This window comes from Lactuca sativa, chromosome 5, assembly GCF_002870075.4.
Source record: "Lactuca sativa cultivar Salinas chromosome 5, Lsat_Salinas_v11, whole genome shotgun sequence".
NCBI lineage: Eukaryota > Viridiplantae > Streptophyta > Magnoliopsida > Asterales > Asteraceae > Lactuca > Lactuca sativa.
In genome coordinates this window covers 263,333,160-263,405,248 of record NC_056627.2, presented here as the reverse complement: position 1 = coordinate 263,405,248, position 72,089 = coordinate 263,333,160, and the positions used below count along the sequence as shown (strand labels likewise).

The 72,089-nt window shown below is 36.4% G+C and overlaps 3 protein-coding genes, 1 long non-coding RNA gene and 2 other non-coding genes across 6 annotated transcripts; 3 read left to right on the top strand and 3 right to left on the bottom strand.

Moving 5' to 3' along the window:
* The first annotated feature begins 18,498 nt into the window (after positions 1-18,498).
* Positions 18,499-18,571, top strand: TRNAR-UCU (transfer RNA arginine (anticodon UCU)). Its single transcript has one exon. It is a non-coding gene; the product is annotated as a tRNA-Arg (tRNA).
* A 14,034-nt stretch (positions 18,572-32,605) lies between these two features.
* On the bottom strand, positions 32,606-35,582 carry LOC111877627 (uncharacterized). The gene is made up of 10 exons (XM_023874146.3): positions 35,430-35,582; positions 34,742-34,969; positions 34,524-34,590; positions 34,362-34,390; positions 34,029-34,240; positions 33,730-33,848; positions 33,443-33,538; positions 33,293-33,365; positions 33,042-33,195; positions 32,606-32,919 (listed from the first exon to the last, which is right to left on the bottom strand). Exons 2-10 carry the CDS (start codon positions 34,958-34,960, stop codon positions 32,749-32,751), a joined length of 1,140 nt encoding a protein of 379 aa, XP_023729914.1. The 5' UTR covers positions 34,961-34,969; positions 35,430-35,582; the 3' UTR covers positions 32,606-32,748.
* Positions 35,583-42,742: 7,160 nt separating this feature from the next.
* On the bottom strand, positions 42,743-42,850 carry LOC111878815 (U6 spliceosomal RNA). The gene has a single exon (XR_002845944.1). It is a non-coding gene; the product is annotated as a U6 spliceosomal RNA (small nuclear RNA).
* Positions 42,851-43,332: 482 nt separating this feature from the next.
* LOC111877617 (uncharacterized) lies at positions 43,333-45,555 on the top strand. The gene is made up of 2 exons (XM_023874137.3): positions 43,333-43,512; positions 44,028-45,555. Exon 2 carries the CDS (start codon positions 44,056-44,058, stop codon positions 45,358-45,360), a length of 1,305 nt encoding a protein of 434 aa, XP_023729905.1. The 5' UTR covers positions 43,333-43,512; positions 44,028-44,055; the 3' UTR covers positions 45,361-45,555.
* Positions 45,556-46,647: 1,092 nt separating this feature from the next.
* LOC128134155 (uncharacterized) lies at positions 46,648-49,504 on the bottom strand. The gene is made up of 4 exons (XR_008232497.1): positions 49,292-49,504; positions 48,580-49,047; positions 47,737-47,824; positions 46,648-46,822 (listed from the first exon to the last, which is right to left on the bottom strand). It is a non-coding gene; the product is annotated as an uncharacterized LOC128134155 (long non-coding RNA).
* A 13,026-nt stretch (positions 49,505-62,530) lies between these two features.
* On the top strand, positions 62,531-65,687 carry LOC111878493 (PI-PLC X domain-containing protein At5g67130). The gene is made up of 9 exons (XM_023875002.3): positions 62,531-62,681; positions 62,768-62,848; positions 62,961-63,083; positions 63,172-63,309; positions 64,172-64,270; positions 64,406-64,709; positions 64,785-65,008; positions 65,106-65,192; positions 65,268-65,687. Exons 1-9 carry the CDS (start codon positions 62,676-62,678, stop codon positions 65,493-65,495), a joined length of 1,290 nt encoding a protein of 429 aa, XP_023730770.1. The 5' UTR covers positions 62,531-62,675; the 3' UTR covers positions 65,496-65,687.
* The last annotated feature ends 6,402 nt before the right edge of the window (positions 65,688-72,089 follow it).

Here is a 72,089-nt window from a genome sequence, read left to right as displayed (position 1 = left end):
TGAACATATTGTGTGCCCAAAACTATGTGTTACAGGATAATAAACCCCAATTGCATCCAAGTAATTGAATTAGGATTCTAGGGAAGAAAGTGTGTGAATCTAAATTGTCCATAACTAAACCGGGAGTACTCTAATTTTCTCATTGAGATTTTCATTTTTAATTAATAAATTTTCAAGATTTTGTTCGGTCATTGCTTTAATCTTTTTCGTGACAATTGCTAGTAATACTTTTCTTTTTATTGATTACTTTGACACAAAGTTTAACCACGAACTCCTTGTGGATTCGACCCGACTTAACCTGTCTACTTAGGTTAGTTGGTTTATTTTTGATTGAGACAACGAACTCGATCAAGGATCCATAAATTTTCCAACTTAATGGAATCCATTCCTTCAAACTTCCACAATCATGAAGGAAATGGACAAGAAACCTAGTTCAAGATGCAAGAAACTTAAAGCTTGGATCTTGAACACTTACAAAGGTCCAGAATATGAACAAAGGATGATGATGAGGTTTCCTTGTTGGATCCATACACTAGAACACCTTTTTCTTATTCTTCTTTAAGCTACCAAAAGCACCAAAATGAGTCAAGAACCACCAAAAGGGATTAGGGTTAGCATTTATGAGGTTTGAGAATAATGGAGGCTGAGGATAAACAAACCCTAGCCCTCACTTTCCTTTAAATAAGGTATAAAACCAAAAAAAAAAGGGTTTTAGTCTTCAGATGGTCGCCACTTCGTGGCCTAATTCTTATCACGTCCTGTGGAAAAAGAATGATCTATGATCATTTTGGCCATAGCACGTCGTGGGGTCTCCTCTCCCATGTTGTGGCCACTAAAACTTATAAAATAACTTATAAGAATTATAAGAAATTTTGGATGTTACACCAAGACTCTTGCTATGATTGATTCAGCAACGACTCCATAATAATGAATATGCCCACCCTGCAATCGTTTCTTGTAAGCCGCCTTTCTCTCTCTATGTTACAATTAGATACACTTGATATCTCACACTTAGATACACCTGATTTGGTCAATCTGTTTCTGTTTCCCTGATTTGAATTGAGAGGACCTGATCTTATATCTACTATTAGATTTGGTTGGATGCTTGACGTTCTTATTTGTGTAATCTGAGATGAAATCCTTCCATCCATAAATGTTGTAATGAAGCATGTATAAGCAACCAGATCGAGAAGATGGATAATAGAGGATAAGGGTCCAATATTAATGGTTGGTATTTAAGAATTCAAATAGCAGTTGAAAAGACATAAATATGTTCTTTGAGAAATTTGGAATGAGGGGAGCATTGTTGTTCAAATTTGTTTGATTGTTGTTATTTGTGTTCTCATGCTTTGTTTGTGTGTTTCACATTGAAGTAGTTCAGGATCATTTCCAAAAGAAGCTAGTATGAAATGATTCTCCACTTATATGATTTTCATGTTTATATTTTACCTTATTAACCTTTTTTTCTAGTTGACAACAACTAAGCCACGAGCTAGGGAAGCTCATCCAAGAAGAGGATATTTTCCTCATACCATTTACTTATAAAATTAATGAGAGGTGAGGGTATGATTTTATATTTACAAGCCCAATAGGTTTCAACTGGCTTTTGGATTAAGACACGAGAATGAAGATTCTCTTGATTCTACAAGAGGCATGTGTATCTGCATGAGGAGCCACAACCTTTTGTGATTCACGGAGATTTTAAGTCTTCTAATATCTTACTAGAGAAAACCTTTCATTTTGAATCCACCTTGAGGATAAGGGAACCAAATACTATTTGTGGTTAAATTAGCCTCTAGAGATGCATATTGAACGGGTATCGAACCAGACCCAACATACATGCTCCGTTCAACGTGCCCATTTCTATTAGACCCCTCATTGGTGTAGCCTCACCTCATCTTTTTCTTCAGTGTCTATTTTTGTGTTGCTAGAAAGCATTCTAGATATTTCCCATGTCGTAGCAACCCCAACAGTAGCAGTTATTGCGTTTTCCGCGTGCAAATCCGACGGACCTCCATCGGATTCTTTTCGTCGCTCCTTCTCCTCTCTCAATCCTGTTTAACCTTCCATTACTTTTAGAGGAACCCAATTTTTATATTTTTAGGCTACAACTCACCAATGATAATATATTGAAGCAGGGTTCCAATCTTTATATAGCAGATGAAAATCTGAGAAATTTTTCTAGGATAGTTTATTTATGGTTTTCGAAATTTGTAATTTCGATCTTATAAGATTTGATTACACAAAATCAGATTTTATATAATTCAAAATTTACTCTTGATATGTTTTGTGTTGCATTAAGGAGTCTAAGCTTTTAATTAAATTGGTATAATAGTGCAGAATAAAAGTAAAGTCATTTTTGGGTTACCCTAATAACCAAGAAATGGCTTGGATTGATAATCTATACATATATATATATATATATATATATATATATATATATATATATATATATATATATATATATATATATATATATATATTATGTGATTAATATATTAAATGGAAATATTAATTATTAATTATGAATTAATCAAAATTAATTTGGAAATAATTTTGGATTAATTAGAATTAATTAGAGGTACAAGTACTAAGATGTAATTGTTCAATAGTTGAACAAAAGAGAGGATCTAGAACCTCCCAATGAGGGTGGGGGGGTAGGAGCCCTAGGGTTTCTGGAAGACTTCAAATCAGACAAAGAAACTAGATAATTATTAGATTAAATTACTATTCTTTTGAATTAAAATCTCGGGTTTTTGGGATTATCTGGCAGCTATATAAAGGGCCGTAACCCCTTGGATTTTCGGTCACTACCTCCTCCCATAGAGAAATCCGATTTTCTCCTCTCCCATCTCTCCTATATTTGTTCCTAAAGTTTTCTACGGTTTTGGGTGTGATGTATTAGAGGCTACCACACAATTAGAGCTAGGTTTTCCAAAGAGATCTTCAAGTGTTTGATTGCTTAATTCGATTTAAGCACAAAAGTATGATCTCTTTATCTATAATTTCCGATTTATGTAGGTTTAGTTTTGTATAATAAAGTATGTTGCTATTAATAGTGTAAAGCCATATATCTTCTTTTAGGTTGCATTTACCCTTAAATGTCAAGTGAAATTCTACAAGTACAACACTATTAGTAGTGTGTAAAGATGAAACCAGAAAACTAAATAAAGTCGATAATCTGCTCATGCCACGACGTGGGCAGTCCTCTGCTACGTCGTGGGAACTGCCTGAGATCAAAACTAGGTATTTTCTTGCCTTATTCAAAAGATAGGATAATTATTAGTTAATTAATATTATTTTAAATGTTTAAAATCTAAATATTATAACTAGATATTAAGAAATACAAATTTAATAAATGGAAGTTTTTAAGCCAATTATCCAATTATAAGATAATTAGAAAATATAATCATCCTTTAATAAGATTTATATGAATTAATTAAAGGTTTAATTAAGTATAATTCTTAAATCTTATGTAGTTCAAATATTAATTAATTAAAGGTTAATTGAATTAATATGATTTGAACCTTGTAATTAAAAAAAAGTTTTAAAATACACCATATAAAGGCCTCATTCATGAAGCCACAATATAAGAGAGGTATAAGGAAATGGTCTATAGAATGACTGTTAAATGAGTGTCCTTCTCACTCACCGCTTCTTTGTGTGGTGGAGGTTTGTTAGTCAAACGGGTTTGATAGTTCACTAATCACATTAAAAGTATAATGTACAAAGTACTATAACCTTCTATAAAAAATTTACTCTAGTTACTTATGAAAATGTGAAATTGTATGTTCATCCATGAAAACGCATATCATTTCTTTGCAAGTTATTGGTGGAGTGTAACATCCTAAAAATTACGATAAAATTTTGCATTTTTAACTTAAAAGAAACCATTGTTTTCAACCAAAACTATATCAAATCAAGTGTCAAATTCAAATATTCCCAAGATCAGTATGTCATAAAAACTCCAAAAGCATATCATCAAAGGATGTGTATGATCACGCCTTCGCCTTGTCCCGATCATCCGAAGTACCTGAAACCTAAACTTAAACCGTAAGCCAAATCTTAGCGAGTTCTTACAAAGTACCACACACAAACATACAAATAACAGCATGCATACATGAGCCTTCAGCCTGACTGGACCACCGCATCGGGCCTACAAACTATATGGATTGCTCTCATAGCCTTCATCATGAATGGACCACCGCGTCGGGCCTACAACCTATCTAGACCGCTCTTCGGGCCTTCGACTTGACTGGACCGCCTCACAGGCTTTTAGTTTATCCGGACCACCCTGGGTATCTTGGCCTTCAACACCAAGCATGAACGCCTCACCCTAACCGACTATAACACATCAACATATATCATAACAACAAATTGCCAAAAAAATATAGGTACTCCTACAGATCTACCAATCTTACACATATCCAACAATACAGGTAATCATACAGATTTACTAATCTAGCGTGTATCAGTAATCATCAGGTAATCATACATATCTACCGCATACTAAGCATAGCATCAATCAATATACCAAGATATCAAATCCAGTGGGCCGGCCTTGTGTAACACCCCGTTTATTTAATAAATAAATAAATGTATAGAAGCCCTAAAATCAGTAATAATTGAGCAAGGTGTTGGTTTCAAGGAGTAAAAAATTCACAATTATAGAAGTTCGGGGTTAAAAGGTAAGTTTCAGATTTATTTGTAAGAATTTATGAAGGCAGGGACTAAATGGTAACTTCTGGGACTTCATTGAAGAGATTTTGGGGGCTAAGGGGCCGTTGGGTAAATTTTGGATGGGAGTTGAAAGGAATTTCTGAAGTTAGGGTAGGAATGGTAAATTATGGACTTTACTTGGAAAGAATAATAGTGAGAGAGACCATTCCTGCCATTATGGAAGGAAGTTTGAAGGGAGGGGGTATATAGTCGTTCACACAACCGGTCATCAAACCCTAACCCTAGCAAACCCGTTTACAGTTGTCACCCACTTATACCTCCCTCTTCATTTCCGGTAGCAACTCGCCACCATTGGAGCCTCCTCGGCCACCGATCATCAAGACCGACGACCACCATTGCTGAGCATCCGTCGATGATGCTTGCTGCCGCTGCCTCCTCTTCTCCTTCTTCATTCATCAACGATGAAGAGTCTCACGGTGAGACTGAATCTATGAGCCGCCGTCGGAGAAGCCGAGAACCCGAAGACCGACGTGTGGTTCGTAAATGGTTAGATCTTCCACTGTTACATCACCGCCATCTATGTTGGAACCTAAGGGCCATCGAGTCGGTTACCTCTTGTCGCCGTCGGATGACCACCTGACGGGTGTCGTTGCCGCCGGTTACGCTACTGCTGCTCGTTGTTTCGTTCAACGCATCCGCCGCCATGGTCGCCGCCGCTGCTAGCTTTCTTGTGTTGTTGCCTTCGCCACCCACCTCAGTAGGTGTTGGATTTATTTTCCGGGCATGATGTGTGTGCCCGTGTACTGTGATGGGATGAGGCCGCCGGAGATCCGAAGAAACCACCACAACCACCACTGTAGAGTGGTGGCTGCCACCATTTGTCGCCGCCGGCCACCTTAAGGTGGCTACGTGTGTTTTTGTGTATTTTAGAGGTGTGTGTGTTATTAGCATGTGTGTGTGTGTTTTTGGATGGTATTGTAATTGTAACAAATGGGATAATGGAAAGAAAGTCAAAACCACCACCATAGAGTGGTAGCTGCCACCACCGACCGCCGTGTCGGGTGGCGGTGTGCTTTGCATTGTGGTATTGATTTCGTTGGGATGCTCGAAACCCTAATGGGCCTTGTAATATCAAATGGGCCCAATGAAGGTTAATGGACTCTAATGGACCCAATAAAACCCTAATGGGCTTAATAGTATTCAAGTGGGCTTAATAGGCCCAATAAACCCCTAATTGATCTAAAAGCCCAACAAATGAATTAATGGGCTAGCATTTGGGTTGGAAACCCTAATCAGGGTTTGGAAAACCCTAATGCCATCAAAACCCTTATTTTAGGGAATTAATCGAGACACACGGGAATTATTTAATAACTGGAGATATTAAATAATAATCATTGGTAAATGAACTTAAGGCAATAATGGACTTAATGGATTAAGTCCTTAATGGGTTAAGTAGGAACACTTAACCCTAATCGATATTTTATGTGAGAAACCCTAAATTGGATTTGGGTTCTTATTGGGCCAATTGGGAACATGTTATGGACTAAAGAAATCATTAGGCCTTAGGATAGGACCCATTATAGAGGCTTGGGCGCAATTTGAAAAGTTGGGCCATAAGTGGGCCATGATTGGGCCTTGAGGATTATTAGCCATTGGGCCATCAGAATGCTAATTGTTTGGCCTAGAATAATTGGTTTGGCCTTAAAATAAGTCCATGTAGAGGTTTGGGCCCAATTTGGAAAATTGGGCCATATGTTAGGCTCTGGCCCATTACATGACTTTTGGGCCTTTGGAGTGTGAGTTGGACCTTGGGCTTAAAACCAATTATTAATTAGGTGTTGCTTGATGTTGACAGTTCGGGAATCTGTCAACTAGCAAGGGGAGTTTTATATGTGGGGCTTCAGCAGTGCCAGGTGAGTCTTCTCACCATACCAATGGGTCTAAGGCACCAAGGCCGACCCATCTTATGTTGTATGATATGATAGTTAGCTTCATGCTAGGTGGTATGCTATTAATTATGTGATATGTGATATGCTAGATGTCTCTGTGATACTTGCATGGCGGACCATGTAGGGTAGCCCATGGCACAATGGTATAAGACCCTAGGGGTAGCCCACGACATCCTTACAGGTTTATGTACGTGATATGTGTAGATCTTTATGCGATGCATGATATGCTATTTGGTTATATATGGTATTTGCAGGGAAGACCCCGGGGGGAGCCCGTGGCATTGGATGTAAGACCATGTGGGGTAGCCCATTGCATTCCTAGGTGAAGACCATGTGGGGTAGCCCATGGCATTGGATGTAAGACTGTGTGGGGGAGCCCATGGCAGTCCTAGGTAAAGACCATGTGGGGTAGCCCATGGCACTATTACAGGTTTTATGGATTCATGGCTTATGTGATACGTGAGTAGCTTTTATAGCTGACAGGATATGTGATATGTGGTTTGTGTGAATGATATGCTCTGGGAAACTCACTAAGCTTCGTGCTTACAGGTTTTGTTTATGGTTTCAGGTATCATCGTTTTGGAAAAGGAGAGCTCGGATTGATCGCAGTGCACACACCTGTGATTTCCGCAATGAATGATTTTGGGATAAACTCTGATAAACAATTTGATTGACTATGATTTGAATGTTTGAATTAAATGGTATCAATGCTTTACTTATATTAAAAAGGAAATTTTTACCCCTGATTTTTGGGACGTTACAAGTTTGTATCAGAGCCTTGGTTTGAGGGTTCGGACATACTTTCAGGTGTGTCTGAACTTATACTGAGGATCTGGAAGGTTTTTTTAAGGAAAATGTTTTCAAGGAAAAGTTTTCTAAGAAAAGAAAGGGGTGTGGTGCATGCAATCGGCCGAGCTCAAGTAAGTTTCCCCAGAATACCCACATCTGTTATCTGTTATGATTTGGTTATGAATCTGAATATCGCATGCTAGTTAGGGCTAGGAGGGATGCCTTTGTATGCTATATGAGCCCTTAGACTTGCATGCTACTGCTGAGTAGACAACGATAGATTTGCCTGATATGTGATGTTTGTAGCCTTGGGATGCTGGATGCCATGCTAGAATGAGAATGATTGTTGATATTGCTAACTGCTACGTGTATGTTTTAAAATTGTATACGGTTAGGATCTCATGGCCATAGAATAATTGGTGCGGCTCGTTTCCTGTTCTGTGTACAATTTGCATGCATAAGGCAGCCGTCAGCGAGGGTGGATGTGGACAACTTGGGTTGTGGTACGTGGGCCGAATATTCTATGATCGTTTGTGGGTCGGAGATTACCCTAGGATGATCCTAGGATGAGATTAGTATTAGGAATGCGTCTGCACGAATGCTGCTTGCTTTGTGTTTTGTGGAACTCTTTAGTGATGGGAGTCAGCTACTAAGTGGATGTGACGACATCTAGGAGGTAGATGACTGGCATCATGCGGAGTTCCTCAGCAGCTGATGGCAGGGCGAGGTCGGGAACCTAGGAAAGCCTAGGATATGCTCCAGTGAGTTAGTGGGGCGATTCAATGTGGTTGGGAGCCTAGGGGGAGACCTAGGAGATGCATTGATGGCCATTGTGCTACTGTTTAGCAGACATTTAGTACATTAGGGAAGTAGGTGACTTAGAGGATTTGGGATGTTTCCGGAAGAAAGTATGGATAGGTGTGGAAGGTAGTATTGGGCCCGTACTACTAAAAGCACAGGATCCATACTCGAATCGGGGAAAGTCTCGAAGAATCCAAGAAACTTGGGAAAGGAATTCGTGGTTACGAGTGGACTATGGGGATAGCTGCAGGGTAGAATACGGATGAGCACGCAAGGTGAAGGACCAGGGTTTGGTCCTGGCTCTGGTAGAGAGCCAGTTAGCAGAAGGACTGTCAGGATTTGGAGTTCGCATTGGATCTCTTGCATCAGGCAGCAAGATTGATTGGTGCGACCTATTGCACTTTCAGAGTTAAAGACTTTGTCTAGAGAATGGTTTGTAACCGGTTGAGAGCATAGGTTGCTCCATCTATTGTAGATCGGTCGTGGACGATTGAGCAGGTGGGTATGTCAGGGTGCGAGACCCTGAGTGTTATGATTTCTAGAGCTCGAGAGCAGGGATTGATTAGGGTCACCTTTGGAAAAAGGGACCAGCCCGGGTGCCGATAGTGGAGGATCTCGGGAGGGGGATCTAGGAGTTTGGATCAGCTTTTGAGAGGCCAACAGGGCCGGATTCGGTGCAACACTTGCGAAAACTACGCGATGAAGCTTCGTTACAAAGGATTAGATTGCCATTGGGATCGGGATGAAGTGTTGCATCATGTTTTCCAGATGGTCGAGGTAACTCAGGAGGAGATGGTCAGGATTCCTCCAGGTGTTTGCTGGCATTCTATCTTCGGTCATTTCCGGAGGTATCGGTAAATTGTATTCTTGGGGGTGTGATAGTTAGACCTCGGGTCGGATGTCTGCTATTGTTCGAGTTAGCAAGAGTATCAGGTGCCAGCCAGCGCGCTGAGGAATCTTTAAGGAGCTTTCAGATGGACTTATCTTGCGGAGTGGATTCCGCACATACCGGGATCGCTCCGAGTCATCGTCGGAGGCTATCCGGTGATCTGGGTAGCTACAGGTGTAGCAGGTTTGGCCACGTCAGCAAGGAATGCCCATAGGGGGCATGTCCGTCATATTGTCGTTGAAGGCAGATGGGGGACAAGGAAGTCAACCACTTGACGATCAGGGAGGAGCAGTGAGGGCACCGACTCCAGTTATCTCGAAATTTTCAATACGCGCGTGTTATTTTGGGTATGGCCTGGATTGGTTCAAGGGCTTATATGAGGGGATTATGACTAGGTTCCGGTAACCTTAGATATCATGTTTGGAAAGGCTTCCGAGGTTGTCAAGGAAGAGAGAATTGTTGCTGAAGTTTTAGTTAGACCATCTGACCTTTGGTCAGCAAGAACCGAGTATAACAGTATTTAAAGCATCTAAATCCGTTGATATGGTTGGGATTCAGAGATGCTAGCGAGTTTTCGGAAGTTGTGTTGTTTGGGGAAGGGTTATTCTTGGTATTCTAGCTTTGTTAGGCACCGCCCATCAGCAAATTGACCATTGGAACGAGAGAGAGGATGTGGGAATCCTTCAATTTTCATGTGCCAAGTGGACTTAGTTGAATCTAAGTGGGGGAGAATCATTCAGATATCCAGGATAAAAGCGAGAGTGAGACGTGAATGTGTCTCATATTTTCCCTTTTTGGGGAGGAAAGGCGGCCTTAGGGGCCAACTGAGTATCGGATATCGTGGGATGGGAGTTCGGGAAACTCCCCGGCATTTGGATTGCGTCCTTTTGATGACATATTGCAGGCTTCGAGGAAGGGAACCAGGTAGTCTTCCAGTCGGTAGTTGAGTTCAGTTTGGGAGGATAGACTACGTGGGTGCTCAACAGTGAGATGCGTTCGGATTGATATGTGAGCAGTAGGGTCATGGGCAACAATCATGTAGTATGAAGTGTTGTAAGACTACGGGGGAGCCGTGGCATTCACTGTGGAAGTGTTGTAAGACTACGAGAGAGCCATAGCATTCACTGCGAAAGTGTTGTAAGACTACAGGGGAGCCGTAGCATTCACTAGCAGCCAGATAGTGATAGAATGTTGTAAGTCTGCGGGTGTAGCCGTAGCATCCACTAGGTTGGTTGATGGCATGATCGCGTTGCTAGAACGCGGAAGGAACAATAGTACCCACCAGTTCGGGTGTAGCAGTGAGGATATGGAAACCCATGGTCTTGATTTCGGAATGTCCCAGAGGGATTAGATCAGGTTGAGCCAGTACTACAGTTACGGGATCAGGGAAGCAATAGACCGTATAAGATTGCTTGTGATCTAAGGCTACCATCGGTTAGGTAGCAATCACTTTTAGCCAGCTGTTGGTGATGTCAGGATTCGACGTAGGGACCCGACCGGTTGGATAGGGAGGTAGTAAGAGCCACACTGGCATGATAACTAGTGGCAACTAGTTCTAGAGAAGGAATTTCATTCAAGAGTCGTGTGAGACGACTATGTGGGAGTCCTTTTGCTTAACGACCGGGCTGGAACCGGTATCTCAGACGAGTGACAGATGACTTGAGACCAGAGAGGTCTCAGTGGATTTTGGGAAGCTTCTATGTAGCAGCATACTGCTTCAGGCAGTTCAGTGTTCAAGTAGTTTCAGCATTGGGTAGAGTTAGCATTTGTGTTTCAGGTTGCGAGTATGGACGTAATAGCTAGATATTTTGGGTAGTGACAAGTCACTCACAGCGGGAGTATCTTAGCCTTGGCCAATTATTAGTGGTCTGCAAGGATAATTGGGTATGTGACCCTATTTTATAGTAGGAACCTTGAGCTGTCAGAAGTTGAGTAGCCTATTGAGGGATAAACGGATTGGGTTCAACGATAATGATTCAGTATGAGTGGTTTGCCAGGGATTCCGACCATCTCAAGACGGCAGATTTTGGACAGAGTACAGGTGATCTTGTTGTGAGGAATTCGTTCACCTGTGGATTTTAGGGCTTTGCGAAGATTGGTCATGGCTACCCTAAGAGCGATAGGGTGTGCCCAGGATGATGACCGCGTCACTAGAGTGGTTGGGCTAGTAAGGAATGGTACATAATGATTTCGAGGACGAAATCTAATTTAAGTGGGAGAGAGTTGTAACACCCCGTTTATTGAATAAATAAATAAATGTATAGAAGCCCTAAAATCAGTAATAATTGAGCAAGGTGTTGGTTTCAAGGAGTTAAAAATTCACAATTATAGAAGTACGGGGTTAAAAGGTAAGTTTCAGATTTATTTGTAAGAATTTATGAAGGCAGGCACTAAATGGTAACTTCTGGGACTTCATTGAAGAGATTTTGGGGGCTAAGGGGTCGTTGGGTAAATTTTGGATGGGAATTGAAAGGAATTTCTGAAGTAAGGGTAGGAATGGTAAATTATGGACTTTACTTGGAAAGAATAATAGTGAGAGGGACCATTCCTGCCATTATGGAAGGAAGTTTGAAGGGAGGGGGTATATAGTCGTTCACACAGCCGGTCATCAAACCCTAACACTAGCAAACCCGTTACATCCGTCACCCCCTTATACCTTCCTCTTCATTTCCGGTAGCCGCTCGCCACCATTGGAGCCTCCTCAGCCGCCGATCATCAAGACCGACGACCACCATTGTTGAGCATCCGTCGATGAAGCTTGCTGCCGCTGCCTCCTCTTCTCCTTCTTCATTCATCAATGATGATGAGTCTCACGGTGAGACTGAATCTGTGAGCCGCCGTCGGAGAAGCCGAGAACCCGAACACCGACGTGTGGTTCGTAAATGGTTAGATCTTCCACTGTTACATCGCTGCCATCTATGTTGGAACCTAAGGGCCATCAAGTCGGGTACCTCTTGTCGCCGTCGGATGACCACCTGACGGGTGTCGTTGCCGCCGTTTAGACTACTGTTGCTGGTTGTTTCGTTCAACGCCATCCGCCGCCATGGTCGCCGCCGCTGCTAGCTTTCTTCTGTTGTTGCCTTCGCCACCCACCTCAGTGGGTGTTGGATTTATTTTCCAGGCATGATGTGTGTGTCTGTGTACTGTGATGGGATGAGGCCGCCGGAGATCCGAAGAAACCACCACAGCCACCACTGTAGAGTGGTGGCTGCCACCATCTGCCGCCGCCGGCCACCTTAAGGTGGTTGCGTGTGTTTTTGTGTATTTTAGAGGTGTGTATGGTATTAGCATGTGTGTGTGTGTTTTTGGATGGTATTGTAATTGTAACAAATGGGATAATGGAAAGAAAGTCAAAACCACCACCATAGGGTGGTGGCTGCCGCCTCCTACCGCCACCGGCCGCCGTGTCGGGTGGCGGTGTGCTTTGCATTATGGTATTGATTTCGTTGGGATGCTCGAAAACCTAATGGGCTTAATAGTATCCAAGTGGGCTTAATAGGCCCAATAAAGCCCTAATTGATCTAAAAGCCCAACAAATGAATTAATGGGCTAGCATTTGGGTTGGAAACCCTAATCAGGGTTTGGAAAACCCTAATGCCATCAAAACCCTAATTTTAGGGAATTAATCGGGACACACGGGAATTATTTAATAACTGGAGATATTAAATAATAATCATTGGTAAATGAACTTAAGGCAATAATGGACTTAATGGATTAAGTCCTTAATGGGTTAAGTAGGAACACTTAACCCTAATCGATATTTTATGTGAGAAACCCTAAATTGGATTTGGGTTCTTATTGGGCCAATTGGGAACATGTTATGGACTAAAGAAATCATTAGGCCTTAGGATAGGACCCATTATAGAGGCTTGGGCGCAATTTGAAAAGTTGGGCCATAAGTGGGCCATGATTGGGCCTTGAGGATTATTAGCCATTGGGCCATCAGAATGCCAATTGTTTGGCCTAGAATAATTGGTTTGGCCTTAAAATAAGTCCATGTAGAGGTTTGGGCCCAATTTGGAAAACTGGGCCATATGTTAGGCTATGGCCTATTACTTGACTTTTGGGCCTTTGGAGTGTGAGTTAGACCTTGGGCTTAAAACCAATTATTAATTGGGTGTTGTTTGATGTTGACAGTTCGGGAATCTGTCAACCAGCAAGGGGAGTTTTATCTGTGGGGCTTCAGCAGTTCCAGGTGAGTCTTCTCACCATACCAATGGGTCTAAGGCACCAAGGCCGGCCCATCTTATGTTGTATGATATGATAGTTAGCTTCATGCTAGGTGGTATGCTATTAATTATGCGATATGTGATATGCTAGATGTCTTTGTGATACTTGCATGGAGGACCATGTGGGGTAGCCCATGGCACAATGGTATAAGACCCTGGGGGTAGCCCACGGCATCCTTACAGGTTTATGTATGTGTTATGTGTAGATATTTATGCGATGCATGATATGCTATTTGGTTATATATGGTATTTGCAGGGAAGACCCCGGGGGGAGCCCGTGGCATTGGATGTAAGACCATGTGGGGTAGCCAATGGCAGTCCTAGGTGAAGACCATGTGGGGTAGCCCATGGCATTGGATGTAAGACTGTGTGGGGGAGCCCATGGCAGTCCTAGGTAAAGACCATGTGGGGTAGCCCATGGCACTATTACAGGTTTTATGGATTCATGGCTTATGTGATACGTGAGTAGCTTTTATAGCTGACAGGATATGTGATATGTGGTTTGTGTGAATGATATGCTCTGGGAAACTCACTAAGCTTCGTGCTTACAAGTTTTGTTTATGGTTTCAGGTATCATCGTTTTGGAAAAGGAGAGCTCGGATTGATCGCAGTGCACACACCTATGATTTCCGTAATGAATGATTTTGGGATAAACTCTGATAAACAATTTGATTGACTATGATTTGAATGTTTGAATTAAATGGTATCAATGCTTTAATTACATTAAAAATGAAATTTTTACCCCTGATTTTTGGGACGTTACACCTTGGTGCCTTCGACCCACAAGTACAATGAGGAAAACTCATCTCTCAGTCTAAAAAGATCGTTGAACAGGACACAACTCTGAATATCAGCTCAATCGGTTACTTCTTCATTGGAACATGACCAATCTTAACTTATAATCAAAATACCCAAAATACCCTTAGGTCAAATTTGGTCAAACCATGGTCAAAGTCAAAAAGTCACCCGAGTCAACTCAATTGAGTACGCTGGGCGTACTCACCTTGTATATGCGGAGTACTTGGGCATTGACCAAAAGCGGGGATTTAACTACGTATGATAAAAGTAATTAGATCAGGGGACACTACTAAATTCTGGATTGAAAATTGGTGTGGGAACGGAACACTCAAAAACACATTCCCCGATTTATATCGTCTTGAAAAACGTAGACACAGTTTAATTAAGGATAGAATTATGATTGATGGCTTTAACTGGGAATGGAAGACCAATGCTATTATTGTTGCATAGTTGAACCATGTGAACATACTAATTTCCAGGATAGGGATCTTTCATCCAACCAAGGGATTAGACGAGTGGCGATGCTTTAACACGGATGAGGGTGGATATCAAGTAAGGACTCTCAGGTACAATATATATTGACTCAATTGAACACATAGACCCAAGTGAAAATATAATTAGATGGACCCATGATGTACCAATCAAAGTGTTATGCTTTGTTTGGAGGGCAAATTTGGGACGTCTTCCAACAGCTGACACGCTGATTAAACGAGGGGTAACAGTTAAGACACCAATATGTGGCCATTGTAGGATGGAAGAAGAGGATATCACACACGTTCTATGGAGGTGCTCCTTTGTCAAAACAGTTTGGTATTGGATCTTTAGATGGTGTGAAATATTAGTTCCGGTAGTCCATAATGTTGGTGAGTTGCTCTCATTTATAGACTCGTGGGGAAATAATCAGAACAGGAGAAAGATTTTGCTAAACATATACTATAGAACACTTTGGATGATGTGGAAAGCAAAGTGTGACTGGGTTTTTAAAAATCTCAGATTTCACCAACCAAAAGTGGCTGACAACATCAAATCCATAGTATACACATCGGTGAAACACAGGTGTAACGACCGTCATTTGAGGTATTAATTATTAAATATTTCTTAAATTATTGTTGAGCTAAATATGGATAAAAATGACTATTGGAGTGGACTTAAGCAAGTGAGCCAAAGAATTGGGCCGCCCATAAGACGTATGATGGGCGTAGCCTTGGTGTACGCGGGGCGTAGAGGCGCATTGGATGCGGGGGACGCATGCACATACGCGCAACGTACCAAGAGTACACGCAATGTACGTGAGTAGATGCCAAAACCCTAATTTGTTAGGGTTTAAGACATATAAATACCCCCATTATAGCCACTCCTGGCCTCCTTACCAGCCCCTCGCCTCAGAAACCCTAAATACCCTCTCTTACTCCATTTTTGTGTGTGTTTGGTATTTTGAAGCTTAGTTGGGTGAAGAAGAGCTTGGAAGAAGAGAAGTTGTAGAAGAATAACTTGAGTATCTTGAGCTCAAGGATCTGGGATTATCTCATTTTTTTGGCACTCAAAGGAGGTATAAAGCTTCCAACTTTCCTCATAGAAGCTTATATCTAGGTTTATGGAGCTTTGGACCTTTTTAGGTCCAAAGGTCGGATTTTTATGATGCAACTTCGTTTTTAAGCTTGGGGTTGCCACCCTCAAAGCTAAATGCATTCCTTTAGCAATAAAATTTCAATCTTTAAGGTCCATTTATGACCATGCATGAGATCTAGCCATTTCCATGGAAGTATGTTGTTATTTTTCCAAGTTTGGGTTCATTTGGTGGGTTGCAAGCCACCAAGTAACCGACTTTATGGATTAAGACGTTGAAGAGGACTTGGATCTGTAGTTATAGCCTCTAGAGTTGAGTATTAAGTGCTTAATAGGAAAAATGGATTAACAGGGTAGTACGTTGGGCGTACCAGCCAGTACGTGCAGCGTACAAGCCACACAGCAGGTACGTACTGCGTACAGAGGAGTACGCCCCGCGTACTCAACAGTATTAGGCTTTTCATCTTTTGGGCCTCGGTTTGGGCCAACTATTGGACTTATCAGCTATTGGGCCTTAGTGGGCCATTAAAAGTCAGATTTTGGACTAAGGACATGGTTGGGCTTAGGGAAGGCCCATTTGAGAAGTTGGGCCCAATTTAGAAAATTGGTTCATTAGTGGGCCTTTAGTGGGCCATTAGTGGACTTAGAAAGATTAGTTGGAATTGGGCCTTGGATATGGTCCAAAATTAGAGCAGGGGTAAAATGGTCATTTTACCCTTAGAAGAATTCTCAGTTTTCTGACTAAGTATTATTATATAGAGTTAGACGGGGAGTCGTGGGAGTAGCCAACAGAGATTCCTCACGCACGAGTTCAACATCCAGTTTGAGAGGTGAGTTTCTCTCCAGTAGGAACGGGTCTAAGGCCACAATGTCGGCCCATTTAGTTATTAGTAGTTTCGGACTACGGTCCGATGTCGGGGCGGTCCCGAGAAGAGTATATGTATGCTTGATGTCTTTGTGATTCATGTAGGTTATGTGTTATGAGTTCTGGGGCAAGCCCGATGTATGTTAGTGTATTTGTTATGTGTTATGTGTTATGGGGTAAGCCTGATGTCGGGGCAAGCCCAATGCATGTTAGTTAATATGTTATATGTTATGTGTTCCGGGCTTCGTTCCGATGTCGGGGTAAGCCCGATGTATGTTATATGCTTATGTTATGTGTTTATGATATATGATATGATGTGTATGTGTCGGGGTAAGACCGATGCCGAGGCAAGTCCGATGTCGGGGTGAGCCCGATGCCAGACGTGGTCTGATGCCGGGTGAGCCCGATGCCGGGCAGGAGTCCGATGTCGGGTTCGTCTCGATGCAGCTGGGCGGTGTCCTAAAGTTTATGTTACATGTTATATGTTATGTGTATGGTATGTGGTAGTTTGGGGGAGCTTACTAGGTTTCGTGCTTACAATTTTCAGTTTGGTTTCAGGTACTTCAGCTAGCACAGGGAAGGGTTCGGGATGATCGCATGACAAACACCACAGTTTTCTAGTCTAAGAGATTTACTCTGATATTTGACATGAGATTTTGATATGTTGACAAATAATACGATATTTTGAGATACATGATTTATGATTTTATATGATGATGATGATGATATTTATGGTTTTATTAATAACTTAAAAATGAAATTTTTAGAACGTATTTTTGGATGCTTCAACAGGAGGTCAAAATGTTGTTTTAAATGGGTTGAGTGGTGTGTTAATCCATTTATTTGCTTGTAATTTCGTAATTATCTCACAGACTTTGTAACTCTTCTTCGGTTTTTTCGCCCCTCCTAGCTTCTTGCTTGGTGGTGGTTTTTTTGTTTGTAATATAATCTTTTGCGGGTTCTAAAAAAAATGATGATTCATGATTGCATTCTTAAGCTCATGTATTGTATCATTCTATGGAGAATATTTCTTATTCCTTCAAAGTAATAAGGGTCTTGGTAGTTTCATATAAGTCTGGATACACAATGTCAACAATCGATGGTATGCTATAATTCGTTGATGTATAATGTCTGCCAAAAATTTAACTAGTTCTTTTTCATTATCTTAAAAAATGACCCATAACCAATTTGTAGTAGTCATTTGTAAAACTCCAATATTTTCCCCTAAAACAACAATTAATCCACAAAAAGGCCTTGTCGTAGCGTTTGCAAATCTATCATGGAGGATGTCTCGTAATGTACGATCGAGTGCTTTAAAGAAAAGGCAATTAGCCATAGGTCCTTTATCTCATAAGATCAAAGATGTCTTCAAAAGCAATTCGACAAGGGAGGTTCTATATTTCATGTCACTTGTTGACTCGACATCGATATTTGAATGTAAACAAAATGAGTAGTTATCTATTAACTTGTCATGTTAAAATGGATAGTTTACATATTAAAGAGTACGAATTATTTTAAAACAATATGAACCTTGTAAATGACAAGTGCTGGTTTTTATTAAAATCTATTTACTTTTTCTTTTTGATTTCAAGATTTGTAATGTATTATTATTTTTATTAAATACATATAGAAAAGAGTATTAAATAACTGAAATACTCTACATTAGTTTACAAAATTATGAATACAAAAATCAAATTGATAAAAAATAATTCTTTATCTTTATCTTTACTAACTGAATAACCTTAATTATAGAAAGTATAGATATTATCTTGAAAATCAATATTTTTGAAGCAACTAATTATCCGTTTTATAACATTTGATTATTTTGGCCTTTGCAATATCAGAATAATCACAAAGGTTCACACAATTATATAACGACAACCATATATTGGTATTGTATAGAAATATTAACTTCAAGTAGTAGAAACGCAAGCGCCCGTGGCCTAATGGATAAGGCGTCTGACTTCTAATCAGGCGATTGTGGGTTCGAGTCCCACCGGGCGTGTTATTTTTTACTTATATTCAAATTTAATCTACATCGTTATAGTAAATTACATAAATGGTCCCTATTTGCTTTTATGTAATTTGTATGTTTAGTTTTAACTTTTTATTTTTAACTAAGATCATTTTTGTAGATTGTTGAGTTTGAAAACGATGTTATAATATTACACGACCCTTAGCTAACAATCGTCACATATATAGGCAAAGTATGATGCAAAACCTAGCTAAAAAACCCGAACCTAACCTTCATTCCGCTAGTTGATCGTCAACCAAGCTAGCTAGCTACTGGTTAGCTAGCCAACTACGGATCAGCCAACCGATGGTTCGTCAGCTAGTTGACGGTTTTCCAGCGAGCTGAGGACTTCAATTCTCATGTCACATTCAACAGCCTTCTTGTCCAATCGCCAAGAGTTGTTCACATAAAAAGCCTTCAATGTCATAACCATGTTCATGCAACATCAAATCTTTCAAAGGAAATTGTTGATATATGTAACGTCCTGATATTCAACCCAAATTTTTTCATTTTTATTTATTAAAATATATCAGAGTATAATTACATTATGCGGAAACATGTTGCGAATATGCGTGTGTACAGTCGAACCTTGCCCTTCAAATGAGTCAATGAAGTACCTCAAAAAACATTTATATTCAACTAGGTAAGCACGAAACTTACTGAGTTCCCCAAAAATACCATATACCACAATACATATACAATGCATACACATAATGGCCCTCAACATAAAGCAGACCTGCCATTGGCCTTCAGCACGAAGTTGGTCCGCCTTTTTTGCCTACAGCGCAAAGGTGGTCCGCACCTTGTCCTTCACATAAAGTTGGTCTGTCCGAGTCTATTGGCCTTCTGCCCGAGGCTGGGCCGCCCTCAATTCCCCACATAATATATCAATAAATATCTAACAGATAAATTGTTCAACATGACAGAGGATATATACTGGAGCACATAATATAGTGAGAAAACTCATGTGGACAGTTATTCAAACGATTGACAGCTATCTGGGTGATTCTACTGGCGATCCAATCTAGTTGGTAACGCGCTTAACAAGTATTAACCTATAATACTATAACTTATTAATCCCTGTGGCAATCTGGTATTGAAAGCTAAATTTTTCACTAATCTCAATGAATACTCTAAATCCTATAAAATAAGGATCATCCAGGTCGGGCAGTTGGGAGGTAGGACCATTTCGACATAAAACATTTCTGAAATCCAACAACCAAGTCAATGTGACCATTCTAGACACTTCTTCCGTAAGTAGATCAATCAACATTATAACTGGAATTACTGATAAATCTTATTTATACATTCATAACAATGTCTATGAATATAAATATAAATTACACTTAAAACATAGTAAGTGTAGCCTAACTTACACAGAGTTTTTTTAGTGAAAGTTGGAAAAGTCACAAGCAGGACTTCGACCCGAGCACCTCAAATTGCTAAACCATTTGACGACTCAGGGCTCCGCTAACTATTTCTAGAAATCTAGAGGAAAAAACTCGAGAGGAGAATTGATTCAGAGAGAGTTCAGAGAATTGTGAGAGAAAGAATATGGAAAAGACTGTTATTTATAGGCAGTTTAAGGGGAGGTGTGCCACGCACTTCTATTGACGTCGCTCCTCCGAAATGTTGCAACGTGTCAAGCTCTCTGTGGTCTACGTAGCCACCTTCTAGAATCGTGCGCCGCGCGTATGCGCGCGGCGCAAAACGTGAATTTTGTAGATTTAGTAACTTCTTCCTACGAGCTCCGTTTTTGACGTTCTTTATATCCACCTATAGCTATCGACAAGATCTGTAATTTTCATTTAGATTTCGTCGACTAATTCTCACTTTATTTTTAAAGTTATATTTTTATAGTCTTAGCTGTTAAAGACCGTATAAAAATCATAACTCTCTCATACGATATTCATTTTCGACTGTCTTTATATCGATGGATAGGTATTTATGAGATCTTCAACTCTTGTTTAGATTGTTTTTTTCTAACAATTAACTGATCTCACTTTTGGTTTCTATGTCACACATTTTCGCGCTACAACTTCTAAAAATCATAACTTCCTCTTCTGAAGTCAGATTTGGGCACTCTCTATATGTACGCTCTCGGTTTTTCGATAACTATGACTTTCATCAAGACTATTTATCCTAAATAGTCCTTTATCCAAAAACGTCTATTTACATAACAAGTCGTTTATATTGTAAGATGAAAATGGGATGTTATAACTATCCCCGACTTACAGAGATTTTGTCCCCGAAATCCTACTCCTAGCGCACCTAGACGTCATCTTATCGGAGTTATCGAGATCAAATTATGATCTAGCCGACGTTGTCACATCAATATTTCTCGTAGAACTTCATTTTCTACTTTAAACATACTCTTGTACTCCTCGTGAAGTCTTCGAAAACCGAGAACTCGTCGGTTTGGACTTCTAAAATTTACACGTCACGATTGGCAATCGCCTTCAGATGTAAAATGTCGACACGTCAACTTGTTATGAAGTGATTAACTATGGAAATTTATCTACGATATCCTAACGAAATCTACTTTTAAGAACATGCCTCTAAAAGGCTTATGGCATGTCCTTAAAACACACACGAAAACACTGGAACCAATACTCATTATAAGGCTTACTTAGCTTCCAACCTACTGGATTATAATGAACACCAGGTTACCAATAACACTCTCGAAAAGCTCTAACAAATTTTCCTATATCAAGGTACAACTATTGTTCACGCAATTCGTTCTTATGCCAGCTCACGACACGTCGTGGCCCTATTCACTACTAGGATTTTGATGTTGGATCGTTCTTGTCATCATCCCCATCGGGCCTAAAGACTCATGATCAACCCTTCGATGGTCCTAAACACTCATACTCATTATCTGACTGTCCTAGTCATCATTCTTCCTTGATATCTACTTATCACAATGGATCTTTTGAGGCTACAACTTATTAGAGGTCCTTAATCTATATCATATGGTGCTAAAGTCTAACTGTCATCCTATGTTAAGCTATGAATGTTGGGAATTCAATCTGAGTTTTCTATTAATTCTTATGCTTATCGACTAAAGGAATAACTAAGCCAAACACGTAGCTCACCCTCGAAGACCAATGATCTATCTAACGTGACTCTTAACTAAATGAACATATCTAGGAGTTTATAATAATCACTTACGATCCTTTTGTGTCCTCTATCGCCAACTGCAACCTTGCACCCTAAAAGCTTGAACAGTTCCGTGACAATATTCTACCATCTTATTGCAGTTTTAAACCTCGTAGGAAATCTTTAGATCTTTTCCTTGTAGGTCTATCTTTTATTGACATCTAAAGAGGCGTCTTTACAACTGAATCTACAACAACTACTACTGCTTACACAATTTTAACGTTGAGTCACTCCTAAATTGAACTATTATCAATTTACACTAGGGACTCTTAGTTAATCTTAATTGCTATTGATAACATCGAGACCATTTAGTTCACCCTGGATTAACACTTCATCTATCAATCCTATTATGCATACTTATGATACATCTTCAACCTACCGCCTCTCATGGTCCATCCCGAATGATACTCTTCTAGGCGTCTCTATATGCATATTATACAATGACTTCAAACGTTCATACTACGAAAACACTTCCTCCTTGAATTAGATCCTATGGTTTCCGTCTTCTGGCATAAGTCAATTAAGTTCTTACTACAAGCTTAACTAATATTTCTAAGTCTGATGTATCCTTTGAGTACTCAACGATCTCTATGGCAAACTACGCCGCCTATTGCGTTCCTTGTCTAGCTAAACCTCTTCTGCGAGGATGAATCCTTTATTCGTGAAAGTACGAACCTAGATGGTTCTCTTGGCTATCTGAGCTGCACCTGCGAATTTGGCAATTTCCTATATCCTAATAGATGCTTGGAAGGAAAGACCAATGTTTCCTCGACAAGCAAGAAACTCATAACCTATGGGTAGTCTAGCAAAAAAAACTTCCTTTTTCCGTTACCCGCTCAACAAAACTAACAATCTCCGCCTACTTATGTTGCTACTCTCTTGGACCTTGACGTCGAAATCGAAAGTCGAACTACTTTTCACACTTTCTCCTTAAGAGTCGGTTCTCCCTCACTTGGGTTCGACCCATCATCTGTTGTTGCTCGTAACTAGCCGAAGTCTAAAGTGGCTTTACCTATGTGACTTGTAGCTCCTTTTGACTTTGAAGAAACTCTTGGTTGTCATATTCAATAACCTTCGATATTCCAACCATCATATTATTGCTCGTGTCTACTACAGTGATCTCCTTGCATAGCCCGACTAAAACAGAATAAGGTCGTGACAAGCACACCGTTGTCTATAGACGCACTAACCCACACGCATGTTTAAATGGTATAGGGGTAATTACTAACGTAGTCGAACTACTAGCAACAACGATGGTTGCTGAATTCACTCCATCCTTCTTGTTTCTCTGAGATAATCACCTTGTTGTATTCCAATTGTCCTTCTTCATTCTCACAGCTAAAGTTGGTATTACATCGAGGTACTCATAACCAACTGACTTACGCAACTCTACTTTATTCAGACTAGATCTTTTATGGCCACTTGGGCCTGAACTTAGAGTCATTCTCCTAGACATCACCGTACCATAGGTAATGACAGATATAACGCAAAATGAATTTATAGTGTTAGTCACACTATCTACCTAACTACCAGTGCCTTAGCAACTTTGTGACTCTTCCTGATCCAAGTGCTAGTCATGTGCTTCAGATAGTATAGGCCTCTACTACCTTTCACACCTACTCATACTTGACCATTTTCTTTGTCTTTTCTTTCACACATTGAATCAGTACGAATGCAATTGATTTTTGAAGACAATGCATCCAAATCGATACAAATCAAAACCAAACTATTTGATGCCCTTCACCGTCGACGCCTCCATCTCACCCTGAAGAAGAACCCACTTCCTCCTTTCTACGCTAAGCTTCCAGCCACGCCCACCTCCATCCAATCTTCAGTCGCTGCCTTTCTGCCAACGTCGCCCCTCCTCCTGCAAATTGTTCATTATTCAGAGTTAGCCGATTACTCGGTCGGGTACTCCCTACTCGCCCCCTTACTGAGGCGGGTTACAGAATCCGAGTACTCTTCAATCGGCCCCCTTACTGAAGCAAGCAGGGTTGTAAAACTCGGCCAACTCGGTGATTAATTTGTATAATATACTTAATGAATTATTATTTAACACACACATATGTGATTTTTACTACATATATATATATATATATATATATATATATATATATATATATATATCTTAAATTTTTCAGCAATTATAATGAAGTGAGACCATTGTGTGTTTTTCTTTTTTTGTGTATTCACATGTATCTAATTTTGTTATATATTTCAATCAACGTATGATTTTAACGTATGATCTTGACATATATAAGTTCCTTAAAAATATTTCTACATGAATTATTGAATCCAAGTACTCCCCGAGTACTTGCTACTCTGCAGTCGTCCGAGTAGGTACCGAGTAGCGAGTTTTACAACCTTGCCATTATTCGAAGAATTTTGTGGATGATCTGTAATGCTTTCATGTTCATTAGACCCGTCAATGGAGTTCATCATCAATAAATACAATCGAAATCACCACCCAATTCCACCATTCTCCATTGTCACACCCCAAAACCGACAGCGGAAACGTTCCGGGGCAGAGGACGTCATGCGTAGTATCACAACCATTGTACATAGTAAGCATAGTAAACACAACCATTACATTACATATGAATATTTACATTTGTTTGAAAGTGGAGAAATACATAGTTTATATATATATATATATATATATATATATATATATATATATATATATATACACACACATCAGTACAACAAAAGTATAGACGAGACTTCTATATGCATCGTCTTCTCCAAAAGTAAGCGAGATACCTGTCTAACGTGAACCTGAGAATACAAGCAGTTTTAAAAATATCAGCATAAAGCTGGTGAGTTCATAAGCGGTTGAGTTCTGGTAAAAGAAAACGTTCCTTTGATTTCATGAAAAGTTATTATCCAAGAAAATCCCATATTTTCTTATAAAAGAAGTTGGTTATCCATTTGTTAAATAGACTGTTTATGAAAAGTTAAGTTATCCCAGGAAAAACCCATATTTTCCTTAAAAGTCAATGGTTGGTTATCGATCCGGAAATGAAGTGTACAAGTATCTACGATACTTGTATCATTAGGTGCAGTTTCCTTGAAAGTTCGGTTACTCTCAATGAGGTACATTAGTTTTAATACACACATAAATCTAATAAGTATGTAGTGAACTAATTCCTAAGGGTATTGCTGATACCCTCTAGTAATCAAAACAGATATTACTTTGAGGTTAGTTCACTAGGTTCATTATTACTGAAAGTAAACCTCCATTATCTAAGTTGCGAGTTCTATAACCATACAATAAACTAGATATGGCTCGTAACGGGGGCCAGTATCATTTTATGACTTTGTCACCCGTAGACTTGTCGGTCCCACTGTAGCTAGCAGCAAGGTGCGGGGTAGTCAGTCCCGTATAAATCTATACACACAAGTCATGTTCTCCCTCCAGGAGATTCTAGTTACAGGGTCGGTCCTCCATTCTCGTATCTATGGGGAGTGTTACCGAGGACTTGTCTCCAATCTTAAGAATAACAAATTTACAAGTAATAATATGGAAAATCCCGTTTTATGATTGGCATAAATCCTTTGTAATTTATGAAATATAACATCTTATGATGAAATTTACAAGTTCCTTGTTTTGGTTTTGAAAACTAACTCTACAAGTTAATTTCTAAATCGGTTGGTAAAACGGTTTTCAGTGTTAAAAGCATGCTGCACATGTAAGTATTTCATATGAAATAATAGGTTTTGAGTACAAGTTCCCTTGTACTTTTGCTTGTATTCCCCCCCTGAAAACATGAAAAACTTGGAAAAAGGTGTAGGGGTATGAACTCACCTGACGTGGGTGTGTCGGGTTAGGACGCTAGGTGTCAATTTAGGACTTGAACACACGCGAGGGTCGTAGGTAACATGAAGTGATACATAATTGTATCTAATTAGTCATTAAACCACTAATTAAGCAAGTAAATACACTCTAATGCGAGGAAACACTTTGTGACAACCCGATATTTCGAGACAATGAAATGTAACACCAGGCAAATATAGATAAAAATTGAACTTTCCTAGAATCATATTTGGGTTAAATAAAGTAGTAGGAATCATGTCAAGGTTTTCATACATATAAAGAACCCTAAAATCCGAGTTATAACGAAGAAGTTATGACCAACCGAAGATTCTCGGCAAAACCGGCAACACCGATTAAACGAAAAATGCGAAGTTTCAATACAATAGTTTTTAGCCTTAAGTATCTAAATGAAAGTTATAGATAACCTCAAACCGTGAGCGTACATAAAAAGAACGTCCAAATCTGACTTCGTATGAGGAAGGTATGATTTTTCCAAGATTCGGGTATAGCAGTAGACAACTAAAAACTCGAAATAGAGCTCGAGATTCTTTTGACCAAAACAACCTAAATGAGAATCTAAGGTCTCAACATGAGTAGCGCAACGATGAAAAGTCTGACGAAAACGGACATCGGATGATGAAGTTATGGATTTTTAACGGAATTATCGCGTCCCGGCCCGTTAAAAATAAATAATTAAAAATAAAGTCAGAATTTGCCAATGAAGTATAAACGAGAGTTGTAGATCATGTTTTTAGCTACGCGTGCATATAAAGAACGTCGAAAACGGAGCTCGTACGCGAAAGTTATGGATTTTACAAGTTCGAGGCCCAAAATCCGAGGCTGTCAAGCTTGCCACGACGTGGCACAAGCTTGCCGCGACCCGGCAAGTGACTGAGGGCGTCCAATCAATGGAAGAGGATAAGTTTGACTCCCCACGACGTGGCCATCACTTGCCACGACGTGGCACACCCCAAAAATGCCCTTATAAATAGATCTCAAGGGCTCCGAGCTCCATTGCTCAGTTCCTTTCTTTCTCGCGCCGAAACTATGCGTTTAAGCCCCCGAGACCCTCCCAAAGCCCCGGTTTTCACCTTCAAGTCCCGAAGGAAGGTTTTGTGTTCCCGAGATTCCTGAGATTCCCGAGAATCCCGAGATTTCCCGCGTTTTCAACTCTTCCTGTCGAAGTTCTGCTCGATTCCTCTCTCGACTACTTCAAATCAACCACTTCAATCAAGTGAGTTCATACCCCTAATCAATATTTTAAATGATTTTAAATGCTTTAATGGGGGGGGGGGGAATACAAGTAGAAACCAACATGTTATTGAATCATTGATATGTATCTTATAACTATGTTTGTCATTTAACAGATTTCACATACTACAAAATGTGATGCATGAAATGGTTTTACATCTTAAAAACACATTTGTTACCAAATGTTTTACCTTTGAAATGTTTATTGAAATGACATCAAGTCATTGTTAATTATTGTTCAAAAACCATAAGATGTCTTACAAAACCATTTTTCATTCTTGAACTAAACTATGCATATACACTTATGTTCTTATATATGTATTGATGTTATAGTTTACATCTTTCATTTAGTTTCCCACACCCTTGAGTAGTAAGAGTGTATAAACCTACATGATCAACCAGTTACATTACAGTAAGTTATCATAGGGATAAATTGAAGATATCAAACTTTACTTCTATTACAAGAAATCACACAAGAGTCAGTTCATTCATGAGTCTTTACTAGTACATTACCTGATACATGAGTACCTTTACATATACTTACATGATACATGAACACGCTTACATAAACACGCTTACAGGAACACGCTTACCTGAACACATTACATGAATACTTTTACGTAGATACATCGACCTGTGTATACTTACATGAATATTTGAACCTCGGTTCGTTAGGATGAATTATTAGTACCTTCAGTAAATCGTCCTGCCCATCCCAGTTCAATGGGAGTCAGTTACGGGACTAACCATTCCTGGAACCTATTGTTCACTACAAAGGTTAATTGGACAATCTTCGGATGTTCATTAGGTTATCTATTTCGCTTATAGCAAGGTAGAGTCGGTTATGGGACTAACCATTCCTGGAACCTACTGCTCGCCACAGAGGTTAATTGGACAATCTTAGGATGTTCATTGGGTTGTCATTACATATATTAGGAGACCGTTACGGGACTAACCATTCCTGGAACCTACTGTTCGCTACAGAGGTTAATTGAACAATCTTCGGATGTTTATTAGGTCATTTACTTCGACTACATCGATGTAAAGTCAGTTACGGGACTAACCATTCCTGGAATCTACTGTTCGCCACAGAGGTTAAATTGAACAATCCTCGGATGCTCATTAGGTTATACCTTTCGCGTCAGCAACGTTGTGTTACCCCCGGGTAACCCAAGAGTAATACTTTCATGGTTATATTTTCCTATTTACTTTATTTTGTGATACATTCACATAAACGATGAGTTAGACTAAGCACTTTTAGTACTAGTCATTTCACAGGAAAAACTATCATTTTACAAATAGAACATTCGGGTCTTGGTAGAAGACTACATTTCATACTTATAGAAAATAAGGGTCTTTCTAGGGATTTCATACTTACCTCGACATTTTCACTTAAAGATTTACATGGCTTTCAAAACAGCTTTTCACAAACAAAGCAATGACACTTATATACTTATGAATTCACCAGCTTTAAAGCTGATACTCGCTTTCAAAATAACTTGTATTCTCAGGTCATCAGTAGACAGGTACGGAGGCCAGGTTTTGAGAAGACGGAGCAGTCAAGTCTCGTCTTTCATTTTGATTGTATATTTTTGGTGTCTTATTACAATGAAAGAACACACATGTATTAAACTTTACTTATAATGCAATGGATGATGTTGTTGCTTGTTTATTATACTACACTGTTGTGATACTGTACATGACGTCCTCCACCCCTGAACGTTTCCGCCGTTCGTGGTTTTGGGGTGTGACACACTTTATTTCAAGTGTTAGGAATGGTACGGGTTGCATCTAAGGAGTGTATGGCCTCGTTAAGGAGTTTACTCTTCAAGTGTAAGCCCTTAGGGGTGTTTATGGTTTCAAGACCATATCCCCATGAGTTTATGGCCGTAAACTCATGGGAGTGGTGTTATTGGGTGCTCAAAGGTCTTATGCTTCACCAAGAAAGGTCCTAGGGTTGAATCAAAGGTTATGGAAGTGTTTGGGGCTTAAAATGGACCCTTTATGGAGTTTACGGTATTTGGACCACTCCATTGGGAGTTTACGGTCGTAAAATCATGAGTTTACGGCCGTAAACTCATGTTTGTCCATTTTTATGTGTTTTGGTGGTTGTAGGTTAAGCATGCAAAGTTCTAGACCTAAATATAAGCCATACAAGGTGTTAAGGGCACTTAAACACCCTTTGGAGGTGTTTACGGTTTTGGGAGATCCCCAAACCGTAAACTCATGTTTACCCCCTTCAATTCATGTTTTGGGGTTCTTAGATCCTTCATGCAAGTTTCTAGGTCATAAGCCAAGCATTGGAAGGGTTTTGGGGCATCAAAACCCCCTTTTAGGGTGTTTACGGTTTTGGGATGTTCCCAAACCGTAAACACATGTTCTTGGGGTTTTTGGATGATTAAATCATGAATTTGTAAGTATGTTAGGCTAAACAACAAGCTAGGAAGGTTAACTTACAGTTGTGAAGCTTGAAGGGGCGTTTTTAGATCGAATCCCGAGTTGTAGAGAGAGAGTAGAGAGAGAAAGCTCTAAGGTGTGTGAAAAAGGTTCAAATGGAGACCACTCAACCCTTATATAGGGTTGAGTTCACGGCAAGGTGGGGATCCACCCAATCCCGACATCAAACTGAGTTTATGATTGTACCCGATTAAATGGCCGTAACCCGACTTAGTCGTGAACTAGAAATTTTTCCGAAAGAATTCGAGGGTATTTCACATGATTTTATTGCTTTCAGATGCATATGAAAAATACAACAATAACCCAAATGGATTTACTTAACTCAAAAATTAACGGAAAATTTTTAATAAAAATAAATTTTATTAACGGAAGTGGGTTACATTGACGGAATAAACTTCGGGTTGTCACATCTCCACCCGTTTCTCACACCTCTTTCCAGCCATATAACCCACTAAATCACCAATTCACTTCCCCTACAAGCACACCTGCCAATCGGAAAAAAAAAAAAAAAAAAAAAAAAAAAAAAAAAAAAAACCGAGTCTCGATTCAGAACATGGTCTCTACATCAAATATCCCTGCCAAAGAAGGAAGTAATACTTTATTTAGTGCCTTGATTGCTTTCTTCTCTCGAAGTAAAATTATCAAGGTTTCCTAGTGCACACAAAGTATTTCTTTTATGTCCGCCAAGTGTTTGATAAAATGCCTAAATGAGGTTTTCAAGTGTTGCAGCCAATTGTAGACTCAACAAGATGTAGCGTTTGTGCTCGGTGTTGGTTTCATTGTGCACACTCCAACCTTTTGTTGGAGTGTCACATTTTCCTTTGGGTTACTGCTTCTATTTCGGTTCTCACCTTGAGGCTTAAATAAACTTTGTTTGTGTGTTCATGGCGTCCTCTCATTTGTTTCCGAGCGGAACTTGGGTGTGTCCTTTTCGGGGGTTTCATTGTTGCCTGAATGGTATTGTAGGAAGTAAAGGGATTTCCCGTTTGATATCTCATATCAAGAGCTTACACCTTCCTACAGATGAACGCAAAGTTGTGTTACAAGAGGCTATTACTTCTGACCATGGATTGTTTATGTTTGTGGCAGCAACATTGCAAGCATTTGGTCAATGGATATGTGAGAATTGCATGAGTCTTCATGCCCTGATTCGTTCGTGTCACCACCCGGGTGGTCTGGTTAAGTTTATCGACGAGGTTGATGACATGAGCGGTCATATTGTTAGCATTCCAAAGTCGCCACCCAATGAACCGAAAACCGGCCTCAATGATGGGTTGATGTTGGATGCTTAACTACCTGGTTGTATTTTTAAACTACCTATCACCACCGTTAAAAGCATCCCTCATAATTGTCATATAGATTTCTCTCAGGATTTGAAAGTAGCCCTTTTCAAGGTAGTTGCTCATCATGGGTTCGTTGAAGCGTGGGTTGCATTGTTAATTCTTCTTAGGTGTACTCTTCAGGTGCTTAGGCCTAAGAATAGGCAAGAAAGTAAGTTTGGCAATAGGAAGTCTTTGTAACATCGTAATATACTGAGCGTATTATCTACTTGGGGGACTGAAGATGGTATCGCCAAGCTAGTTAAAAACTTAGTTGACAATGCAAGACTGGAGCAACAAGGCAAAAAAGAAGATTACATTAAGGAGGAAAGAAAACTGGGCAACATTAATTTCAGGCAATGTCTTCGTAAGGTTGTCGATGAACATTTTACAACAGTAGTGAAAGTTTTATGTTCCTAGGGGGTCGCTCTATTCGGAGGTGATACCACAAAGGAATTGGAGGATAAGCATCCATACAAGCCACCACCTTCCATGTCGAGCACCATATTTTCATGACCTCCCCCTTCTAGTGGATGTTGACAATGTCCTTGGGGGCATTAAATCCTTCCTTAAAGGTACCTCGTGTGGGAGAGGCGGGTTGAGAGCTCAACACCTTTTGGATGCTCTTTGTGGAGAAGGTTCGACTATAGCCAAAGACCTCCTACATGTTATTACATTTGTGGTTAATCTATGGCTAGGGGAAGATGCGCTTCGAGTTTAGTAGAATTTATTGTCTCTGCTCCTCTTACGCCGCTCTTAAAACCTGACAAGGGAATACAACTTATTGCAGTAGGCACTATATGGAGATGTTCAACGGTCAAATTCGGAAAAGTCAAAGAAATCAAACACGTTGCATCTCGTTATCGTGACAACGGCATACCACATAATGGGTGGGGGTGTTCACCCCGTTACCACGTCGTTAAGGCACTGCCACATCGGCAATAACGGGTGGTAACAGGCCCGGACCCGAAGGTCAAAGGGTTCAAAATAAATACAAGAAAATAAAATAATTTTAAGCATTTAAGTGAGGATTTTCTAGAATTCTCCCATGTATATATCATGTCTTGCCCAAAAGACGGAACGGTTCTCATAGGTATGTTTGCTAGTCACATAGCATAAATCTAGGTTTGGGTGGTGTTTGTTTTTTGTCTGCAGATCTTCTTGACCTCTTTTGTCTGCGCTGCGCAGACATTAGCCTTCACAGACTGTTTGTTTTTTTGGAATACTGCAGACCTAAAAAGGTATGTGCGTCCTCTTCTTGGCATAGATATGGACTAAAGTCTTCTAACATCTTTAGACATTTTCTAGATATTAAATGGTAAACATACTTGTGTTTGGTTTTATATGTTGTATGGGATTCATTGCAAAATATTAAATGGTAAACATGGTCGGTTATATAGATATATGATTTTATACGAAAACTTATTTTTACAAATGATAATAATAATAATAATAATAATAATAAATTTGAAATCTTTTATGTAGAAATAAGTGTAAATTGAATTACATTAATAATCTACCTCTAAAGATTAATGAACAAATTCATTTGATGAGCCACTTTACATACTTGTGTTTGGTTTTATATTTTCTCCATAATTTGTATATATGTTTCTGCATTTGTAATTTATATTTGCGATTAAAAATATTATAAATCTTAAAGTTAAAAGATTATGTACTTGCACTAATCAATTTATTCCTTCACTGGAATCTCTTTTCTTTTAACTCCTAAAACAAACAGTCTTTTTTGCAGGATGCAGACATTTAGTCCACCTCTTTTACTGCAAAGGTATACAGATATGGTCCGCAGACTGCAGACATTTCGTCTCAGAAAAAACAAACAGCACCTTGGTTTTAATAGAAACAAAAACAATATAATGGTGTTTTTGTGCAACAAGATATAATAAGCTCAGTTTTTCTTATAGGGTTTTCCCTTTGAAATTTCCCATTATGCATCATATCATAAATTTGAGATTTTTTAAGAAAAAAATTGAAAGTATATTTGTGCATAAATATAAGGACACGTTCTTGATAAAAGTTTTAACACGGTAGCAAAGTTTCCATAACAATTAACCATCGGTACATTATTTCCAACATAAGTTATATATATTCCAGAAACACTGACATTTCTTTCTAAATGTAGAAGGGGTAGTACCAGTTTTCATTTATCAATCAACCTTCTCACTAGAAACTGAAACTTTGTTGTAATTCAGCATAGAATCTTGAAATATATCACAAGATGTATCCCATAATTCCCTTGAAAGCTTCATGTTGTAAGATAGTGCAGAAGATTCAACTGTCCTACCATTCCCACCAAAAAAGTATAATCCTGATGTTTCCTGCACTCAATAATAAATAATCTCCCATTAATTCTCAGCCATTCAGAGTGTGTGTGTGTGTTTGATTCCAATGGAATGAGACATTCCATTCCATTCCTTCTCAGAGAATTCAAAGAACTTACAGGAGGGGCAAGGGCGGCATCAATAACAGCTGAGACACCAGCCTCAGGTGACTGAAGAAGGCCTAGAAACTGCAAGACAATAAAAGCAAGCTGCCTGATACACCATGGTACTTCTCGCATGATATTCGTTTTCACTAATCCAGGATCCACACCACTACATTGTTATCAAACATATATCAGGGGTAAATTTGTCCCAAAAAAAAGTGCAATCCAATTCATCTATATATTTGTTAACGATTGCAAACACGTACATCGCTGAGACTCCTTGAGATCCAGATCCTTGAAGTTGTCGATGGAGCTCATATGAAAAAAGTAACATACATACTGGAGAAATTATGAAGGGGTAAAGATGTTATGAAGGGGTAAAGAAGTCATTTAGCTAATGGATTTAAGATGCTTACATTTTGAGTACTCGTAGATCTCAGCACATGGGTAGTGTTTAAATTTAGATAAGCGCTTGCCAGAAACTGTCTCCTTATCTGCCTGAAAACTAGATACTGTAGAAGAAAAGAGAAACATGCAAATCTATCATTAATATAATAATAACAATAACAAACTTATGTGTAAATACATTATTACCTAAAAAATAAGCATGTATGCATTACAAAGTTTATATTCTTTTTCTACTACATGTTTGATAATAACAGAAAGAGCCTAGTGTAACTGAAAAAAGATTGAAAAAACTCACCATTTCGATGTGTAAAGGATGTGATATTAATAATGCGAGAAGGAACTGGACTATTCTTTAGAAATGGGAGTAAAACTTGTGTAAGAGAGAATGGCCCAATGTAATTGGTCCCCATCATCCTAACAAAAGAAACAAATCACATAAAGAAAAAGACAAAATGGGGGTAAAATGGCCATTTCATAAGATTTAACATGGACTGAACATGTAATTTCCAATATATACCACAGGGACCATTTTGTAATTTTATTCATAAAACTATATGAGTTTTCATTATATAGAGACAAGAAAAGATGATTTACTGATCATGATGGCCTTCTGTAGTGAGTCTGCTTGTAAGTGCATATATCCCAGCATTATTTATCAGAAGTTGTATAGAAGGATGCATATCAGACTCCAAAAGCCACTGCTCAAGTGATTCTTTGAACCTCATTATTGATGAGAATGATGATGTGTCAACTTCAAATGCTTTAAGCTGCACCTCTTCACTTTGACTTCTGATGTCAGACATAACCTGTCATAGAGTCAAAACAAGAAGTTGAGTTGACTACAAGAAGCATATTTGAGCTGAGGAAGAAGATGATACATTACATCATAATAAGCTTCTGATTCTGAAATCTGAATGCAATATATACCTTTGATAACTTATGAGAGGATCTTCCAGCTGCATGCATGTAACGAAACTTCAGTTATATACATCTCTGATATTTGGCACATGATAAAGAAAAGAGTAAAAGTAAGAGTGAGAATTGCTACTTGCTAAGAGAAGAGAAATGGGCCAGGCCCAATAAACATACCAAGAACCACAAAGAAGCCTTTCTTTGAAAGAGCAAGAGCTGCTGCAGCACCCAACCCAGATGTTGCCTATATTACAATTTACACATCACAACAAGTGTTAAATGATATAACGTTTTAGCAACTTCAAATGTCATACAGATGTTTTGGGGAACACTGGGGTTAATTGAATAATTTCTACAATTTAACATTTTATTAAGGGGTTTGCAACTTCACTTACACCAGTGATGATGCAGATTGGTAGACGTTTGTCAGATGTTATTGGAGGTAGAGGTGAAACAACACATTGATGGTATACGGATTTCTGGGTGAACATGGTTTGAGTGAGCAGATTTATATAGGAAAATACAAGGGAGTATGTCCAGTGAAGGGTCATTCTCCAAAATGACGAGGTGCAAACAAAACGCAAAGCTTCCACTAATTCCTTAAATGGCATCATCTTTATGAGCTGGAAATGGAAAATTTAAAAGATCAGCACGTTCAAGAGTCAATGGAATGTATAGAAAATGATAGCAGCATGTCGATTCTTAATTTATAAAGTCGAAAAGTTGCAGAGACAATTTACTACTGCTCAAATACCATTCATTACCGGTTGGTTTTTGCTTTTTAACGAAGTCTATTTGAAGCATTTTGTCATTCAGACATTTTAACAAATAGTTGGTGAGCATGTTAAATCAGACTTGACTATAGAAAGAAAACATACCATCTTCGGGTAAATAGGAAGAAATTTTAGATGAGTAATATCAACATTTTTGAAAGAAAACATGCAGATGTCATAACTTGTGCATAGCAAAGAACTAATACCAAACAATCGAAGCAATAGAAAGAAATCTTAAACCCTAAACCCCAAAGACGAGGATACTAATGGAGATTGATCAAATAATAATTACAGACAGAGGAAGCAATACCTCGAGAGAGCAGCTGATCGACAGTAGCAACCGCAGAGGCGAAGTACAATCGTTCGTCGGGGAAGGGTAAGAGTCGATGAAGAAAAAACTTAATAAAAAATTTAAAATATAATATTCACTCAATAACAAGTTTTTATCATAAAATAAACATGTTTTACATTTTTTATCAAAAATAGCATAGAATTTGCAAAGAATGTGTTGCAAATTAGCAAATTAGCTTTTTGCAGAAATAAATAAATAAATAAAACGATTGTGCAAATGAGTGCAATACAGGAACATCTACCCTTTTTAGCAATTGATAACCCTGCCTAAGAGTAGTCGGTATGGGTCCAAACGAGGTTCGACGCGGGTGATCTGGCATCTCTCGATGCCGTCGTAACGGGGGGAACACCGCCCCCTGCTCGTTGCATCTCGTCGAGGTGATTCTCGTTGGCGTGGCGACGGGAAGAAACAGAAGAAAATGACTGTTTGAGTTTGCAACGGTTTGAAAAAAAAAATTATTAAAAAAAAAACATTTTATCCTATAAATATTCTCATTTTATTAAAATTTTCACACACTTTCTCTTATCCTCTCTACATACTTTCAATTATCTTAAAAAAAAATATGGATCCTTTCGACTCGTCCGATGATTTAGATGACGATATTTTTTTTAAGATGATGTATCATTATTACACTACCGACCTGCTACAACCAGACTCAGCCCCGCTACTAACAAGACGTGCGATGTTAAACAGAAATCGCGAAGAAGGACACGAACATCTATATCGCAATTACTTTGCGGATAATTGTGTATACGGGGCGAAGAACTTCAAAAGAAGATTTCGTTTGAGTAGGGATGTGTTCTTACGAATCGCCAACGCCTTGGAAAGCCGGTATCATTTTTTTACTATATTTTTATACCAAATAAATAAAAATGTACTACATGTTTCTTTAATTTTACAACATATGCAATATATTTTTAAACTGTAGTTAATTTATGTTTATGTACGAATTTTTTCAATTAAGATATGATGCTAGAGGTAGACGGGGGTTTACAACATTGCAGAAATGTGTTGCGGCCATTCGTTTGATGGCTATGGGGGAGTCACCCGACACCATGGACGACTATATGAGAATGTCCTAAATAACCGCAAGAGAGAGTTTGTATACATTGTCAAGGGGTGTTGTTGAAACTTTTGGAGACGTGTATTTGCAGAAACCTTCGTTGCATGATTTGCAAGAATTGTATGCGGCGCATGAAGAACGTCATGGGTTTCCCGGAATGATCGGAAGCATTGATTGCACACACTGGAAATGGAAAAATTGTCCGGTAGCATGGAAAGGGCAATACGCAAGTGGTCATCACGGATCACCTTCATTGGTGTTAGAGGCTGTCGCTTCTCAAGATTTATGGATTTGGCATGCATTTTTTAGGGTTGCAGGTTCCAACAACGACGTCAACGTTCTTGATTAGTCGCCAATATTCGACGATCTTTTGAATGGAAAAGCCCCGGATGCTCCTTTCACGATGAATGGAAACGAATACAAATATGGGTATTACCTTACAAATGGAATATATCCTCAGTATTCCACATTCGTGAAGGCATTCTGCCACCCGGTTGAAGAACGAGACAAATTTTTTAAGAGAAGACAAGAAGGAGCACGTAAGGATGTGGAACGTGCTTTTGGAGTGCTGAAGGCGAAGTGACATATAGTCGAACATGCAGCACGACCATTGGATTTAGAAACTTTATGATATATCATGTATGCATGTATCATAATGCATAACATGGTAGTAGAAGATAAAGGGAGAAATATTGCACACTATATCCCAACAGAGCCCAGACACGTTCAGTTTCAACCAGGAACAACATATTATTTGCATCGCGTTGTTGACATTCAGGATGCAAATAAACACAGACAACTTCGAGAGGATTTGACGGATTATATCTTTTATGATAACAATAACGATAACGAATAGCGTTGTCTTTTTTTTTTTTGAATTTCGATGTTTTTTTTTTTTTTTTTTTTTTTTTGATATTATGTGTAATTTAGCCTTTATGTTAATTTTAATCTTTAAAAATTTTAATTTTTTTATAATTTTTAAACATTATGTTTTATTTATTATTTATATTTAAAAAATATTTGTATCAATTTAAAAAAAATCGAAATAAATAAAAAATAAATTATAAAATGGAAAAAAAAGTAACAAAAAAAAAACAAAATAGTAAAAAAAAATAATAAATAAAAATATTTATTTTTAAAAAGTTGGTGTTGCATCTTGTTGCCCATTACAGCATTACTCCACTTGGTGTCATAACACCATTAGCTTAGGTGGCATGTGAGGTGACACAACTTGGTGTTGCATTTTGTTGCCCACACCCAATGCTCTAATAAGAAATAATTCCTAAGATTATGTTTAATTCATGTGATTTTGCAAAAACAGAATCTCGACAATTAAGCTGCTGATCAACTAATTTGGTTATCAGATTTTAAAGCTTATTGTTTCAATTGTTTTTAAATATCATTTGTTTCATTAGTTTTGAATTGTTAATTATGTCAAATTTTAAAGGCCCAGTAAATTGGTAATTGGTAGTGTTTCATTTTATATTCTTCTGCATTACCAAAAAAAAAAGTCATTTACTCTTTGTTCCGTCCAAAAAAGAGTCTTTGTTTATAGAACAAAAATATTTGAAATATGCAAGACTAATATCTTGTTTCTTATAGAATTTATACGCAAGAGACACGACTTAAAAAGTAAAATGGTCATTTACTTTCAATCGGTTAAAAAATAAAAAAATAAAAGTTGCTTTTAAGTGTTGTATAGATAAAGTGGCTAAATGTGTGTTTAGATTAAATTTTGCATACATAAACACACATAAACACACTTTTGTTATCGTCTAATTACAATTTTTACCATTCAATGTAAAAATGATGGTAAATAACCAATGACTGCTTAGTGTTTATTTAAACATTGTTAACAAATGGTCATTTTACTTTTATATATAAAAATGATGTTTTTTTAATATAGATTGTTGATGATAATGTAGATGAGATTAATGTGTAAAGCTTTACACGTAGGAGCTGATGAAAAGGCAGATAAAGGGATCAAAAGTGAAGACATTTTTAGATATTCAGGATAGCATGCTTACTTGTTCTTGAAATATAAATAACATTAACTTTGGTCCTGTTTATTTTTATTAAATGACCTTCAATCTCTCTCACAACTCGCTCAAGCTCTCTAGGGTTTCTCTCTCAGGTCTGGTAGCCGCAAATGGAGGCCATAAAGGCCTTTAAATAGGGCACAAACCTCGAGAATTAGGGTTTCATTCCGCAGCGAGGACTCGTCGAGTCCACCATCGCCGACTCGTCGAGTCCGCTCATTAATCTAGTCAGCAATCGCGGTCCTACTTGACGAGTCTACGACTCAACTCGTCGAGGCCCTCTCTTTTACTCAAAAATAAATGATCAAACATAATACTTGGAAATTCGGATGTTACACATACTTAGGGGTGCAAACGAGTCAAGCTACTCGCAAGCTACTCGGGATCGGATCGTTAAAAGTTCGACTCGAAAACGATTTTAAACAAGCCCGAGCCGAGCTCGAGATTAATATTAAGCTCGTTTATTAAACGAGCTCGAGCTCGAGGCTATGTCATTAAGCTCGATTAGGCTCGCGAGCTTAATCGAGCCCTAGTATTATATAATTTATTATTATTTATATATATTAAAATAAAAACATATTAGGGGAATTATGGATTTGGGATATTGGTAAACGAGCTTCTTAACGAGTTCGAGCCGAGCTTAAGCTTATTTAGGCATGTTAGATAAAAATCGAGTCGAGCCCGATCCCGAGCCGAGCTTGTATAATTCTTTACGAGCTCGAGCCGAGCTCAATTCAAGAAAGCTCGAATCGAGTCGAGCTCGAGCTCGAGCTTCATATAAATTAAACGAGCCCGAGCCGAGTTTGCACCCCTATATACTCTATATTCATCTAATCTATTATGGTTATCTAACACAATACCATCGATATCTAACCACTTATACATACTATATCTCAACCTCACATACATACTCTATCTTCAACTACACATACATGCTTTAAACATACATACATGCTTATTTACATGATTATAAACATATAATCATAATCTATCTCCATCTAACATCTTGTATGTATTTAACATAATACCTTGAACATCTAACCATGCTTAAATAATCATTTACATGATTACCATTCATGTAATCACATTCTATATTTACCTACTATCTTGTGGGTATTTGACACAATACAATTAACATAAAAATACATACATAATAACATTAACATACATTTTATCTTTACCTAGTATCTTGTGGGTATTTGACACAATACCATTAACATACAAACATACATACAAATAACATTAACATATAAGCATGCATACATAATCTAGTGAGAGAGTGAATTATAACTCACTTTGTTAGTTAGTGAAAACTAACTATCCTTGGATTTTATTCTTCAACTGATGCATATTGTTCCATCTTCTTTAGAAATCCTTAGAACCTGTCTTAACCTATTAAGAGCTTAATCACTCTATATGTCAAAATGATCACTTAATTAATCATAATTTTAACATTTCATATTCCACCTCTAATGCATCATCTCTTGCATTTCTCTTCTTGAACTCACTTAGTTCATCTTATAAATGTGACTTAAACTTATATTGGAAAATTTCATGAAGTTACACCTTAATTCATGAAATTCCTCTAAATAACCAAAGTGTCATTTCGGTCAATTATTAAGCTAGCCAAAGTCAAAACTTTCTAAATTTTTGGTTCTTATACTTAACTTTTAGTTTATTTAAAGAGAGAGAGAGAGAGAGAGAGAGAGAGAGAGAGAGAGAGAGAGAGAGATTCCTTACAATTGTTTAGTGTTCTTATTACTTCATTCAGTAGAAACATATTTTCTTCTCGTTTTTGGTTTATTCATTCTTGTGATTTTCCGATTCCCGTCAAATTTCGCTTCCACACCCTCTTAGCACAAACTCACGAGAATGCATTCGAAGCCGTCATTTGATTTTCAGAATATTTTTTTAGAGATATTGTTTCATTTTTTTAGAATTGATAAAATTTCATAAGAAATCAATGAACATATATAATTCTTATTTTTGTTTTTCGATTATTTTTAAAGTACGAACATATTTCATGTCTATCATTTTATTGTATTTTTTCATAACTAGTTTCAATAAAAGATAAACATTATGCTAATAAAAGACAAAATTTCAAAAATTGTCAAATGTGGTTGTCAAAAAACAGTAGTTTTGGTCCAAAAACTTGGTGGTACATTAGTGGTCCAATTTTGAATTTTTTTAGTGACTATTGTCTTTATCCACTTAAGAAAACTTTTATGCCAATACAATTAATTTTTTTCATTTTTTTATTTGTTATAATAATTAAACTAATAAAATTAAAAATTATTCACACCTACTCCACGTCGACTGTCCTCTCCCTTCTACCAGCAACACCACAAAACCACCACTACACCCAATGTTCTCGCCGGAAACCTCCACCAATGTCGTCATTTTTGCCGAAAACCACTAGTGTAGTTATCGAAACCATCTTCACTGACACCATCACCTACCCAAACCACCTTCACCGGCATTGTCCTTTATCTTTTAGCGATTAGGGTTTTCAGCTACCACCACTACCGGTCAACGCCGCCACCACTATCTTAAATGAACTCCGATAAGCTTCGAGCTGGATCGAGAAGGTACACTCTAGACCTGGACTCCGACGAGTAAATATCTCAATCGACGAAGGGCAAGCCTAAGGTTTTCGTCGCCTCTTTGTGTTATTCTTCTGCTTCTGCTTCTGCTGGTACAAAGGCCGAAGAAGATGAAGGGTAGAACCCGGAAGGCAGACATATTCTGCTAGGGTTCAGTGGCGGTGGTGGTCTGACAATGACGGTGGCCTGACATGTAAAGTTGTCGGTGGTGGATCTTGAGGGGGACTATTTGTGGTTGTCGGATATGAAACATGGAAGGAAATTAAATGGTCATCGTCAAGGGTACGAATGGTCAATGTTTTGAACGGAGGGTAAGGGTAACATTGTTAAACGCCGGTGGCGACAGAGAGGGCGACGACCCCTGGTGGCTGAAGAGGGGAAATGGATAGGAAAATCTTTGACTCTTGGAATGTCCGGTGGCTTTTTTTACATGTGATAAAGGTAGAGGGGAAATGGATAAGAAGGGTGGATAAGTGTGATTTTTTTTTAAACTAGAATAATAATAAAATAATTAAAAAAATTTTAAAAAATTATTTAAGAACATATTTATCATTTGATTTAGAATATGGATCAAAACCAAAAGAAAAAAAATACCAAAACCATATTAAATATACAAAATTGAAGTGCTAACTACCAAACTTTTTATTTGGGATAATGACTTAGGAGGGTAATAAGGTTTCCAGTTTGTTCGTATTAGGTCACTAAGGTGTTTTTTTTGTGTATTAGACCAATATGGTTGTTATTACCGTTTAGAAATAGTCCTTTTTACCGATTAAAACTGGTAAAAAGGACTATTTCTAAACGGTAATAAAAACCATATTGGTCTAATACGCACAAAAAAACCTTAGTGACCTAATGTGAACAAACTGGAAACCTAATTACCCTCCTAAGTTATTAACCCTAATTATTTAGAAAACATGCTTACTAATCAATGCGACTGACTTGTTTGACTGAAAATAGTTGCTTCCATTTAAACTTATCTCACAACCTTTTCTAAGTCCAAAAACTCATATGATTGATGATCTTCATTACATAAATATGCAATATTTTATCAATAACATCTTTTTTGTCATTTAAATGTTTACATGAACACATCCATATGTACAAATACAATCTCACTTTGATACCTCTCATCAATGTCTACATTTGATAACGAATGGAAATGTAAAATCAACAGGGACTTGCAAAGGATGCCTATTATCAATTATTTTATAAAAAGCAAAACCATAACATGAACTAAGAAACTGAAGTTGCAAATTTAACCAAAAATCAGCACATAAACAAACACATACAGACTATATACAACACATAAACGGAAGTTTATAAAGCATGAAACTTAATGACAGGAAAAATAAAAAACTTAAAGGAGACTTTATAAAAAGAAAGATCACCCTTACTTGCCACAAATGGTTGAATACATCAACAAGAAGATCAATCTGACCATGGAATCCACATGTTGTCTGAGCATGACTTCAGTAGATGAACTACCGAAACGTAAGAATTGCAATTGAACTCTATTAGCATTTGAAAATGGAACTAGGGTTCCATAGAAGACGACGAAGGGTTTAAAATTTTTTTTGGACCGTTTCTCGATTTGTGTGTGTCATCCTTGCGCAGAGGGCATGCTAATCTTCTCTGGATCGTTCCAATTTTATCGGATGTCCCCAAAGGGACGACCATAGATGAAGAGCTTCGCCATATAAAGGAGTAGCAGGTTATATGAGACGACGCGAGTTCTAAACGAACTAGTTTACTGTTGATGGTCATATATTCTCAATGTCTTTAAATTTACGGTTAATGACTTAGGAGGGTAATTAGGTTTCCAGTTTGTCCGTATTAGGTCACTAAATTTTTTTTTTTTTTTTTTTGTGCGTATTAGACCAATATGATTGTTATTACCGTTCACAAATAGTCATTTTTACCGGTTAAAACCGGTAAAGGACTATTTCTAAAAGGTAATAACAACCATATTGGTCTATTACGCACAAAAAAATAACCTTAATGACCTAATATGAATAAACTGGAAACCTAATTACTCTCCTAAGTGATTATCCCATTTTTATTTGGACAAAAATAGAGACATTTTTGCAATTTTGTCTTTTAATAAAACAAGAACCATGGAACATAACACTATGTCGGTTGTGTGTATATATTGTGGCGGTCAGTACTAAATTTCTACAATAATTCCTCGACTTTGGTACGAAAATACTCCGTTACCGTCATTACCATCGTCGTCATCGGACTCTACTAATCGCTGTACACCGATCAGCACCACTAATTCATCTATTCGTTTCCTCCCAAAATCCACAATCGGAAGAAACTTCCCACTTCGTCAGGTACCAACACCTCTATCTGTATATTCGGTTTCATAATTTTCTTACATATATCACGGTTTTAGGTTGAGATCTTTAATTCGTAGGGTTTACTCTGTTGATCGTCCTAATTGCATTCATGCGGCAGCTGATTGATCATGACTGTCTTTTTAAGTTCAGTTACCGTCACTTTGAGTATATTTGATGTGTCTAATTTTTTCGTTTCCTTAATTGATTGGATGAATACTTCTTCCGTCAATAAATTTATTTTCCGATCTTTAGTCTTTTCTTGATTTGTTCAATTTTGTAGTTCGAAGAACCTGCAATCATTTTTGTTAAGAAATTCGTCTATCTTGTTTGTTGATGAATTTCAATTTAATTTGCTACATAATAAGCATTCCAGGTTTTTGATTTTGGTATCAAAATAATCATCAATTTCAGCGTTTCGGTACTCTTCCCTCATTACAACAATTAAAAAGCTTTAGCAATTGATCTCACATTGAAAAATGTTGGTGATATTCCATGTTTGCATTGTACAGGTAGCTTGAAAGCTTCTGTGAGCTACTGATGGCGAATGGAATGACATCAGCTTTAATATTATCTTCAGGATCCATGGAACAACATCAACCACATATGTTAATGAAAAACACAAACACATTAGATGGTCCAATTGCTATACTCTGGGACATGGAAAACTGTCCTGTTCCCAATGACATACGTCCAGAAGATGTTGCAGGTAATATTAGAATGGCCTTACGTGTCCACCCCATAATCAAAGGAGCTGTTAATATGTTCTCTGCATATGGAGACTTTAATGGCTTCCCTAGAAGATTAAGAGAAGGGTGTCAAAGAACTGGAGTGAAGCTCATAGATGTACCAAATGGAAGAAAAGACGCTGCTGATAAAGCAATATTAGTTGACATGTTTCTCTTTGCTCTTGATAATCCTCCACCCTCTTCCATCATGCTGATTTCAGGTGATGTTGACTTTTCTCCTGCACTTCATGTACTTGGTCAACGTGGATACACTATGATTCTTGTGATTCCATCTAGGGTTGGTGTTTCTGTTTCTTCTGCTTTGAGTAATGCTGGTAGTTATGTCTGGGATTGGCATGCTCTTGTTCGTGGAGAAGGCTTTGTGACACCTTCAAGATCTCATGTTAAAAACATAGATGAACCTAAAAACGAAGAAGAAGCAATTGTATATAAAGGGATTTCACTTCCTGAATGCAACAATTTATCAAAATCATATAGCCTTCCATCTGCATCGAATTCGAATAATGTGATGTGGGTCCAGCCTGGAGATTTGATTGGGTTGAAAGGTCAACTAATGAAGCTTCTAGAACATTCCGGTGGAAGTTTACCTCTTGCACGTCTTCCTGCTGAATACCAAAAAAGTTTCGGAAGACCCCTTTATGTTTCAGAGTATGGAAGTGGGAAACTCGTGAATCTTTTGAAAAAGATGAGTGATGTGATTTGTGTTGAAGGAGATGGACAAAAGAAGGTTGTGTTACTCAAGAAATGTTCAATAGTGGGCACCATAAAGGATGATAAGAAAGGAAAGCAAGGTGTTGGATCTTCAGATGATGATGAGTTTGATGATGATGAAAGAGTGGTTGTTGAAGAACAGAGTATTGCAATTCTGAATGAGTTTAGGTATGAGTTGCAGGAGATACTCGTGAGTTATTCTTGTAAGATTTTGTTAAGTTGTTTTGAGGAAATATATCAGCAAAGATACAAAAAAGCACTGGATTGTAAAAGATATGGTGTGAATAAGCTTGAGGAACTGTTTGAAAAGGTGAATGAGGTTGTAGCATTGCATGAGGAACCAGTAAGCAAACAGAAGTTCCTGGTGGCTGCTGGTGGCCTCTAGTTATATTTTATAAGAGCCAAATGATTACTAGTTATTTAATGTGTTTGAAGAAAACTTGCCACATGGTTCGTTTTAGTATATACCTTGTGGCAATTGAAATCAAAGTCATGTTGGCTAACATGAGAAGCTATACGATTTTGTTACAACTTTGTAACATATTAATGACGTAGATAAAGAAGTTGTAATTTTGGGTCATGTTTTGTCAAAATGCAAATGTGTATGAACAAAATTGAACTTCAGTTTGCTAAATAACCTTTCGTGTATGTACGAGGGATGAAGTGTAGTGATAGAATCCTTCACTTTAAACTCAATAATATAAAAATAATTGAAGGCAGAGAAATAACACAAAAATAATCAGAGGCAGAGATAAATGTTTAATTGCATAAGAAAAGTGAACAGAGCAATCAGACTATGCCCAAGCAATTAATGGCCGATACTCTCGCATGCCTACAATACAATGGTACATGCTCTCCCGCTAGTATTTATAATCGACCCTTTAATGCAAAACAGACACCCTATGAATAATTTTACTAAAACCAACCAATAATAAACTAATTATAATTTATTTTTTTGAAAACAATATAAATTTAACCAATAAAAATATCTTAAAATTCAAATAAGGTGTCTATATGAAAAAATGAGGTGTCTTTTTAGCCAACCCCAGAAAAATTACACGAGTTGTCCCTTTTAAAATTTTAGACATGGGAATTGGTAATATCAAAAATAACCTTATGGATTTATTACTTTGTTGTTTGTTCCACCTTTATATGTAATTTTGTCATGGAATCTAGAAATTGGCAGCCAAATACGAGAATTAAAACCAAAGTATAATACTTGAAAGTAATTCAATTCCATTATTTCTGTTATTTGTTAAAAGACCAAAATACCCCATTAGATCAGGGTACATTTTTTTTATATTTTTTGGTGCATAAATCAGCATTATACTTATTCATATTAATGAAAACTACTTGTTTATCTGTTGCTTTAATAATCCAATTAGTTTGAGTAGCAAAGCGAGTGCTTTCCTTTCCTTGCTGGACCTTTTCTTCCTCTTTTTCTCAAACTGAGGCTTTTTTGCTTTAATAAAACTTTATTGTTAATTTTTAGTTGCAATTTGTTACATTTTTTCATTTTTTTCGAACAACTTAGTTTTTTTATTTTCCATATATCATTTTTAATTCACTTCAGTTGTCGTGGTTGTTTTATTTTTTACAAATAATGTAAAATTTCATTATACAATATCATTTATTTCAATAATTCATAAATAAAAACAATAACAACCCAAAATTCAAGGCCAAAAATTTCATTTTTAATTAGGTTATTACATAAAACCAAAGTGTGAATAATCAAAATATAATATTATGAAACCATATCAGAGTATAATCCCAAGGATCTAGTGTGCGGAAAACATAGTGTGATGCGCTGCGATCAAGCCGGCTCCTTTCCTTTGCAAACAAAGCACCTGAAACCAAAATTATAAACCGTAAGCACGAAGCTTAGTGAGTTCCCTCATCATACCACATACCACATAATATCATCGGTATTTTTTAACCGGTAACTGCCATCGGTATCTTTCAACCTGTATCCGACATCGGTATCTTTCAACCGGTATCCGCCATCGGTATCTTTCAACAGGTATCCGGGGACTATTTCACCCCCACCACCATCACATAATAATATATCATAAACATACTGGTCACATACTAATATCATAGCATACTGATCACATACTAACATCATAACATATCGATCACATACTAACATCATAACATAATGATCACATACCAACATATCATAAACAAACAGATAAGCCTTGCATGGGTTCTGTATACCCCTTCGGTATCTTTCAACCAGTATCCGCCATTGGTATCTTTCAACCGGTAACCGGGGACTATTTCACCCCCACCACTATCATATAATAACATGTCATAAACATATTGGTTCCATGATAACATAACATAAACATACTGAATCACATAATGGCATATCATAACCATAATGGTCACTTAATAACATATCATACATGGGTTCTGTCTACCCCTTCGGTATCTTTCAACCGATAACTGCTTTCGGTATCTTTCAATCAGTAACCGGGGACTATTTCACCCCTTACCACTACCACATAATAACATATCATGATCATACTGCTAGGCATGCCTGGGGTACTATCTACCCCTTCGGTATCTTTCAACCGGTAACTATGGGCTATATCACCCCTACCGCTACTAACACATATGTCATAGCATCCTAGCACATAAAGCATATCAGATAACAACACACCAGATAATTATCACAAAGGCAATCATCTAACAATTAACTCCTACTAGTGGGTCGACATTGTGGCCGTAGACCCACTCCTACTGGAGGGTAACTCACCTCGCACTGCTGAAGTCCCGAAGACTCAACTCCATACTGCTGACGTCCCGCAGACTCAACCCCAGCTACTGGATGACAGATTCCCGATCTGTCAATATCAAAACATCACCCAATTAATAATTGGGTTCCACTACATAACCATAAGTACATGCTTTGGGTAATTACTACATTACCCCTAGCTTGGCTTATTCAAGCCCAAGGCCCAATTCATAGGCCCAAAGTCGACTAAGACTCAAAGTCCAACATATGGCCCAATTTTCCAAATTGGGCCCAAGCCTATACATGGTCTCATTCTAAGGCCCAACATCATATAATCATTAAGGCCCAAACTGTGGCCCCTCTATGCCCAATTTTCCAAATTGGGCCCAAACCCCTTACATGGGCCTTACCCTAGGCCCATTAAATATTCTAGTCCATTTGCTTGACTTTGGATGGCCCATTAATAACGCAATCCTCAAGGCCCAATAGAAGGCCCAACAATACACCCATGTGAAATTAGGGTTTCACATAAAATGACGATTAGGGTTAAGTATTTCTCACTTAACCCATTAAGGACTTAATCCATTAAGTCTATCATTTTTCTAAATAAGTCATATGGTGTGATTGGGCTTAATCACACAATTCCATTATTCCAATGGCCCACAAATGGGTCTCAATAAGTCCAAGCCCATAAGTCCAATATTAGGGTTTTCTAAACCCTAATTAGGGTTTCCAACCCATCTTAGCCCAATAGACCCATTAGTTAAGTCCTTGGATCCATTAGGGTCCATTAAGCCCATTAGACACATGTTTGGGCTTTAATGTCAACTAGGGCTTTATTAGGCCCAATAGGGTTTCACTAACCTCATTAAGGCTTCTTCGGGCCCATTAGGGTTTCAAGCACCCCATACGAATCAATCACAACGAGGCAAAGCACACCGCCACCCGACACGGCGGCAGCCACCACCCTACGGTGGTGGTTTGAGTTTCTTTTCATTATTTTTTTCTTTCCGGTTACATTTTACAATGCTAAAACCCCAAATAATCACACACACACTAATACAAGCATATATACAACAACCTAATGGCGGCCGACGGTGGCATGTGGTGGCAGCCACCATGGCCGGCGGCCATGGTGGGTATCTTTTCCATTTTCCGGCCATCAAACACACCCTACATGACACCCACTCTACTGAAGCAATAACCAACACACACAACATGTTGGACATGAAAAACACACCCTATCGGACATCTCGAGGCGGCAACATCGGCGGTTGTGATGAAAGCCACCACCTCACATGGTGGTGGCGGCGGTTTACCTTGCTTCCTTGCCTAAAATAACACACACATATCCCACTGTTAGCTCCGAAATCAACCCATAAAGGCGAACACACACACAATTAGCCACCTACAAGGTGCCAGACCATCGTCGGAATGCCACAGAGGTGGCGACAGACGGCGGCGGCGACTCAAAACGGCGACCACAAGGCTGCAGACGACAACAATCGATATATACGACGCCGGCTCACCGGAAATAGCGAAGGATAGGAGAGGGGAAGGTGGTAGATGGGCTTACCAATGATTTTCTGGTCGCTCCCGGCTCTCACAGCAACAATACGCACTCAGTTGTCGGCCTTGGCGTCCAAACCGGTCGAAACGACGTTTCCGTTGGCGGAGTTCCTCAGCGAAGCAGCGACAGCTGGAGGTGTTCCATAGGTAGCGGCGGCTACCGGACATGAAGAAAGAGGGAAGATAATGGCTGTTCCATCGCCTAGGGTTAGGGTTAAGGGTTAGACTAAATACCCGACACCCTTGAAACATCCATCCATAATGGCAGTATCGGCCCCTCCCCATAACATTTCTTTCATTCTTAATCCAATATTTCCCCTTTAGCCCTTGATCCCATAATTTCCTTTCATAATAAGTCCTGAAATTACCAACCAACCCCCTAAGCTCTCAAATCTTTTCAATTTAACTCCATTAATTACCAAACGCACCCCGACTTTTGAAATCCTTTTTAAATTAAATCCAGAACTTACACTTTTAACCTCAACTTCTAAAATTATAACATTTAGCTTCTCGAGATTAATACCTTGCTATATAATTATTTATTTTAGGGCTACTATGCATTCATAATTTTGTTTATTTATTTAATAAATAAACAGGGTCTTACAAAAAATGCCTATTATATTTTCAAAAGTAATTTTATATATTTATTTGAATCAATGATTATAATTTTACATAAATAATCTAATTAATATTTTATTTAAAATAATTGGTTAATAATTATGAGCTTTTATTACAAAAATTTAATTAACTATAACCTAGTTAATAATTATATATGTATGGATAAAATGTTATTGATTTAAATATTGTTTTCTTTTTTACCTGATGTATTGTATGAATCTAAATGAATTACTATTTTACTCTTCTATTAAACATAAACAAATAATAAATTATCATTTATTTAATAATAATTATAAATTATAATTGTATCTTATCTCATTAAAAAGGTAAAATAATAATAATTATAATATGATTAGTAACTTAAATTAAACATAATTTTAAAAAAATTTAACAATAAAATTAAATCCAAATATTCATTATAGCGAACTGGGCAAATAAGAAAACAAGAGAGATATCCCTATTTGGGAGAACATGAATGTTTTATAGGAAAATAATGATAACCAGTAAAGAGTCTCACGCGTTGCACGGGTCAAATTTTTTTTAATTGAAAATAAAAGTCATCCATAAACAAATGAAGTACATTGCTATTTAAAAACATTTTATTTGAGGTCGAGAAAAAAATTCAAGAGCACAAAACCCCATAAACATGAGACATAGAAAGTCAAATATGAAAATAGAAAGTGATAAAGCTAAAATTTGTTCCAATGACACTTGACATTAATAAGGATCTGTTTAGCAATTTTGCAACCTTCAGCGTAGCATCCATCTTTTCACCGTTTTATAAACTGAAAAAAGAAGATGTATATAAATAGAACAATGAATAACAATATACTTTGTTGCTATGTCACAAATAAATAAAAGGATGTTGCTACTTTTTGCATTTAGCCCTTGTATATCCTATTAAAAACCGTTATTAGAGGCTTCAAATTTTAACATAAGGGTGTATGTCTACATTCATGTAATTTGTCTATTAAAGCATCCTACTTTTATTTTTTCTTATTACAACATTGAACTTTAAGAAATCCACCCAGTTTAAATCACATTTATCTTGAAAATAAATCGTGAAAATGGGAAAACCATGAAAAGTACAATGTTATAGCATAAAGAATTGAGAGTGGGATGTATAATAAATAAATAAATACAAATATGTTGGTCTTTCTTACAATTAACATGTATCACTAATTGTTGTAAAGAAATAGTAGAACTACCGCTTTATGGAATAGTAAACTTTCCAAGCTTATGAAAAAGATAATGATGATTGGTAATACTAATTCATTTGAACAATAACTCAAAGACCTTAGTTAAGCAGATGAAAAAAATTAGACGGTATTTACCAATACCATTGACAGATATACCATTTGAGATTAATATTGAACGAGTAGCAGAAAAATCGAACTTAGACTCAAATACACAATAATACCAATGGCTCTGGAAAAAAAATACAAATGGTTTATAAATGTCTTACGATTATAAAGAAAGCTTCAAGAACGAAAAAAAAGTAAATAATACAGTAGATAAAAAATAAAGGTTTATTAACGATTTATATGAAAAAACAATACAAATGGTTTATTAACGATTTATATGAAAAAACAAAAAGAACCTTCACAGCATTCAAGAATTTTCAAATACATGAGGCACCAAAAGCTTGCCATCCTCCTTTTCCACCCCAAAGAAAATAAAATAATCTCCTAAATCTCTGTTAAGCATATGAAAAATTAGACTATATTATAAGGGAAAATGACATAAATATCCTACAAACTTTCTAGTGTTGACCTTTTAAGTCCTTAAACTAATTTTGTGTCTTTATGAGGGAACGAAGTTGTGCTTGTCTGGTCGATTATATCATTTTGGCCAAAGTGAAGGGGTCATCCGGTTACCTCTTTGACAAATTGCTATTTGTTGACCAATATTCCGACATTGACTTTGAATTTGCCCATAACCTTGGACCCACATCGATCTTTCTCTCTCTTTCTCTCTCAAATTCTTTCGTCACCATCTAGATTCTAGATAATCACTTCCGCTCTACATCTAGGTTTTAAGAATCAGATGTGGCTATTACTTTTCATCCACAAACATGTAAAAAAAGTGAAAGAATATTACCAAAGTTAAATAGGAAAATGAAAAGACCTTAAAATGCAAAAATAAGCCCAGACAGCATGCGTTGGTCAGAGACCCAGAACAATCACGGAATTTCCGGTTGTCATAAGAACACAAACGATTGGGGCAACAATAGCACCTGAAATCAAATACACCCATTTGAATCACAAGTTAATTAGTGAGGATGTTAAACAGAAAAATAATCAAATATGATCAAAAGATGAAAAAGGGGTGATCTTTGAGAAAGCCAACAAGCAGAAGGCCAATGAAGTAAGGCAAGAAACAGATGAAGTTCCATAGATGCAACAAAAGCCCACTTGGAGGTTCCATTTGAGCTTTTTGTATTTTTTTTCTTCCTTCCTCTTCACAAACTTCGGATCTCAAGAAAACCCAACATAAATTAGCCGGAATCTTGAAGATTATTTGTGTTCTAATGTGAATTCGAATATAAGTTTAGATGCATAAGTTTGTTCTCTTGTATTGGTAAATTTTTGAACTTTAACCAAGAATCGACAGCGACATCTGACAGGTCTTGTAGTTGTCGGGTGCTAAATCTGTTTATTCTTACTTGGGGATGGAATGAAACAGAAAGAAATCGATTTCTCCTTTTTCGATCTACCACTATGTCTCCTTTTCTTTGGTTTGTTGTTAACAACGATCGACTCATCAACAACAACCAGATCTTTATCCTCTCTTGAATCTCTTCCATTCACCACATGTGTCTTCTATTGTTTCTGGGTGAACCGATATTAGAAAATCGGCTGTTGCAGCGATGACGAGACCCATATAGGTCGGTGACATCCCCATAAACATCAAGTCTGGTTTTTGATGTCTTGCCAAGGGAAGGTGAAAGGACGAGGAGATCGTGAAGGGAGAGAGGGGTTTTAGGTTTAGAAGGAAGAGTGTACTTCTTCTCATCCTTTTTGAAGTGTTGACTTGAATGACGTGGCAAATAATGTATATGTGGCAAGGAAACCGGTTAAAACAGGTCTAGGTGATTAAATTGACAAGTTGCCCGGAAATTCGTTCCCTCATAAAGCGACAAAATAAGTTAATTGGCTAACTGGGTAAACCCTAGAAACTTAATAGGGCATATATGTTATTTTCCTGTATTATAAAGAGTAAATTACACGAATGGTCCCTATGGTTTGGGTAATTTGCGCGTTTGGTCCCTAACTTACTTTTTTAACTCGGAAAGCCCCTACTGTTTGTTTATTTTATGCGATTGGTCCCTATTGTTTGTTTTTCTTACGCCATTGGTCCCTATCTTACCTAAAAAGACTATTATTTAAATAGGAAAAAATTGTGGGATAGGTAAGGTAAGATGAGGTAGGTTGGGGTTGGGGTGTGTTTACTTAAATATTTTAAAAAATCAATGGCAAAATAGTTTTTTTAGGTAAGACAGGGACCAAGCGTGTGACAAAAACAAACAGTAAGGACATTCCGAGTTAAAAAAATAACTTAGGGACCAAACGTGCAAATTACCCTAAACCATAGGGACCATTCATGTAATTTACTCTATTATAAAATATAGTAAATATGATCCATTGATCTAGTATTTATTTTTTTCTAATTTATGTCCAAAAATATATTTATAACAATTTTATTTTGTATATGAGGTAACTTGGTTAGCTAGAAAGGATAAAAACATCGTCCTTGATCTCACTTTTATTCCATAAAAAATGTTGCATTTAAGTGATATATCACATTATGCTTAGCTTCCTAAAATTCAAATAAGTAATAATCACCACAAATATGATTGGTGTTCCTAATAAAATATGACATTTGAATCGAAAATGCGAAACGAATATTGTCCATATAAATTGTATGGTGGCGGGGGATGGTGGTGGAGTTGGGTGGTGGTGATGGTGGTGAGTGGTGGTAGCGGTGGTGGTGGGTGCTAGAGGTTGGTGATGGAGGTAGGTGGTAGTATGTCTGGTGGTGGTTGGTGGTAGAGGGTGGTGGTGGTGTTGGGTGGGTGAGTGGTGGGTGTTGGAAGTAGGTGGTGGTGGTTGTCACAATTGGCACTTTTGCTAGGAAATTTTACTCTCATATAATCATTCACCTAGTGCAATAACTTGTACTCTAAGAGAAAATCATACTCTATGCTCATTCAAATACACCTCATGTGTTCAACTAAGTGTTTGAAAACCCTAAGAATCCCTGTTTGAATCCATATTGGACTAGGATTTTCTTATTGGGCCAAATGGACCAATACACATTCAAATTCAACTACTTTGGGCTTGGAAACTCTTATATGGGCTCTAATTGGACCCACTTTCATGAAACTTAACATTTTGGGCCATAATAGGCCTAAGATGAATAGGGTTACCTCTAATGGGCCTTGTTGGGCCATATGTAATTCCAATAGCCTTAATGGACCCTAAACCTCTTTAATTAGACTCATTGGGCCATGGACATCTATGAGGGCCCAATGAGCCGAAAAGTAATTATTGGGCCTCATAATTTCGAGTAAAAACAATTAAAGGCCCAAACTACTCAACCCCTTTTCTCCTAGCCCAAGTTCTCGGCCTAACAACATCACTTAACAAAAAAAACAAAAAAGAAATCTTGCACGGGGAAGAGGTTGACACCTCATTTTTACATGTAGGACTTCCACACTAATTACCTCTCATGTATCAACACATTCTCATACTTCCATGCAAAGGTCACTTCTCTTTCTTCCCACCCTATTTCTTTCTCTCGAACGAGACCACACACCTACACCACCATCTTCAAATTACTTCAAACAACTCTCCAAGAATTTCTCCCTATTCTTCATAATTTCGCAAGTTGTGGGCGTCTTCAAGATCATCATATTAGGTAAGATCTTTACAAACCTAAGTTGGATTCTCACATCTTTACTCTTAAATCCCTCCACTTACCACCTTATTTTCTTGAATCATACTCTTAAAACTTCCTAGAATTCGAGAATCCTATCAAAGAAACAAGCTAGGTTAAAAACAACACCATCTTCTTCCTCTTCTTCTTTAAAACCGAAACATCAAAGCAAAGGTGAGTTCATACCCCCTATTTTTTATTTTTACTTGGTTTAGGGGAGAATACAAGTTGCTTTATGTAGATCTATGTGTATATGCATGAATATGTCTGTTTTTCATGACTTATTTGTTGATTATGTGCAATTTACTTCATAAATCTAAAAATATGTTAAGAATATTAAGTTTATCACTGGGATCTTGAGAAAAGTATGTGTTATCACATATAATACATGTAAACTAGTAGATCTGGTATTTATACACTTAAAATAGCAAAATTGTGTTCAAAGATCTATAAACTAAACTCAAAATTCAGCCTCAGACAGAAAAGTTTTGGTCCAATATCGAACCTTTTTGACCACCTTAATGATAATATTTTTCAAAACTGTTTTACATGCAAAAATTTCAGGTTTATACCTTTAAAATGACTACTCTCACGTTTTCATACGACTTTTCTACAATTTTTGGCGAATTTTACAAAACTGCCTATCAGATTTGAAATAATTTCTGACCAGCATGTGAAGGTGAGCAATTTCACACTTATTAGAAGCCACTAAAAATTATTAGAAAATTTGTGAACAAAGTAGAAAAAATTTCCAAACATCCAAAATTTATGGATCCAAATTTCGACTTACGATGATTTTTCTACAAATTTTCCAACAACTAGGTTAGAAAAGCCAAAAACCAGAAAAATGTGTGTTTTCACAAAAATCAAGCCAAAAATGATATTTTTGACAAAAATGGGTTTAAAATGTTATTTTTACCACAAACTAGTCATAATCACAAGTTTTGAACAAAATTGGGACTAAAGTGTTATTTTACAAAAATTGGGCCTTAATTGTAAATTTTTGGCTTATTGGGCCAAGAACGTCATTTTTACAAAAAGTGGGCCTTTTATGCTAATTTAGTGAATACTTGAACCAAAACCAACGATAAACTAACAAACGGATTAATTTTGATCATTTTCTAGGTTATTGGGCCTTAGTGGCCCATTTATATGCTTGATAGGTTTTGTATACTATTTGCGTACTATTTGGGCCTATAAATACCTTACATGTGAAATGAGCCTTAGCTGTCATTTTATATATATGTTGGGCCCTTGTTATATAAATCTCATTCCTATTAGGTCTTAAAATGATTCACATGTTTAGCGATGCCCTACTGGCTCAGTTACATGGTTCGTTACGCCTGGAATGAGTTTTATAGGTTTATCTTCGCGTAAATTCGATTAGGGATCTAGTAAGTTTTTGTCAGTTGACACCTATTAAGTGTTCGATCGTAGTCTGTAGTTATAATCAGAGTCTCTTTGAGGGAGAGTGGGGTTTTGTGTGTAGATCTATACGGGGATGACACCCCACACCTGAGATGTTCGCTACAGTTAGACTACATCAGTCTAAGGTGACTATAACCTTATTCTATCTTTCAGTCGGCGTTCACTAACGCCAAGACAGGCGAAATTGTCATTATTTAGTATGGTTATGACGGCTCACTTAGAGGAATTAATGTTAGGAAGTTTGCGGAAGACTATTTTCTTTTATGTTGGATTACTCGGAAACATACTCACACTGGTACCCCCACCTCGGTGTTGGTACGACAGCATTATCTTTTTTCTTTTATGATTGGATTACTCGAAAACTTACTCACGCCGGTACCCCTACCTCGGTGTTGGTACGACAACATTATCTATTTTCTTTTATGATTAGATTACTCGGAAACTTACTCACACTGGTACCCCCACCTCGGTGTTGGTACGACAGCGTTAAGTATTCTTCTTTTACGGGCAACGTCGGGTTGTCCGGGGATATTCTATTTACATTCTCTTCAATCACTTTTGACGTTCTATTAAACAATAATACACATGCATTAATACAAGATCAAACATAAACATAACAACTATTTTAAGAAAATACAGGATTTTCTTGTGATTACAAAGTTATACAAATCATTTTCTCAAATATACTTATGAACTCACCAACATAATATATGTTGACATTTTCAAAATAACCTGTATTCTCAGGGATTCTTTAAGCACAAGAATCAACAAGAATAGGGGATTTTGTTTTGGGTACTATTAAACATCATACATCGAGTGTTTTGGTTATGTTAATTGAAAGATTGTACTTGATGTAAACAATGACAGTTGTATTATATTATACATGATAATGATGATGTTATGTTTCATTTATATTCACTGTAATAATATTTCAAGATTAAGTCACGCATACGCCCTCAGGGTTTCCGCCGTCTGGTGCGGGGGTGTGACAGTGATGGGTGGTGGTAGTGTGTTGTAGGTTGTAGTGACAGATGATTGGTAGTAATGGTGGGTGGATGGTGGTGGTGGTGGTGGTTGGAAGGTGGTAGGTAGTGGTCATGGGTGGTGTTCGTTAGTAGATTTTTAATTGTTTTTTTAAGAGAAAATGACAAAAATAGCCATTTACACTAATTGCATTACAAAAATAGCCAAAAAAAATCGAAATTACAAAAATGGCCACCCATTTCGCAGATGAGAAGGTCCCATCTGCGAAATGGGCTTCTCATCTACGAAAGTACAAGTACCTAAAGCACAATTGTGCTTTAGGTACTTGTACTTTCGCAGATGAGAATTTTTTTTTTTTTTTTTAATATTTTTTTTGTATATATAGGGTTAATTTCGCAGATGGAATAGGTCAATCTGCGAAATCCTCTGAGTCTATCTGCGAAATGGTGTATTTTTTTGTTTTTTTTTTTTTATTAAGTTTGACTATGAAATGAATTGGTTTGATTACGAAATCATGTTGCTATATAAAAACTTTTGTAGAAAAAATATCATTTTGGTTGTTATTTGTTTAGGAACTCTCTCTACAATTTGCTCAATAAATGATTGAATAGCAACATGATTTCGTAGTCAAACCAATTCATTTCATAGTCAAACTTAAAAAAAAAAAAAAAAAAAAAAAAAAAAAAACACCATTTCGCAGATAGACTCAGAGGATTTCGCAGATGGACCTATTCCATCTGCAAAATTAACCCTATATATACAAAAAAAAAAATAAAAATAAAAATAAAAAAATTCTCATCTGCGAAAGTACAAGTACCTAAAGCACAACTGTGCTTTAGGTACTTGTACTTTCGCAGATGAGAAGCCCATTTCGCAGATGGGACCTTCTCATCTGCGAAATGGGTGGCCATTTTTGTAATTTCGATTTTTTTTGGCTATTTTTGTAATGCAATTAGTATAAACGGCTATTTTTGTCATTTTTTCTTTTTTTAACTATTAGTTGATTTATATGAATATCATTTTATAATTGTAATTAAAAAAAATTATGTGGTCCAAATTTGTTTTTAAATGTTCTCGATTATATATATATATATATATATATATATATATATATATATATATATATATATATATATATATATATATATAATCAAAGAAAAATAAATATGAAATCATCACATTTCTAAAACACATATTAAAAAATCTCTTTTATAAATTAAGTATGTTAAGCACCTAAAAAGTAGATATTTTATTATAAAGTTATTCACTTCTTTTAAAACCTATATACCCACTCTCTTTACCATAAGAAATAAGGATATTTTAATGTGTGTCATAACCACATATAAGAAGCTTTAAGTATTACAAATATTATCATAAATGTGAAACACATTTATTATAAAGATTATTAATGCAATTCACATTTAATTATGATAATATTTATTATAATTAATGCAATTTACATTTAATTATAGTAATATTTGTCATACTTAATGCTTTTTATATGTGTCATTAACTCATTAAGGCATATATTAAAAAATCCCTAAGAAATAATCATCATTCATACTAAACGGACTCGCTAGTTGGTGAACGGGTCAGACCCAAACTACTCCTAACATCATATTTATCAGGCACACTCTTCAACAATAGCGACTTTCTCTCATGCTCCTTCGACTTAAACGTTTCAACCCTATTGTCTTCTTATTCAACACAACAACCTCTTACAATGTCAAACTTGTCATCTCCGACTCTCCTCTGTCGTGCACACACTTCTATCAACTCTCTCTCTCTCTCTCTCTCTCTATATATATATATATATATATATATATATATATATATATTCTTGATCATATGCCCACAAACGTTCTGTTACCTAGTTTTAATATTTTTTTTGAATCTATATAATTTGAAATAATTAATAAATTTGTTTTTGATTTTATCCAATTTATATAAAAATAAAACATTTTAACAAGAAGTGATACTTGTGACCATCATCTTCTTCATTTTATTTTTAAACGGGTTATAAAAGAACCTTTAACAATGTGATTTTTGTAGGGAAAACAAAGTCTCCTAAAAGCTTCTTGAAAAAATTATCACATTGTGAAAAAAAATCACAAACTGAAACATATTCGAAAATGTTAGTGATTAAAGTTTAGGCTCAAACCCTTTAAGGTTTAGATCAGGTATTCCCTATTTATAAGCCTAAACCATAATCACTAACAGAAAGTTCATGAGTGAATTTTACAAGTATTTTTGCCAAATTTTTTTTGTCATAATAAGTAACCTCATAATTCAAGAATTTGTTTTCGATTAAAGTCGTTGTCTTCTATACACGATTCGTTGTCTAGTTATTAAAGAATAATCGACACTTTGATATATATATATATATATATATATATATATATATATATATATATATATATATATATGTAACGCCCCATCTCTGGTATGTTGCTTCCGTGACATTTATTTAAAAGTTTTATTGAGGGACTCGGCGAGTCTATGGCCTGACTCGTCGAGTAGGGTCGAGTTTTCGTGCATGTGTTAGTCGGCGACTCGACGAGTCCATATTCGGGACTCGGCGAGTCTGCCTGCCTGGAAGAAACCCTAAATCCCTGGGTTGCTCACTATTTAAGCAATGCTTTGTGCCCCAAACTCGCCTCCTTCACCCTCAGAGAGCTGTGAGAAAACCCTAATCCATCCCTTATTGTTTTAAGTGATTTTGTGTGTGGATTTTGAAGGCTTGAAGAAGAAGAAGAAGAAAGGAGCAAAGAGAAGAGGTGTAAAGCAAGGATCCAAGGGCAAAATCAGAGTTCATTGAGGTATTTCTAGGATTCCTTCTGTTTTATGCTTTAGACCTCCATTAGAACTCTTCTAGGGCTAGTTTGATGCATTTTCCAAGCCTTATAGTTGTATGGATGCCTTAATAGGTCAAGATATCCCTAGATCTGTTCATTTAGGAGTTGTAGAGCCCGGATCTATTGCCTTTTTGAAGATGCTTTGCATAAGAACCCTAGATCTAGCCTTTATTATGCTTTTTGAGCCTTATTATCTTCTTGGTCGCTTATGGGCACGTAAAGATAGAATCTTTACGTGCTAATCGAGTTAAGGAAGCCCAGATCTATAAGTTTCAGACGCTGGATTCAAGCAGAATCGAGTTTAGAGTAGCTGCATGGATGTGACTCGGCGAGTCGGAAGAACGACTCGGCGAGTCAATTCGCGAGTCCCGTTTTTCCCCTTTTTGAGTGATGTCGAGTGGAAGCCGTGAGTAGTAGAGTGGACTCAGTGAGTTGGAGGGCAGACTCAATAATGGAGGGACTCGATGAGTTGTTCATACAACTCGGCGAGTCCAAGGCAATCTTCTTAGCTCAAGAACAACTCGTCGAGTTGTTCATATGACTCGGCAAGTCGGATGAAGATTGTCTGAGTTCTTGGATCGAGAGGGTACTCATCGAGTCGATGCCATACTCGACGAGTAGCCACGAGTAGGGTTGAGAAGTGAGACCAGAGACTCGGCAAGTTGGCGGCCCAACTCGGCGAGTCAGGTCAACTGTGGGTTGACTTTGACCGAGAGAGTTGACTTTGACCAAGGGTAAAAGAGTCATTTTACCCCAGTGCAGTGTTTAGCATTTGATTGAGTGTGCTTATGGATTTGTAGTCGGGGAGATACCAGAGCAGCAGCAGTTAGCTTCCAGAGCCATTCACACAGCAGCCAGTTCACGAGGTGAGTTTCCTTTCAGTAGGAACGGGTCTACGGCCACAATGCCGGCCCGTTTAGTTAGCAGTAGTCCCGGACTTAGTCCGATGCAGTAGTTAGAGTGCTTGATGTCTTTGTGATTCAAGTATGTTTATGTTATGTGTTCCGGATTCTGTTCCGATGCAGTATGCAGTATATGTGTTTATATTAGTTGATATATGTTATGCTATGCCATGATCAGCCAGTTCCGGACTTCGGTCTGATGCAGGGGACAAGGTCCCAGTCAGTTCCGGACTTCGGTCCGATGCAGCTAGTTCCGGACTTTGGTCCGATGCAGTCAGTTCCGGACTTCGGTCCGATGCAGTTAGTTCCGGACTCCGGTCCGATGCAGGGGACAAGGTCCCAGTCAGTTCCGGACTTCGGTCCGAAGCAGCTAGTTCCAGACTTCGGTCTGATGCAGTGGGCAAGGCCCAGTATGTGCTTTATATGTATTGTATGGTATGCGGTAGTTTGGGGGAGCTCACTAAGCTTCGTGCTTACAGTTTCAGTTTTGGTTTCAGGTACTTCCGCAAGCAAAGGGAAGAGCTCGGGATGATGGCATTCCACACACCACAGCTCCAGTTTTTGTCCTGGGAGTTGATTTCGTTAGTTGATTTGTTTGGATACAGTTCTGATACAGTTTTCTTTCTCTTGGTATTTTACCATGGTTTTTGAAACACGCGACGTATAATGTTGTTATGTGATACTTGGTTCCATGTTTTTGTTATGATAAAAATTAAAAAATTTTGGGTCGTATTTTTGGGTTGTTTCAATATATATATATATATATATATATATATATATATATATATATATATATATATATATATATATATATATACACTTTAATAAATATTTTTTTTGCCACATATCACACTTTTATTTATTTGGCCACATGTTATTTTGTAGTTATTTCAATTAAATTTTTTCCACATACTCTGTATTTTGTGGTTTTTTTTTTTTTTTTCATTTTATCAAATTTCACATAATATTTGAATGTAATAATTATAATAAATGTAATAATAAATGCAAATCAATTTTATTAATTGACTTCCCCTTTAATTTTAAAATTTCTAAATTAAAGACTCATTAGTTTTTTTTTTGTTTATTTATCTAAATTATTTGTTTAAATTAAAAAAAAACACATTAATTTTAACAATTCAATATTTTTTTAATTTTTCTATAAATTCTAATTTTTTAAATGTTAGAATTTCATATATTTTTTTTAAATGAACTCATATAATACATGAGTTTTACACCTAATATAGATAACCTAAAAGTATTATTTTAATGAATAAGTCTACCATTTTTTATTTAATCATTAAACACATATAAGTAATGGATTATAGTCCTTTTAGTTAATTTGGATTAAATTTATTTAATGTTAATAAAAACCGATTACACAAATGACTTTTGAACTGTTTTTCGTAGTTGGGTTGATTAAATATATTTTATAGAAGATAGATTCGCCTACATTCTCCTAAATTCAGTGAGATAAATAATAATCATTTCCCAACAAACAGAAACGAGAAGGGGCACAAGAAGAGGTTGTTAGACATGGCGCGGGACTGAAAAGCATCTCTCGCTCTCTCTCCCACAGCCTGAACCGGCATTCAAACAAACTTATTACACAGATACATTTCTCTCTCCCTCACTAGACTCTCCTCGACTTCCTCTCCTAAAGCCATTAATGGAGGTAACAGTTCTCTCTCTCTCTCTCTCTCTCTCTCTCTCTCTCTCTCTCTCTCCAATGAACTGAAACATGTACTTGATTGTTTTCAGAGGATCAAACTCGCGTCGAATGTGTTCTTCGCAACTCTTTTCACCGCAGCTTTTCTATTCACTTTGTCTTCAGGACTCAAGGTAATTTGCAAATTATTGATCGATGAATGTGTTCACTTCTGTTGTGTTTTAGTTCTGAGATCTGTTTAAGGCAATTGAATCGGCTTAATTAACTTTTATTTGAACCTAACAGGAAAAACAGACTTGCATCAACGACAAGAGCTGTGACAGTGGATCACAATGTGGAACTTGCACCGGAAACGTCAGTGTTCCTCCCCGATGTATTCGCGTCCAGCCTCATAGTCCTGTTCGTAAGGTATACTTTATTGTATTGTTTAAGTGTGAAAACGAGTGTATAGATTATGGATCATGGATGCGTGTGATGTGATCGAGACTTGTTTTAGGTGAGAGGATTGCCGTTCAATCGCTACTCGTGGTTAACGACTCACAATGCGTTCGCTAGAATGGGACACAAGTCAGATACAGGCTCTGTTCTTCTAGCTCCGGTGAACCAGCAGGATTCAATTACTGCTCAGCTGAACGTATGCTCTCTCTCTCTCTCTCTCTCTCTCTCTCTCTCTCTCTCTCTCTCTCTCTCTCTCTCTCTCTCTCTCTCTCTCTCTCTCTCTCCTGTGCAGAATGTTAAATTCTCAATTCGGCGTTAAATTGGTGTTGTTTAGTCGATTGCTCTTCGTAACATTGACTACTTATCTCAACGAACAAAATGCCTTCAATTTGAAACTTAATGCTCTCTATGTTCAAAAAATAAGCAATAGTAACGTCAAATACACATATAGTGTTGAAATTGGCAGAACGGAAACAAAAATTTCAGCAGCAACTGTAAATAGAACATTGTGGCCTTGAAATTCCATTCCAATCTATGTTGATTCATAATTAGAATTTGCTTCCTCTTAAAACAACTTGATCTCTATTCCAGCCACGATTGCAAGCTTGACAGCTTTTTAGCACTGAAATCTGCGTTGCAAAAAGATCCCTCTACAAGGGAGAGAACTTAAGGACTGGAATGACCTTGTACATACTTAAGTTGTGATTAACTTTAAATCAATATGCTGTTAAGATCCATACTGGACAACAACCGAGTGTTGAAATTTTGCCTTGTAAAGCATGGATTGTACTATGAAAGTAGAAATCTCTCATGCCTACCTACATATATTTTCTAGTACTACCACTTATCTGTAGACTTGATAAAGGTCAAAACCAACTATTTTCTTAAATGATGAATGCACTGAGACTTCAATCGAGAACTCTTGTTTGATTGAATTAAAAAACTATACCAATTGGATTAATTGTTGTATATGCATTAACCATCTAATTACTTAATTCCTATACTCTGTATTATCAAGGTTAAGACATTATAAGGATTTTTGGCTGCTGTTTCTGCAGAATGGCGTGAGAGGTCTGATGCTCGATATGTATGAATTTGAGAACGATATCTGGTTATGTCACTCCTTTCATGGGAAGTGCTACAACTACACAGCATTTGTAAGTACTTTTTCTGCTGTAAAATTAATTAATCTTTGATCTACGCCAGCTTAGTTTAGTTCAGTTAAGCCATTTATGAACACTAAACCATAGGGTGTTTGATATTATATTGAATTATAATCTTGATTTCATCAGCAACCTGCTATCAATGTCCTGAAAGAGGTTGAAGAATTCCTAGAAGCAAATCCTACAGAAATCATCACCATATTCATAGAAGACTATGTCACCTCTCAAAGTGGTCTAACCAAGATCTTCAAAGCTTCAGGCCTGGGCAAGTTCTGGTTTCCAGTAGCTCGAATGCCAAGCAACGGTAGTAATTGGCCCACCCTTGATTCCATGATCCAGCAGAATCAACGGTTGGTAGTATTCACTTCTAAATCCTCCAAAGAAGCCTCAGAAGGAATTGCATATATATGGAGATACGTGGTTGAAAATCAATGTAAGTTTTAATCTCTCAATTTTGATCTAATTAATTCCGTTTGGATTTTTTCTTAATGAACTCTAAATATTACAGATGGTACGGACGGGATGAAAAACGGGTCTTGTCCGAGTCGTGCTGAGTCGGCAGCCATGAACAGTAAAACAAGATCTCTGGTTTTGTTGAATCACTTCCCAGACACCCCAGATTTTATCGAAGCTTGTAAGCAAAATTCAGCCCCATTAATAACCATGATGAATACTTGCCATGATGCTGCTGGTAAACGATGGCCTAATTTCATCGCTGTTGACTTTTACAAGGTATTTGTTCTATTCATTCACCACATTGACTTTTACACGTGCTAATTATGAAATCTTGAGTTTTACACGTGCTGTTATATGTAATGGAATTTTTCAGAGGAGTGATGGTGGAGGTGCCCCTGCTGCTGTAGATTTCGCTAATGGACACCTAGTTTGTGGATGTAACAACATTGACTCATGCAGGGTATGTAACATATTAATTATTATTCAGTAAAAAATGATTAGCGTAATAATATAATATAATTAATATAATATATAGGCAAAGATGACATTTGGAGACTGTGACCCACGGGAATCCAGTCCTGCTCCAGCCCCAACCACATCAGTATCATCAGCATCGAATTCTGCATCGGCATCTGCAGCAGCAAAAGAAGGAGGAGAAGGGTATAAGAAGAGCTTTGCCAATTCTGATTGTGAACAGATTGAATTGGAATGGTTGGTGACGACAGCGTTGATAGGTATCATCTATTCTCTTCTTTGTATGTAAATGTAAGGTAGATTCCCAGTTTTAATTCAACATAATCAGAATGTGGTCATATAGATATAATGCTCTCTGGCTATAGATAGATAGTTTTTGTTTTGTAGTCAACTTTTGAACTCGGTTTAAATCCGCTAGAACATTCACTTGAGTTGTGCATATATATGCAGCCTCTCTTTCTAAACAAAGTATTTTACTTTTTGAGAGAATAGATTTCAACAATTAGTTTGACAAATTATATGCAAGTTTTGTGATCAATTGACAACAGACGCGTCAAAAAAGTATTCACGTGAACTTCACTTGAATAAAAATCCTTTTAATTTAATTATAAGATCTACTATAATATTCGACACTATTGAAGTACACAAGCGCATTTTTGTCTAGAAATTGAGTACTCAAATTACATAACCATGCATTATGCATAGAAATGTCGACAAAGAACAAGTATTAAACTTATAAAGCTTAGTGAGTACAAATTAGTTTATATTTGCAAATATAAGAGTTAAATAAATGTATGGAGCTAGATGAAGCACTTCAGTGCATGCAATTGTCTCGAGTCATCAGTACATCACTATTACCGCATCGAAAACCACATGGGGTTTACTCGTAATCGCCTGCTTAATTGGTGAAGGATAAGAAAATAATTCACCGTTTTTGTTATGTTCACTTCTCAAAGCTCCATTACGACTTCATGTTAATTGTTATGTCCCCACGCCTATAGGCCGAGACAAGAAAACATGACCACCTGGGAATTAATTATGAGTCTCATTAATTATTAATGTGAGCATCTAACTTAAATTATTGTACAAATATCAAATATGTTAATATGGTATCCGTATACAAATATGCTGACGTGGCATCTAAATTGTGCAAATATTGTTGTCGTAACATCCAAATTATATACTACCTTGCTGCCGTGGTATCCAACTTATTTAAAACTAGTTGGCATGGAATAGTATTTTCATTTTTGTTATTGTCATGAGCAGGAAAATGGAGATTAAATATAGTTACTTTACTTTTTTTTTTCTTTTTTTTCCTATTGGGTCATAATGGAAAATGATTTTAAAAGGTGCATATAACGAAGTTTGTGATGTGAAACATAGTTGACACATTGCTTGTTGGGCTTGCCCACAGTCGCTAAGACAATCGGTGGATTCATAAGCCTTAAAAAAACGGTCCAAGAAAAGGCTTTTTTTTTTCTATTTTTTGTAACATAGTAAAGAACTAGACAACTAGTAACTGAGTTCATGTTTTGCTGTGAGTTTTTACGTTTTTTTTTGTTACGAATTAGAAGAATAGAAAAGGGAAAATCATATTATGGGCGTATTTGACATATAGAACGTTTGACAAAATGTTTTATTTTGAACAAAAAACTTCGTTTGACACTATAAGCTTTTGACGTTTAGTTTAAACAAAATGTTTTAAATTTAAAAAGTTATCTTACATAACGTTTAACTAAACGCTATCAGCTACCTCTTACCTTCTACCAACATGTTTTGTCAAACACGCCCTATATATACTAAAAGGACGGGGGATAAACACAATAGGTATGTTATATTATAATAATAAATGATTATATAGTGTCGTCCGTTATTTTTTTTCCTCTACCACCATCCCCACCACCACCGCCTCTTACACCATCCGACCCCATCTCTTCTGTCAACATCACTTATACCACCGCCACCTCTGTCACCACCACCTCTTCTACCACCAACTGTCATAATCATATATCATTACTTAATCTATGAAGAGACATATATCTATAATGATTTATATTAAGTATATACGTATAAACATATATAATCATATATGATTATACCTCTCTGCTATATAATCATTTATGATTAGGTATACCTCACTACTGCCGGTACGCTGAAACATTAGACGACAAAAGAAAAAATATATGACTGAGATTGAATCTCAAAATCCCTGATTCCCCTCTGCTCACCATTATTAAAACAAGTAAGTTTTCTTATAGAATTCTAAAACAAAATTAATTAAATATGAGTAAATTTTCAGGCATACTATTTAAAAAATATATTACTGGTAAAAATATCAACAATGAACAAGATAATGATGATAATCAAATAAATTCTATTGAAGAAACCGTTAATAACATAGAACAAAGTTTGAATAATTGGACAATACCTAAAACTAATATTAATACAATATATAGAATATGAACTTTTGATTATTTTCAAGGTTATTCTATTAAAATGACATAACAAACTTTGTCTATTGGTCAAAACCAACAAAATTTACATTTGTTATCATCACGATCTATTTTAGAGCATAGAACGAAATATAAATTTTTACATGTCGGTTTAGTCCAAATTGCTATCAAGCCTCTATTTAGAATTGGAATAGATGCCCCTGTTCTCCTTATTCTAAGAGACAAGAGACATAAAGATTTTCAAAATTCTATTTTAGCTATGGCTGAAACGGATATTGCTAACGGACCTATTTATTTCAATTGTTATCCAAATTTCTCTGTAGGATTATTTGATAAAAATATTTTAGATACTTTGGTTTTAACTATAGAAACAAAAAATTTAGAATTTAAAGATGATACAAAGCCTTTAGCAATAATTTATCGTGTTTGTTACAAAACTATGACAACTACACTTGAACCAAAAGCACGTTTATCAAGTCCTAGAAATGAAACAATTATTTTTGAAGCAAATACTAACCATACCAAAGTTCATACACCGAAAAGATTAAAATGGTCTGATATAACTCAATCATGTAATTGGAACTTACAAAATGTTATTGATCCAAAACCATTAGACTCTTCAAAACAAATCTGATGGTTCTGTAGATATAAATTTTTCTTCCTTAAATATATCATCATCCAGATTATCAACTTCTTTTATCCCAGAAACAGGCTCTTCAAAATCTTCGTTATTAAAGTCGAGATCTTTAAAACTAAAAACTGTTGACTATACTAATTCTATTCCCAAACCATTATATCAAGATGATCAAAATAGTGAAAATAGTCTTCCTAGTCCTACTAAATCAGATTTTATTGATGAACTTCAAAATTTTAAACAACAATTATGAGTTTTAAAATACAAATTAATTGTTCACAAAATAATAAGCTTTGGGCTAATATGTTAAAAAGGCATTGGAAGATAAATTCTAATATATGCAAAACCATTCAACATTTAGAACAAACTATAACTCATGAAAATTATAATTTATACAAAATACCTCCATATACTAATAAATATAATAAACAAATAGAAAAAATTTCTAGGCTAAAGATAGGCATAAAAAAATACGAAAAATCAAGAAGTCATAATTTAGAATCGATAAAGCATATTTCTTCAATCCTAACAAAAACAACCTGTTAAAATGAATTTCTCGAATTTAGAATATCAAGTTGATTTTGATTACTTAAAAGATATTGAGTATTATAAAGATTATAACCATAAAAAAAGAGTTTGGCATGAAGAAAATTTTTCATACTACTTAAGATTTCTCCATTTAGGCCTTTGGGAAGATTATGTTTTATCAAATAAAATTCATTCTCTTTTTTTTCAATAGTTTGAATTAATTTATGCCCCTAATCATAAAATAAATTACCCATTTAAAAATGATTCTATCACTCCCATTTTTGAGAAAAAATATAAAGATATTATTTCTAATAAAGAAATTATTGCTAATTTTCCACCAAAAGAAGAAATTATTATTAACGATATGTTTATTGCAACTCCTTTAGTTCAAGCCCCAAACCAATTAACTACTGAAAAGGGTCTTCAAAAAATTATTTACCAAAATAATTATGCAAATGAAACCTTATCTAGTATTACCGAGCATTTAGTTAAAATTGAAGAAAAAATTTTCAAAGATAAAAACGTTAACAAGCATGATATGGCAAGCACTAGTAATTTAAGTTTTGTTCCTTGCCAAATCGATGGTAATTTTAATCTAGGAAATACAGATTTAATTAACGAGTTAGAAAAAAGACTTTCAAAACTTCATATCTCAAACACTAATAATATTAATACTCTTACGAATGAAGAATCTGAAAATAGTGATATTAATAGTGAAACAAATTTTGAAACTCTTGCTCAACAATTTGATACAAATGATGACATTAATCAACTCACTAATGACTTTTCAAAACTTAATAAAATTCATCAATCAAAGCAAAGCACTTTCGGAAAAAATCCAAAACCAACCATAAGAAATTATTGGAATAGACCCTCTCTTCCACATGTTCAACTTGAAGAACGAACTTTTCAATTTGATCGTTCTCAATATGATGGTAATTCTGTTTATGAATGGAATATTGATGGCCATTCTGAACATCAAATTATGAATATTGTACAAGAAATGACTATGGCTGCTAATGCTTATAAAGCTCATAATAATACTCAACTCCAAATTGTTAATATTATTACTTCTGGTTTTACTGGCAGTCTTAAAGGCTGGTGGGATTTCTATATTTCACAAGAAGAAAAAGATTATATTTTATCTGCTAAGAAAACTATTATAAAACAAGAAAATAATCAACAAATACAAACGTTTGAAGATGATATGGTTAACACTTTAATTTTTGCTATTATCAAAAACTTTGTAGGAGATCCTACTACTTTTCAAGAAAAAACTTCAGAAATTTTAATGAATTTACATTGTAGAAAACTTACTGATTTTAGATGGTATAAAGATAATTATCTTGTTAAAGTTTTTTCAAGACCTGATTGTAAAGAGTCCTATTGGAAAGAACGTTTTATTGCTGGCCTTCTAAAACTCTTTGCGGAAAGAGTTAGACAAAAATTAAGAGAAAATTTTAATAATACCATCCCTTATCAAAATTTAACTTATGGAGATTTAATAAACTATATTAATAAAGAGGGATTAGCAGTTTGTGCTGATCTTAGGTTTAAAGAAAAACTCAAAAAAGATAGAATTAACAGTAAAAATGAATTGAGAAATTTTTGCCAACAATATGGTTATCAGCCCTTGAATGGTCCGTCTACTTCAAAATCTAAAGTATTTAAGAAAAGATCTTCAAAATATTTCAGGAAAAAGAAATATAATCTTCCAGAAAATTATAAAAAGAGCAAAGATTACGCTTCAAAATCTAAAAAACCTTACAGACTAAATTATAAAAAATCTAAAAGAAAATCAAAAGATATTATTATTTGTCATAAATGTGGGCGTAATGGTCATACAGCTAATAATTGTTATGCTAAGACAAAAATAAATGAGTTAAATGTCTCTGAAGACTTGAAAGAACAAATAAGAAAAATTATTTTAAATACTGATTCAGATTCCGATGAAAGTATTTCTGACTTTCAAACAAATGATTTAAATATTCTCGAAAATACTACTTCAAGTTCTGAAGATTCTGATATTTGCGAGTGTATTGGTAAATGTCACTATAACAATTTAATCAATGTTATTACTAGTAGCTCCATTAATGTTCTTTCACAAGATGATAAAGATCTTTTAAACTCTCTTGATTCTATAAAAGATAAAAATATCCAAGAATTGCTAATAAAACAGATGCTTAATAAAACTAATAACATAACTCCTGCTAATAATGAAAATTTTAATTTAAAAAATATATACGAAAGATTTACTGAAGCAAAACCAATTTCTATGCAAGAACTTCAAAAAGAATTAAAAATAGTAAAACAAGAAATAAAGGAAATAAAAAATAAAATTTTTATTTTAGAAAAGGAAAAACATTCTACTTTTAAAAACAAAAATATAGAAATTAATAACGAAGAAGAAAATAAAATTGAAAATATAACTATTGGTAAAATTATAAATAATCAAGTTTATCAAAAATGGAACACTCAAATTACTTTAGTCAAAGATAATTTTAAAATCAACTTAATTGCTTTAATTGATAGTGGTGTTGATATGAATTGTATTCAAGAAGGAATTTTTCCTATACAATTTTATGAAAAAACTACATCTAGACTTACTGGTGCCGGAGGTACAAAATTAATTGTAAATTATAAAGTTTCTGATGTTCATATTTGTAATGACCAAGATTACTGTTATAAAACTCACCTAATTTTAGTAAAAGATCTCTCTTCTCTTTTAATTCTAGGAACGCCTTTCATTACAAAACTATATCCTTTTATGGTTCATGATGATGGTATAAGAACCAATGTCTTTGGAAAGGAAATTATATTTAAATTTTGTGAACCTCCTCTATATTCAACGATTAATGTCCTTAATTATAAAACGCAACAAGCCAAATATCTTATTAACGAAATAAATAATGTTCGAATAACTAATCAATTAAATGATAATAATATTCAAAATAAAATAACAGATTTAAAATTAAAATTTGAAAAAAATGTTTGTTCTAATATTCCTAATGCCTTTTGGAATAGAAAGCAACATATTGTAAAACTACCATATATAAAATTTTTTAATGAAAAGGATATTCCTTCAAAATCTAGAGCCATTCACATTAATAATGAATTAGAAAGTCATTGTAAAAATGAAATTCAGGATTTAATAAATAAAAAACTCATAAGACCTTCTAAATCACCATGGTCTTGTTCAGCATTTTATGTCATGAATGTCGCAGAATTAGAAAGAGGATCACCAAGATTAGTTATCAATTATAAACCT

Coding starts and splice junctions, on each gene's coding strand:
- LOC111877627 (XM_023874146.3), bottom strand. CDS start 34,960: ATGATGCCATTTAAGGAATTAGTGGAAGCTTTGCGTTTTGTTTGCACC. Junction 34,591..34,741: donor CAATCTGCATCATCACTGGT/GTAAGTGAAGTT, acceptor ATTGTAATATAG/GCAACATCTGGGTTGGGTGC. Junction 34,241..34,361: donor CCTCTCATAAGTTATCAAAG/GTATATATTGCA, acceptor ACTCTATGACAG/GTTATGTCTGACATCAGAAG.
- LOC111878493 (XM_023875002.3), top strand. Junction 62,849..62,960: donor CTTTGTCTTCAGGACTCAAG/GTAATTTGCAAA, acceptor TGAACCTAACAG/GAAAAACAGACTTGCATCAA. Junction 63,310..64,171: donor CAATTACTGCTCAGCTGAAC/GTATGCTCTCTC, acceptor CTGTTTCTGCAG/AATGGCGTGAGAGGTCTGAT.
- LOC111877617 (XM_023874137.3), top strand. CDS start 44,056: ATGGCGAATGGAATGACATCAGCTTTAATATTATCTTCAGGATCCATG.